The following is a 72089-nucleotide window of genomic DNA, read 5'->3' as shown; positions in this document are numbered from 1 at the left end:
ACTTAAGCTAATAGAGATAGAACATATTCTTAATTACTTAATTATACTATGTCTCGACTGTAACAGCTCAGTATTTTTCCAAGTGTCTCAAATTATTTCCTTATTCATAGTTTATTTAATTTTAGCGGTCTTGTACCAAAGCAGATAATTATGAAATATATTCATATAATATATATGTAGATATATTTAGTTGTATACATAATTTATAGGATATATTTTATGAAAAGGCAGTTAAGTGAATAAGTGGGAAAAGAAGTGGGGCAGGGCCACTTTCATTTTGCAGCCAATGTTAATATGAAAACGTGTGAGTGCAAATTAGTGAATGTAATTTATGATAAAATATGTTTAAGTGGGAAAAGAGTGGTCCACTTTCATTTTTGCTGCCATTGTTAATATGTAGACGTGTGAGTGCAAAATTGGTGAAGTTGATTAATGATAAAATATGCTTAAGTGGGAAAAAAAATGGGGCAAGCCCACTCCCTTTTTCTTCTACCAAGGCATTATAACTTTGGGACTTTGTCTTGGTTTCGGACGAGAGAAATTGTCAAAGTGGCGTGGTGAGTTGGAAAGAGTGGAAATTTCATTTGCTGTATTCGGTATTGTACTTAATTCCATTCCTTAGTTATGTTTGATGAACCGTAATAGAATAACTAGCATAAGTAATTCATCTTGAATAATGCCAATAACCTATCTTTGAAAGACAAATTAATTATGGAGTCATGATTGTGTTTCTTAGGACTTGGCGATTGAAATGGTATTTATTAAGAGGCAATACCTTTACTCGATTACAATTTTTCTTTTGCGGAATTCATTTGGCTTAGGGGGAAATAACATTAAATATTATTTTAATATAAGAAGCAATTATTATGCAAACCTTGGAGGGACCAAATAGCGGAGATTGAAAGTGGGTTTTCAAAGTGTTGAATTTGTGAAATTTTCGTGCACTGTGTTCAGTGCCAAATTTTCATTTCAATTATTTCCTTCTTTATGTATTACGGTTATGACTATTTGGAGACTATATCATATTTTGAAATTTGTTATTAGAAGTATTATTAAGATACAGTTTGATCATTCTATGGAATTATGAAATTTAGTATAAAATATTGACATTGAACCGGTAGTTTACGAATTAGGAACATAAGATTTGACCCATTAACTTGGACCCGTTATTTATGATATTGAATAGATTGAGGCTATCGGAAATCGTTCGAAGAGAATTTGGCATTTCGAGAGAGACTGCGTTCCGGTTATGAGGCAAGTGAGGCTTAAACTCTTAGTTTGCTTGCTTTTCATAAAAAGAATATGGTTTGTGTTGTATGTATGCATTTAAACCGTTTAGTTCGTGTGAGTGGGCAAGCATGATCTAAATTGGATAATTTCCAAGTTTCTAAAGTAATATTGTATGAGTCCTTTCAGCGTAAATTCGCTTAAATAGATACTATTTATATAAATGTAAAGTCTAGAAGTGGTATTGATTGGATGTATGTTCCACTTATCGGATCTTTAGGGGGGGCACACTTCCATAGGTCCCGTTGATGTTCGGTGAGAGATAGATGCTAGAATCTTAAGTGACCGGGTAAGATGGGGTAAATAATGCCCTCTCACGGAAGACGGGGTAAGACATAGACAAATACGTACTATGTCCCTGAGTGAGCTTACATTGCATTCAATGTACGCTGTATTTTGATCGGGTAAGATGGGGGTAAATAATGCCCTCTCCGGAAACGGGGTAAGACATAGGTAAATACGTACTATGTCCGTGAGCATAGATTGAGATTTAAGTATTTCATGTTTTGTTTGTTTATGCTTCATGATTTGACTTTTTTAGCTTCAGTGTTTGTATATATTTGATATACTTGTCTTGTGTAATTGCTTCTATGCATTATCGGGGATTTCAAAGACTTGCCCCAGTGGGTAAGCTCGGAGTGTCGATGATCTTCTTTGGGTCTTTTAGACTCACACTTGTGATGTTGTATGTGTGCAGGTGTGGTTAACGGTGACCAGGTAGCCGATATTTGATTCATTCCAGCTTTGTTCAGTCCAGTTCAGTAGAGGTGAGCCACCATTAGATCATGGCGGCCTCTTCTTCTTTAGATGACTTAGTAGTATTCCGAGCTACGTCTCGTACTTTTACATTCAGACTAGTAGTTCCATGACTTAGATATTTTTATGGGGTTTTTGGGCAAGACTCAGTATTTGTATTACGCTTCCGCACTTTTCTTTATATTATGAGACTTTGCGTATTATCCATTTATTTGTTAATTTTCGCATGATTCGCTTAGAGGGTTCGCCTTATGAGTATAAGCTCGTCAGGTGCCCGGTCACGGCCTGGGTGTCAGATTTGGGTCGTGACATCGACAGTGCATTATCACGAGAGTTATGTAACATCCTGATGAGGAGCTTTGGAGTTTCTCTTTATTGTCGATAGTATGTATGACAGTAGTAGTTCTCTTGAAACATTGGTACACAAGCTGGTTAACAACTTAACAAAAGGCTATATGTGCAAGATAATTAATCCTTTTAGTCAACTTATTTGTATTGAAATAAAGTAAGTCATTTTTATAAAGTTGCTCCAAAGCCTATTCATAATGAATAAGTTGTTATTTAGACAATATCAGTGCTAGTGCTATCAGAAGGATCCTGTCTTAGGACCAGTCATTTCCCTTGAGGCTAATGTCCAGCAGTGGTGTGTAGATTATAGATTTCACCTCTTTCCAAATGGGGATATTTGACGAATTAAAAAAAGGAAAAGAAATATTACTAGGTGAGAATTTCATTCTTGCTTGATAAGAAATAAGGTAGTTTGTTCGACTTCTTTGTAAGATTTAAGTCCTGAGTGGAGATATGGTATTTATTAACTGCTTACCAAGTCGATGATAGTATTAAATATATCTCTCTCGTTCTTTTAAATTATTATTATTATTATTAGTATTGGTATTAGTATTATTATTATTAAGAATTTTCTCTGTTGGGAAACATTTGTAGACAATGGTTTTATATGTGGTTCCTTTAACTTTCTTGATGGGGTTGTGCGAAATTGAGCTGGACTTTGATCAGACTCCTTGAGTATATGTCGACTGAGAAATTAAGTGCATGCTTAATTCATGTTCCATGTCTTAATGCATTTGGATTTCGTTTTGTTTCTCTTTTTGTGTGGAAGAAATGAGTTGTAAAATGTGTTTCAAGAACAATTTAGAATTGACATTTTTGGAAATATTCTTTGAGAACATTATGAGACCAAACACACTTTTAGCTTGATTTGTACTAGATTAAAGTTTTTTGTAAACATGACTGGCTCCACCACCACCATACCCTGTATATTCTAAATCCTGCTCTATATAACATAATTTCTTTAAAAGTTCTTGTGTTATATCCAAAAGAACAACAACAACAACATACCCAGTGAAATCTCAAAAGTGCGGTTTGGGGAGGATAGAGTGTACACAGACCTTACTCTGACCTTAGGAGATAGAGAGGTTGTTTTTGGTAGACTCTCGGCACAAGGACAGCCAACTCAAATCAGTGTACACAAGCAATGGCAAAATTTTTTTTTTTTTTTTAAAAACATGATAAAACTTTCTGAATGAAAAGGAGTCGTAACTACCGTGAATTAATACGATAATCAAACTAAAAACAACAAATAGCAGAAATCGACGGATAAGAAACTACAAGAATAATACTACCACTACTAGTGTGAAAGAGTAAGTGGACAACACGTACCTACCTACTAACCTTCTACCATAATCCGTGTCCTTCATAACCTCCTATTTAAGGTCATGCCCTCGGTAAGCTGCATCTATGCCATATCTCGTCTAATCACTTCCCCCCAATACTTCTTCAGCCTACCTCTACCTTTTCTGAAATCATCCATAGCCAACATTTCACACCTCCGCATAGGGGCATCTGTGCAGTTTCTCTGCACATGCCCGAACCATCTCAGCCTCGCTTCCCGTATGTTATTTTCCACCGAGGCCACTCCCAGCTTTTCTCAAATATCGTCATTCCTAATCCTATTTCTCCTAGTATACCCACACATCCATCGCAGAATCCTTATTTTCACAACTTTCATCTTTTGAACGTGCGACTTCTTGACTGTCCAACACTCCGTCTCATACAACATAGTTGGTCTAACAACCACTCTATAGAACTTGCCTTTAAGTTTTGGTGGAACCTTTTTATCACACAAGCCCCCGGATGCGAGCCTCCATTTCAGTCACCCAGCACCAATACGATGTCTGATGTCATCACCAATCTCTCCATTCCCTTGGATAATAGACCCAAGATATTTAAAACTTCCTTTCTTTTTTCTGTCATTTAACTCAATGTAGTTCTGCTCGCTAGTTTTTCTAATTTTCTTCTGCAACCAAACACAAAGTAATAAGTGCAGAAATTAGTTGGACAAGAAGCTATCTGTTACAAATTAGTCTAGGGTCATTTGCACTTTTGTCCATATTTTGTGTTAGTCTTTAAGTTTTGCTCCTCATAACAAACAACTTATTCGCGAGGCATAAGTTTATATGTTCGCATAATATTCCTTAAGTTATGGCTCGCCCCCTTAAAGAACTTATGCACACTAGGCATAAGTTCGATTTTAAAGGGCAAAAATAATAGGGAAAATGTCATAAGTAGCAATCTGGCCCAAACTACTGACAACCGGATCGTCCAAGAAGCTTAAAAGATTTTCTTTAGTCTTTTTAAAATAATTCATTTCATAGTCTTTTTTCAACTAATTCCAACACATGTATAGAGACTGTATCATTGTTGTATATAATATGTATCTCTACTGTATATGTACAGAAAATGTATCATACGCATAGAAATTGTATCATTGTTGTATAGAATATGTATCACTACAATATGTGTTTAGAAAGTATATCATTGTTGTATAATTTGTATATAATAAATGCATAATCAACGTAAACTTATAAGTATTATATAATTATTATACACATATTATAGTAACTATTAATTATACACATATTATATAATTATTATAGACATATTACACATGTTTTAGGATATTTCTTGAAGACTCAATTTCCTCCACCATTTCTTCTTCATTTCTCTCATTTATGAATATTTTTTTGTCATGTATTTGTTTCCTATTTGTGGCAAGCTTAGTAGCCACAAAATGTGTAGTTCTTGTGGCGATCCCCTGGAGTCGTCACAGAAAACCTTTAGCGACAACAGTACATACAACGAACTTTAGTGGCAACTTTGTGATCTTTTGCAGCGACTTTGGTCGCCACACAAAAGTCTGATCTCTTGTAGTGATTGGGCCGCTGGGTTATTCCGCATCAACAGTTTGGGCCGAGAGTCCAGTTCGCAGCATTAAGGTGAAACTTGGGCCTTCAAATGGGTTGGTCTTTAATTTTCCCTTTGAAATCACTTATGCCACCAATAGGGGCATAAGTTCTTTAAGGGTGCAGGCATAACTTATAGATATTATGATGTGTAACTTATGTCCCGATAAGCATAAGGTATTTTGAAGGAGTAAAAATTAAAGATCATCCCTTTGAAGTATAAAAATTAAAAACCAGCACAAAATAGGCACAAAAGTGCAAAGGACCCCATCTGCCTAGATTTGGACTTTGGTGGGCTCTTGTGGGCATAACCCAGCCCATCTAAAAGCTTGGGCCAATCTGGGCTACGCTTGTAGAGCAATTTGACCTTTGACAAAACTAATCCAAATATAAAAAGAAAAAATTGGACTTTTTGATATAGTTATGATACATTACATTTAAATTGTTTTATTAATTTAACTTAGTAACTGATCAAATTATAAAAGAACAAACAAGCAAATAAAATTGATTTTGAATATGACAGGTTACGTTGTGCCACCTATTTTTAAGCTTCTCATCTTAATGTAAGCACGAGTTATATAGGTGGTTATGATCCAAAACGTTTATTAATTAATTTGTCCAGTTATAAATCGTCCAAAGCTTTGACTCTACTGTATAAAAATCTACATTTTTAAATATAGGTTCATCACTAATTAAAAAAAAAATGTATTAAGTGAGACTAGATCCCTAGTCCTCTAGGTAAATAACTCAACCTCCAACCAAGTGCACCATTTAGTATTTTTGTAAAGATATGTTCCGTGTAGATAGTATTATACTAATTTTAGAAAATATATACATAAAAATCCAGTTTTACGGAGAGATCATGTGTTCACGTGCCCCCAATTTTAACACTTAAAATCGCTTCTGGAGTCCTGCAACCAACAATGCTGTTATATAGAGGTTTGACTGTATAATATTGACATTCCTTAGAAATTTTAAGCCGCTACTACACATACCTATAGTCTTTTTTCACTTTTTGTTTTCTTTAATTCTCCATTTGGAACTTGTTATGTCTATATGCATTTATTGGAAAGAGTTAGAGATTATACGAAAGGTTGTTTTAAGTACTGTGGTGCTTAAAAAAATAAAAAAGCTCGAAGAAATGCAGCAGAATGAGAGAGGAAAAAAGAAGAATTTTATACACAGATTAATGTTGATCCCTTCAAAGTCTACTAGTGCTAAGTTGGACATTTGGAGTACTGATAATCGTATTATTAATTGATAGGCACTAAAAAGGGCTATGATTAAAGTATTGATCGTCACGGTTACTGGTAAAAGAAAGCATTGATGACAGATTGACAATAATAAAAGCAGAATTATGATAAAAGAAAATTCAATATTCAGTACTGCTCGTACTAACTAAACCATTAAATTAAAAAAAAAGACTTTTCACACAAAATTTTATTACATAATTATGATTGCGTAATGCTTCAAAGTATGATAATTAATACTCCCTCGCTCGCTCGCTCTTTTTTCTTTTACGTCTAATTTATATTTTGCATTTCCCTTTAAAAGATACTACCGAAAAGTTTATTTTAATACTCTTATTAGTGAAATCTTGAAACCTTAATTTGACTGTCAATACTCAATCTAGTTCAAAAAAAATTACTCCCTGTTTCAATTTATTTTTCTTATTAAAAAAATATTAACAAAAGTTTAGTTTATTTTATATTTACTCTTATTAATGATGTTTTAAAAATCTTAATTTGATTGTCAATACTCTATTAATTAGTTCAAGAATAATTATTCCCCTGTTTCAATTTATCTTTCTTACTTTCCTTTTTAGTTTATTAAAACAAGAATGTGTCTTTTGTAATTTGACAACTTCTTAATTTGGACATCCCACTTGGCATGTTTAAGACTACAAAATTTTTAAAAAATTGGTACATTGTAAATTTGTATAGTTAAAGATCACAAGATTCAAAAGTCTTACTTACTTTCTTAAACTCCATGTCAAGTTAAACGAAAACAAACAAATTGAAATAGAGGGAGTACTATTTAATAATATTTTTTAAAATTGAAAAGGTTTACATATGTTTTTAATAGAGTTAACAAATAAAAATAAAGGGAAAATAACACTCTATGTCTATTTGGAAAAAAATATTTACCCGATATGGCCCATATTTTTGTTATTACCTAAATGACCCTTTTATACATTATTATATATTTTTATACAAGATTTATACATTATCTACAGTAAGGGTATAATGTTCTATATAGCGTGTATGAACAACATTTGCAAAAAAAAAAAAAAAAAAAAATTGGCTATGAGGATGTAAATTAAAAATATGACTACGTGGCTGTAATATATTGTGTTGGATTGTATATTATTGAAATTATCCTAAGAAAGAGACGGAGGGAATAATCAATTTAGAGTTAAATTCTGTATCAACTTTACACAAACTTGAGATGGAGGGAATAATCTATTTAGAGTTAAATTTTACTATCAATTTGATACAAACATGAGATGGATAATCCATAATTTTACAATTAAACAACCTTCTTAGTGAGGCTGTAGTGGGCCCGTAGATAGCACGCTTAGTCAGAAAAAATGGGAGCCATAAGGGAAAAAAGGACCCTGAGCCAAGCTAGCCAACGCACGTCAATGCAACAATGTTTGTGAGCGTGGAATTTCATGGACTGCCTTGTCGGGAATCTCTCCTTTCTCTACGACGACGTTGCTTCGACTTCCCCCCATGCACTCCCCACGCCGGTATTATACTACTAGTCTCTCTGATACAGTTCGGATTTATGGCTCATTTGGCTAAACTTCTAAGATCAGTTTATTTTAAAAAGTATTTTTCAAAAAAAATATTTTTGGCAAAAAATAGGTTGTGTTTGATTAATTAATATAAAAAATACTTTTCAGCAGCAATTAGTGTACGACCAAGTAGGGGTCTAGTAGCTTAATTGGTTGGCTACTTAAACTTTCACCTTGTTGGTGAGCATTCAAATCCCCACATTGTAGTTCCCTTCTCCTACCCCCTATGTAATTAAAAAAAAAAGAAGTGTACGGCTAAACTTTTAAAAAGTGCTTCTAAGTCTATTTTTTTCAAAAATGCTTTTCAAAAAAGTGTTTTTCGGCATAAGCTATGTTTTTTAGCTTCTAAAAACAGCTTCTGCTACTCCCCAGAAGCACTTATTTTCTTCGAAAAGCTTGGTCAAATACCTCACTTTTTTAAAAGAAGAATTTATTTAAAAAAATTAGTACTTTTGCGGAAAAATAAGCTTGGCCAAACAAGCTATTAGTGAGTTAAACTTTTTTATTTTGACCGTGAATTCTTATATATAATTATTAAGTTTTTTTTTTTAAAAAAAAATTTACTTATTTAGAAACTACATAAAAAGTATTATAAATTACAATAATTAACAATTTAAAATAGTTATAGGACATACACATAAATTGCGGTTAAAGATTTTTTTGTTTGACTCTCGAAATTTGAATTATGTCAAATAATTGGGACAAAGGAAGTAATATCTAATATAATTTTGTTCAATATTCAAATCTTAGATCCTGTGCCCGCATGGCTTAGGTTTGGCTACTTCGGATGCTTCTCCTTTATTTGGAAAAGTTGGATCATTCTGAGGTATAACACAGTTTTAATCAAGGCAATTTGTTATTTTAGAGTGCACAGAGATTAAAGAGGGGATGAATTGTATCTTATCTAATTTTCGCCTATTGAAGAACTGAATATTCCGAAATTAAATTGAATGTAAAGTGCTGAAGTAAGAACACAAATTATTTTACGTGAACAATCTTCTTGTGCTCAAGGGAGTAAAAATCATGACTTACCTCGCGTATGATTTTTCTCAAAACTTCACTAACAACTAGAATAATTTTAAGTACAACTCAATAACTAAAGGGCGACTAATAACTCTAGTACGTTAAACCCTATAATCAAGTCTATTATAGCTAAACTCTGAAGAGTATAAATTCTATCCTAGAAAATAACACTAGTTTTTCATAATTGTTTACATACGAAAATACTTCTGAAAAGCAAAATAGGTTACAATTTATGAACAAGTACCAGGGTTCAACAACTAAAGAACTTAATAAATAACAACAATAACAACTCGGACCAGGTACTTCTTGCTATGGTTGTTATTTGCCTTGAATGATTCTTTATAATTGTCCGAAATAACTTTAGAGTCATCAACAATAATAGGGTGCTTTTATATGTGTGAAGTTGGGCCGAAAACTTCCTTCAATTATCTCTACATAAATGATAAATGGTAGTTATAGAGCACCTGGCGTTGCTATAAATCCTTCTAGGCGTGTTCACGGTTTGGTTAAAAACCGATCCAACCCGAAAACCATGACCAAACCGACTAAATAAACTAATATTTACTTGAGTTAGGTTTGGTTATTTGGTTTTGAATTTTTAAAAACCGATAACATTTGGTTTGGTTTTGGTTATACTAAAAGCAAACCAAAGAAAAAACTGAACCGAACCAATAAATTTTATATATAATTATATATATACAATATATTATTTTAAAAAATACTTTTAAATAATTTATATACTTTTTAAGCAAAATTTTATTTATCTTTAATAGGCTAATGAACTTTATACCTTTAGTCGATTTTAAAAAAGAAATTCATGAATTCAAACTCATGCATTCAAAGAAACAATTATATGAGATTTACCTAGATTTAAATTTTGTATTTCTTATAAACTTTATTCACTTAATTAAAATCATAAATCTTAAGACATTTTCTCCATACACTACAACAAAATATGCTTTTAGCGGCAATTAATTTGCGGCAATAACTTAATTGCCGCTAATTATATTCTAGAATCAATTATTACCGGCAATACCAAACTTTAGCCCTAACAATAAATGCCGCTAAAGGCTTTACCGACCTTGGATCTAATGGCATTAACCAATTGCTGGTAAATGTTTTTGTGGCAATAACTATTGCCGCTAAAAGGAAAATATATTGCCACTAAAAGCCTCTTTTGGTGTAGTTATAATGCAAGAAACTATAACTATCACAATAAAAGGGTAATAACGGATTATAAGTTGGAAAAGGATAGAAAATTCTCTCCTAATTGTAGGAAAAAGATAAATACCCTTAATTTTCTTAAAAGCCAAAAAACCGAGCCAAATCGACTACAACCAAACCCATGGATATGTATTATATTTGGTTTGGTTTTAATAATTTTAAAAACCGACTAAATTGGTATGGTTTTGGTTTTAACCCAAAACCGACCCATGAACACCCCTAAATCCTTCTCTACTGTAGGGTTGGATTAGAGTTCTTCTAGCAAATTGCCAAAACGGAAGCAAAACTGAAATATTAGTATTATTATTATTATAAGAAGAAGAATAATAAAAAAAAAGTTAAATAATTAAAAATTATAGTGTTTTTAACTTTGCCATATTGACGTTATATTAGGCTTTGAAAATCCGATTAATATATATATTAACATCTCAAGTTTCCCTTTTTCAACAAAACAAAATTGAGAAAAGCACACCAGGTAGTGAAGCATAATGAGCTAATTACTGCTACTAATTATTGGTTGAAAATTTTTGCACAAATTTGAAAGATCAAATACATTGAAGAAATTAAATACTATAAAATAAAGTTTTTCTAGACACGTGGAAACAAATACATCATGAGTTTTCTGATATTCCTTCAATAGTTCATGATTTTCAATAGTTCATGATGGTAATTGAAACATACTATTATCATATATTATAGTTCTTTTTCCTTTTTGTTAAGATGGAACACACGAATTAACTTCATGATTTCAATCATGACAACAAACCAACTAATTAACGTGCGCATATTTAATTACGTTATTAACGATTGTGGGCTTTCATACAGCAACCCAAAAAGAATAATTATGATATTAATCATAATAACTATTGCCATTGTTTGGCTGAACTACTCCCTCTAGAAATGAAGTGCCACCAGAAAGAAATTTCAGGCTAGTTTTCAAATTGAGAAATATATATGATTATTTCTAAATGAAATTAAAAGCCAGGTCGACCAACTACCAACAAAGAAACCTGTGGTACTATTTTTTTTTTTTTTTTTTTTTTAATTTGCCTCAGCATGTCTGTCTCATTTTTACCGCAGTTCTTTATACGAATTAATTTTTCAAATTAATTTTTAGCATTGATCATCTTCAGTCATTTTAATTAAGCTCCTTGATGAGGACAACAATCGGAAAATTTGTGGAAAAGAACTTAGAGCAAGAAAATGAAATACATCCCTTTTCTAATTTATGTGAAACACGTAGCTTTTTTATTTAGTTTTTAATAAAATTATTTATTTATATTTAAAAATAATTTAATTTAAAGATAATTTATAGTTATATATATATATGTGTGTGTGTGTGTTTGTAATATTTATTATAGATTACAAGTTTTAAAATTTGTTTTTTCTAAACTTCATACCTTAATCAAATAATATCACGTAGATTTGGATAAAATACGTATAAAGAGTTGTAGAGTTTGGGAAAAGGAGAAAATTGGAAAGGAAAAGTAAGAGGCATGTCAAGTCAAACCGAGTAGTAGTAAGACAAATGATTGTTGGGAAGAAACAAGCAATAACCAAATTACGTACGAGGTAACGGCAAGAAATACCAGTCAAAACTTCCCACACTATTTGAACCAAGAGAAGACAATAAACACTAGCACAAGCGGAAATCTAAGCGCACTATACCAACAATAAAATAGCAAAAGCAAGCAAAAATAAATCGAATGGAAGAGACACCAAATTTACGTGGTAAAACCCTTTAATGTGAAGAGGAAACATCCACGGGACCTCGACCCACAAAAAGCTCCACTATAATCAACAAGAGTTACAAAAATATTCTCCAAATGGCTACAACAACAAATCCAAGCACGGAGCAACAATACATAAAAATAGCACCAAAACTAGTGAAGAAAGGAGAGAAATCACCCCAAAAAATGAGCTACTGTTCGTACTCGAAAACTGGAGCTACAGACCACAAAATCCGATCTTCACCGTTGAAATCGAAGAACCAGATGTTGAAAACCCCCAGTTCAAATTTCAGCACGATCCAACGGTTAACGAATCGGAAAACGCAGTTTAAAGCAGACTGCTGTAGCAGAAAATTTCTGGACGAAAATCTGCTTTCTCTCTCACGTTTTTCTCTCTATATGGCTGCTATGAATTCACTCTTGTATTCTTAAAATAAGACCTAAATTGATCCTATATATAGAGGAATTTTTGGGCAAAATTGGTCTGGTCCAAATTGGATTGGGTTTTATTAATCCAATTCCACATAGGAAGGAAAAACCCAAAAATCTAATTGAATTGGGTTTTATTAATCCAATTCCACATTGAAAAACCCAAAACCTAACAATGATCACTGGTAAATAAAAGTAAATAATGATCAGAAGTAAGAAAGTTTGCAGGTAGTCCTGCAAAAGAATTGTACAAATTAAAGAGCCAGCTATATAAAATTCATGATCATATTAAAGTTTAAGAAACCCCTTACCCCACCCCCCACCCCCTCTCTCCCCCACCCACGACGTCATGAAAAGAAAATGGAGTCGGAATGATGAGGTTGAGGTAATGATCGCAAGTGGGGTAACAGAAAACAAAGAAGAAATAATAAGTATTGTAATACAAGTAGAAAGGAATGGAATATTTAGGGTTTGGTGACATGACATGCAAAGGATGCCTGCCTTATTTTATCCATGTAGCACTACCACTTTGTGTATACAAATGACATCTAATTAAAAACAGCGATTAAAGTTTTTTACCCACTCGGTCCGGTACCCGCATCAGAGCTCGATTATATTGAGATTCGTGCGGGTCCATTCAGGGAAACCGCTCCCTATCAAGAATTTTTTCATACTCAAGACTCAAACCCGAGACCTCTGATTAAGGGAGGGGTAGTCTCGCCCGCTGCACCACATCCTTTGGTGGTAACTGTGATTAGAGTTATGATAGAGTCGCAAATATTTCTTCATTTTTAACCAGATTTCAAGTTTGAGTTATGTCAGGTATGAAGTCGCCTATTTTCGAGAACTCTTTACCCCTTATTATGAAAATTTCCGACGCGAATCTGATTTAATTTTGCTCCCATCCAATATGAATATTGGACGCCGAGTGGAAAACTAAAAAATGTATCTAATAAAACTAAATGTTAGCATTGTACTGTCTTCTCTTTGTTCGAAATTTTCTTGTGCATGTGTGCTTTGAAGAGCTAAAGCGTGCCTGCACACTTCCTTCTCACTTCACATAGATGACAGAGCTAAAGAATGGAGGGAATTAAAAACTTAGTTGACCATTATTATAACATCATAGTTGACCATTATTATAACATCAACTGGATTTAAAAATCTTACCATGCTACACAACAAAATAGTGAAAATTTCACCCAAAAGAGTGTCTAGCGCGCCTTCATTATAAAATTGGTGGAAAATTATGCTCCCTCCATTTTGTCTGTGTCTAAATTTGATTGGACACGAAATTTAAAAATCAAATGAAATATTTGAAACTTATGATATAAATTATAAATGTACATAATGTATTAAAATAATTTTTAGATCTTATAGTCTTAAACAGGTCATGTGAAATGTTGGAATTAAGAAATTATTACTAAATTTAAAAAGTATGGAATTCGCTTGAGACAGGCCAAAAAAAAAAAAAGAAAAAAAAAAAGTTACATGAATTGAAACAAATTGAAACAGAGGGATTAAAAAAATCAGAATTTAAATTTTAATAGAGAAAATTTATAATACTCCCTCCTTTCTAATTTGCGTGACATCATTTGACTTGACACAAATTTTAAGAAAAAAAAAGACATTAGAAATTTGTGGTATAAAATAAACCTTAGACTTTAATTTGTATGACTATAAATTAATTCATAAAGGGCAAAGGGAAATTTTAAAGTTAAATTATTTCTAATTATATAAAAGCAACATTCATTTTGAGATAGACTAAAAGAAAAAATGTGTCACATAAATTGAAACAGAAAGAATAATTATTTTCATTTACTTAAATTTAAGTAAATAAAATTATTAAATATTTATATTGGTGGGAGATAATAGAACTCTCCTAGTCGATAAAATAATGAAGAAGAAGTTAATTGGAATACTACCGTCATAAAACGGTTGCATATTTTAAAACAAAAAAAAGTGGGAAGATATCGTTTTTTCTGGATTGACTGCCCCAGTCTGCCCCACTGACATGCAAAGGAAACATTTTTATATGCTTCAAAATGTAAATGGGAGCGTCCACATTGTTGCAACAGAGAGAAAAGAATAATTTATTCTACCTTTTTTCTGGACGTGAGAATTCGATGCAATGCAATGCAGTGCAAAACAAAGTGCAATACAAAAAGTGGAGAGGAAGTTATGGAAAGTTTGTTTCCTTTTTCTTTACCTTTGGAATGATTAAATCATTCTAGATATAATAGAATTTCATATTAACCCCACTTTCCACTATCCACTATACACTGTCTATTGTGCCCATAAATGACAAAACTAACCTACAAAAGCTAGTAATAAAGGCCACTCTGCTTCTCTTTTAATTTAGTTCGCCAGGCTCCTCCTTTCCTCAACTTCTATATAAGAAATTCTTATTTGAGTATGTCTTAAAACAAAACAAGGTGGACAGATATCTAGCTTTTTACCAAAGAGTAGTCTCTTTCACAAGATCATGAAAAAAAATTACAATCAAGCATGTCTTGCGTGTTCTTTACTACTCCCCATATTTGTGTGCATATGGATATATGATATGAAAAGAAGTGATGAATAAAGGCAAAATAGATCAGTGATGAGTTATGATATGTTGTAGTTTTAATGATTTGACAAACACACCAAGGACCAGGTCCTTGATTAGGTCTCCTGGGCACTATATGAAACATGACAACTGGTAAAGTTCTTTGCGCATGCACTGTTCGAGACGCAAAGAAGACAAAGAAGACACGACGATGTGTGCTAGAAACTAATAGCCTTTGGAAAGTCACCATCCATGGTCACATGTTTCTCACATGCTCTCTCTCTCTCTCTCTCTCTCTCTATATATATATATATATATATATATATATATATATATATATATATATATATATATATATATATAACATGTTGGGATTATTTGACCTAACACTTGCCAATCTGAAAATTATATTTCTCTCAAGTGCAGCCGCCACCCCTCTCAAGGTGCTCTCAAGAACAAAGCCTCAACAAGCTAGATGACCAGATCCCTGAACTGAAGTTGTTTCAAGTCCTTGTTGTTGAGTCTTTGTTCCTTTGTTCTATAAATTGTAAACCTACTCTTCTTTTAAGAAGATGTTTGTAGGTGCTTGAATTCTAAGGGGCTGCTTGTAAGAAGTTTATCTTCACAAGATTTTGAGTGGTACACAAGGCTAGAGTTAGTCTAGGTGTATTAGTTTGAATTCTCAGAAGTTGTTTGTGGGCTGTTCACCTACTCAACCTTTGAGTGGTACACTCGTCTAGGGATGGGCAAGGTTTATTAGTTTGCTTGGCTAGTGGTAGTCGAGAGTTGCTTACAATAGGGATATTGTAAGGGAGAGGAATTAAGAGTTTAATTCCTAGGTTGCAATAGGTTGTAATCTGAACATTGCTCAGTTTAGTGAAGTTGAAAATCCTACTAGGGTAGGTCGTGATTGTTAATCCCTTGAGGAAGGAGTTCTCCACGTAAACATCTTGCCTTATTTACTTTCCATCATTATCTGTGAAAACAGTGTAGGGACCAGGTCCCTTAGACTGTTTTGGTGAACTTTCAGGTGGTGAACCTAAAAGGGTGAATCTGTAGGTTCTATCAATTAGTATCAGAGTAGGTTCTTTCTAAAAGGGTAATACCTAGAAAGGATCCTCGTCATGGCTAGTTCACCAAACATAAAGAAAGGAGAATTTTTCACAAGAACATCAAGGTTCAATTAAGAATTCTATGAATGGTGAAAGGCAAGAATGCGGGATTTTATTTTGACCGAGGACCCTGAGTTGTGGTACATTATTTGTGACGGCCCTCATGCTTCTGCCAAAGATTGTGAGGTTGAAGAAAAGTCAAATCCAAAAAAAGAGAAAAAACTCCGTGATTCTGACAAAGAAGCCGTACAAAAGGATCTCAAGGCAAAGAAAATTCTTATTCGCAGTCTTGGGTCAGAAGAGTATAATTTTATTGCTTCTTGCAAAACGGCAAAGGAAGTTGTGGATGCTCTCAAGAATGTCTATGAAGGATCTTGTAGAGCAAAGCAACTCAGAATTAAGACGCTTACCATAAAATATGATTTCTTCAAATGAAAGAAAGTGAGTTTGTTCATGATATGTACACTAGATTCACTTCCATCATTGAAGAACTTCATTCCCTTGATAAAATTATTGGGGAACATCTCTTAGTTCGCAAGCTGCTGTGGGCGCTGCCAATTTCATGGGAAGTAAAAGCTAGTACCATCCTTGAATCCATGGATTTAGAAGAACTGACACTCGATAAACTGATCAATGACCTCAAGATTCATAAGCTAAAAAGGAAAAATGAAGAAAACAGGAAGCAAAGAAGGAAGAAGAAGAAGAAGAAGAAATGTGTCAGATCAGAAGAGAAAAGTGACTCAAGTGGAGATAAGTTTGAAATGATACACATCACTGAAGGCTTTTCAAAGTTAGGGAGAAGCAACAAAAATGTCGAAGAAGAAAAAGAGAAGTACCAGGTACCTGAGGACAAATTTAACTTAAAAACGAAAGTTGTCACCTTGGTCGAGGAAGCTCTAGCTGTTTGGGAAGAATTCTCAGATGAATCTGAAGATAGTAGGGATTCAAGGGAGACATCCATGATGAATACTGATAACGAAGCTTCAGGATATAACTCTAACTTTGCCCTTATGGCAAGATCAGAAGATGAGAATGACAAGAAAGAAAAATGCTTCTCTGGATCTGAAGAACGACTTAGGACACATTATGATTATGCTGGTCATTTTGAGGACTTGAATAAAGAAAAATCTCAGTCAGCATGGAGAAACAGAGAGGATGTAGAAAGCAAACCAAGATGACCGGGACTTGGTCCTTGAACAAAGAAGAGCATGTTACCTCCCTATGCGAAGAGACGTCAAGTTTATCCATTTTATCATTTTTTTGGGCCCAAGCTGGTTTGGGTTCCTAAGTTCTATGAGTAATTGAATGATAGGGCTGGAGTGAGAAAGGAACGGTCAACAAGGGGTTGGTAAATGTGACTGCTCTGAGCACAAAATTGAAGAAATAGTTAATCTTATCTCACTCAAGACCTTAAAAGGTGGGAGTTTGTCGAGTGATAACATAAAGAGCTAATGCACTCTTTATGTGAGCAAAAGTCGACAAGACACTCTCTCATAGATTTGAATGTGCATACCATGCTGAAGGGTTGAACTGCAAGTGTACTAAGCTCGGTTAGCTATGGGGAGTTCAATATATCCAATCTTATCCTGTCAACAGATGTATACTTGGTCTCTATAAATGATGTAACTGAGCAGGATACAAGTTCTGGAGTTGCTGATGATAGGTGGTATTTTCATCAGGCTTGTGCTTAATGAATGTGTGTTTGGGATCCTGTTCTTGAGGATTCGCTATGAGCTGTCCTCTAAAAAGGAATGGAGATCACAAAAGCAGAGAAAAACATAGCGTAAGGTCGAGATGATAACCTAAGCTAAGGATAGCAAATGAAGTAGGTACAACCAGTGACCAAATAATGCAAAAGAAACTGGTCCCTTCTTATATAAGACCTGAGGTTTCTAAGCTATCACTTCAACTTGATAAGGTTCCTCATTTCTCAAGGCAAGAGCTTTGAATATCAAAAGTTCCTCCTAAAGATGACTTGAGAGGAGAAAAGAGAGGGATGTTCACCTCGTGGACAAATGTTCTGAACAAAGGGATGACAAATAAGGAAAATCATCCTTTGTGTTTGCAAACTTCTAAACCATCAAAAGGCTCCCAACTCCAGTGCAATCAAGGATTTTCTTAAAGGTTAGGAGGGACGATGTTAAAATCTCTGAAGTGTCAAGCAAATCTCTGTTATATCCAAAGGCTAAATACCACTACCCTTGCGCAAAGTGCTAAGTTGCATACTAAAACTCAACCAAGTCCAAAAAGGTCTCTTTTGAAGGTACAACCATATCCTAAACAATCGAAGAACCTGGTCATCACTCCTTGTCAGGAGACAACATAAGCCTGTTAGATATGCTAAAGTCTGTGAACTGGGTTCTTTATGAATTTAAAGAGAATTCATGGAGTGGAGTCGAATATGCAATCAGTGATGTCATCTAAATCCTTGAAATGTTGTCTGAGCTTCATAGATTAAGTCAGCCGAAAATGTGAATGCTTCAAATTATCTAATAGCTCCTCAATGAATGGATATGTTGAGAAAGGAGGTACAATGCATGAAGTATTTTTTGGAGATATCTAACTCGTTCTTATACCGTTACAGGTATGCTCACATAGCAATTCAGGACAACCTAGCATTGGAGACATTGCACTCTTCAGAGCTTTTGCATAAGTTGTCTTTATAGAGGTTAAGGGACCAGCTCCCTATGACTCAAGTTAGTAGTCTGTTCAAGAATTTATATACCTTTTAGTTTTGCCTAAGTGCCATATCATCATCAGTTCCCGTTTACTTTTAAGCCTAAACGTCTCCTTTTTCTTCTGAACCGAGTTGGGTGTAAAAGTACTATGCGTTTAAACCAATAGGAATCGGTTCCTTCTCCTTTTGTAAGCAAATTTACAATCTTTCCTCTTCGCTGTCACATATATCACTCAACCTTTATGCTCCATCATATTCCACTCTCTTATCCATATTTTTGCTCAAAATAGATCGTGTCGAAAGAAGAGAAACCAGCCCTACTCGCTCATCTTCCAAAGAAGCCATGCCGACAGACCCACTATCATCCTCCCTCTCTCAAGAAGGTCACACTTCTACTATCCAAAAATCCAATGTGCTCTCACCTAAACCATCTGTTCCTGGTCCATCTACGACTCAAAAGAAACAAAAATTAAAAGTTTTTGTCTCTGAATTTACAAAACCCTCTTTGTCTGACAACCCCGACTCTGACATCAGTGCCAAAATCGTTACTACCTCGAGTTTGGTCTTATAGAAGAAACAATTGAAAATGATGACGGGATAGAGGTGTAAAGTCAAAACAAAGGTGCTGAAGTCTATAGGCTAGTATAGGTGATGCATGAGACTGAGGAAAGGGTCTTAGAAGAACAGCCTAAAAAATCAGGAAACTCCAACCTCTTAGCCAGTATAGAAGAAGTAGAAAGTACCATAAATGCTGATACTGTGATTGGTAGTTGTGAAAAGGAGGTGAGGTTGCCTGCAAGGGATATTATCTTGGATACCGAGGTTAAAATAGGTAGGGTTATGTCAGGTGATGCAACAGATGAAAATGAGCCAGTTGAAAAATCTAGTCAAAAGACAGAAGACGTTGCAGTCCATGTGGGTAGTGATACTGCTAAAGTAAGAAGTGAAGATGTGAATGTTTGTCTAGATAAATCCCTGATGACATTGTACTAAATTTTGTAAGTGATATTGTTGAGAAAGAAGTGATTGAAAGGGAATCTGGAAAAGTAAGTATGGAAGCACAGGAGAAGTCTGGAGAGTTTAAGAAAAAGTTAGTAGAAAATGAAATGGAACAGAGGAACTGTAGTGAAATATAGTATGTGAGTAAGGGACTTGGTCCCGAGGAACACTGTTTGGATATTGTACCCCTGTTCTCCATTATTGTACCTCTGGAAGGATGCCCAGGAAGGGAATCTGGTGCTTAGAAATAATCTGGGAAAGGAAACATTACCAACAGTAAACATATTGCCAAAAAGAAAGTTGTCTCACAGCCTAGCAAGAAATCCTTCACTTTCAAACTCAGAACTCAAACACAACGGGACTCCACTCCTAATACTGACAAAGAGAAGAGTCCAAAGAGTAGAAGAAGATTGGTGAGGCCAAGAGACAAAGAAGAGGTTGTAAATATGGTTGAGAACCAAGGAAAAGAAGAAGAAGAAGAGTCTCCCAAAAAAAAAAAAAGCTCTAAAAAGAAGGTAAAATTGAGAAGTAAGAAAGATATTGTTGAATTGGACAAGTCTCAGAATATCTCTAAATCTCCTAAGAAAAGGAAGGACGTTGAAATTAAGGAAGCAGGTCCATCCAAAAGGAAAAAGGTGAAAGTCAGGAAGGGGCCTGGTCCTTCACGACAGGGAGCACTTAAGAAAAATGAAGAGATGTTGAGAATCAAGAATCTGAAAGGACAAAAGGTGCTACTTGGAATAGTGCTTCATCCTGAAATAGTTGGATATCAGGGATTGAATGAATTGATGGAAATCTTAAAATCTCAACAGTGGGACCATCTATTTCAAGGGCCTGCTCTGGCCTATAAGAAAAAGGTAGCAGATTTCTTTGTAAATCTGCACTATAGTAACAACTATACCTTGGTGTGCAGAGTTAGAGGAGTCGATTTCACTCTGCATAAAACTCAGCTGGGCGAGATTCTAGGTGTCCCAACTGAGGGAATGAAAATGCTAGGAAATGATAAGAATATCAAAGCCTCAGATGATTTCAAAGTTTCATAGTCAAGATTGGAGAGCAAGTGACCATCGATACTCTGTATAAGAAACAAATAAAACCACAATATCAGTTTCTTTTTTAGTTGGTCAACAAGGTGGTATTGCCCAGAGCTGAGAAAAAGTGTATTGTATCCAAGAGGGATCTGTTCCTGATGGAGGTTTTGGATGAAGGACAATTAGTCAGTCTACCCTCCATCATGATTGAGCATATGATGAAAGTCGTAAATACAAAAGATGGCAAGCATGGTCTACCTTATGGTTTTCTCTTGACAAAAGTTTTTGATCACTTCACAGTTGTTACTGGAAAAGCTACTAAAGGAATAAGGAAACAGATATTCTCGTTGAGCAAACCAGAGGAATGTGGCATTGTGCAAAAGAAAGGGGGAATAGGAAGCACCTCTACTATTTCAAGTCTCATTGAGGCAAGTGAGAAAATGTTAGCTGACATAGAGAGGTTCAGGTTGAAAATGCCTTGTTAAGAATAGAAAATGCTAAGCTGAAAGTTGGAGGACCTAGTCCTAGAGAGACACAAACGGCAGAAGTTGCTAAATTAAGAGGTGAAAATGAAAATCTGTAGCAGAAAGTTGGACGACTTCAGGAGCAGATCTTAAAAAATCACAGAGCTGCAGATGACAGGCTGGACATGATACTCAAAGCTCTCAACCCTATCAAACCTACAAACACATGATCCATCTCTTTTTATCCTTTTTGGTCCCTTTGCCTACCCCTGGTCCTAATTTTGTAAAATCTCTTTTTGGCCTGTAACGATGACTATGGCAATATGGCAACTTTATTTTGTATATTTATACTTCAACTGATTGCTAGATCTCAATGACAATTGCTCTGTTTTGTGCATATGTTCTCTTCTTTTATATTGTTCTGGTTGTTTCTGTTACTGATCATTCTGAGTTGCCCAAGTGGTCTGAGTTAATTACTCTGATTTGCTTTCAATGTTTGACCCATAGGGCATACAATTGGAAATTGATTTGTCAGGATAGTTAAATACTGGGAACAATCAGAACCTAGAACTTTCCTTACCCACAAATGAGCACACACACGCACAAGTTCATACTCATAACTTTGGAAATGAGGAAGAACACCACATTATGACAAGGCTAAAGGAGAAGAAAATGTCTACTGCACACACAACCCTGGTAACAACAAATAGAGTAGTAGAAATTGAACCAAGAACTATGGATCAAGCACTTAGGATTCCACATTGGCATGCAACAATGAAAAAAGAAGTTGATGCACTACATAAGAATTACACCTGGACCTTAGTACCTAAGATTGCAGAAATGAATATAGTTGACTTAAGGTGGGTGTTTCAGACTAAGCTAAAATAAGATGGTTTCATAGACAGATACAATGCTGGGTTGGTTGCCAAGGGATATCCCAACTGAAGGAGTTGATTTTGAAGAGACCTTCAGTCTTATAGCTAAAGCTATAACTATAAGAGTAGTATTATCAGTGACGGTTAATTTACAATTGCCTATTTGACAACTAAATGTCAAGAATGCATTTTGCATGGACATCTTCAAGATGAGGTTTACATGATCCTAAAAAGCACCATATGATCCTAAAAGTCATTCAGAGCTTGGTTTGACAGCTTCAATTTGTAGTTGCTTTTTCTTGGTTTCAAATGCATTAGAGCAGGAACCATCGCTATTTGTAACTGCAAGAGAGATACCATTCTGCTTCTCTTATATGTATATGATATAGTAGTTACGGGGAGGTCTCTTGAATATATCAAACAGATAATCACAAATTTGGGAAAGAGTTTGCAATGAGGATCTTGGTTCCTTACATTTCTTTCTTGAAATTGAGGTCGCATAATCAAAGTAAATTTGCAATTGAATTACTCAAGAAAATTGATACGGTGCTAGCTAGAGCAGTGAACACACCACTGGCACAAAAAATGACTTATAAGAAGCTACATGTAATCCAGTTAACGCTTTAATGTACAGAAGCATTATAGGTAGTCCCCAGTACCTCATACTGACTAGACTAGATATAGCCCATGCAGTAAATCTAGTATGTCAGTTCATATGGATTCCAATTAGTGAGCATCTTCAGGCTGTGAAAAGAATTCTCAAATATGTGAAAATGGTCATCCAACTTGGACTCAAATTGCTTGGAAAGTCACCTTTTAGATTGTACGAATACTTTGATGCAGACTGGGGAGGATGTACATCAAGCAGATTATGCTACATGATGTACAATATATTTGGGTGCCAACTACATATCATGGGAATCTAAGAAGCATCATACAATTGCAAAGGTCAAGTGTTGAAGTCGATACAGTGCACTAGCCTTAGCTGACATAGATTACTTGGATAATCTACATACTGAGAGACATTGGTGTAACTCTGAAGGAAACTCCAATATTGTTCTGTGACAACTTTAGTGCATTATATATGACTATGAACTGATCAGTCCTACATGCCAGAAGCTGTGGAAGAGCCACATGCATTCAAGGGGTGTCAACCGACACCCCTTTGCCGAAAAATTACACTGTGTAAATACGTAAAAATATTTTTCTTTATGTATATATATATATATGTGTTGAACCCCCTTAATTTCGTCATAGATTTAATTTTTTATATTTTGACACCCCTGAGTAAAAATTCTAGTTCTGCCACTGACCAAAACTAACCATGTCGGAGATGGATTATCGCTTTGTTAGGGAAAGAGTGGCTAGAGGACAGCTTGTAACACAATTTGTTCGATCCCAGGATCAGCTAGCTGATATTCATACTAAAACACTTACAAAACAACAATTTGCAGGATTTAGAAGCAAACTAGGAGTTGTTGTACTACCTCTCTTTTTTTTTCTTTTTTTTTTAAGCAAATCCACTAGGCGAGGTGCCTAGGGCTAGTTTTTTTTATTTATATAATAAAAGCGAAACGCAAAGGAAAAATACAAGCAAGGAGGCTAGGCCTTACCTTACTAATCATATTAAGGCGTAAAAAACCTCTACTAACTAACATGCATGTAAAAAATAAGAAGAAAAAAGCACTAAATATCCTATGATCATCACAGAGTTTATAACACACTCTATGAAGATATTACAACTGATAATACTCAAATAGTGAAATATTAAAATAAGCAAGAATATAGAGTCAGACCCTTGTTTTTTTGGAATTGTGAATTCCTCAAGGAGATGTAGCCCAATAAAAATCTGATTCTTCACTTTGTCTTCTTCTTCCAACAGCTTCAAAATCTCTTGATACTTCATCAAATCTTCTTGGATCTATTGGACCTTGTTGATTTAGTTTAACCTTGTACTACCTCTCACTAGCTTGAGGGAAAATATTGAAGATTAGGATAAGAGCAAGAGATCAACCGAGTCTTATCTAGTGGTAGAACTAGGATTAAGACTCTACAAGTGCATTGTAACTAGGAATCTAATAGCATAAAAATACATCAATTCAATCAGCTCCTCTTTTCCTTTCTATACTGCATTTTCTACAGTATGACTCTGTCATGCATGATCTATTGGTCCACCATTATCTTATATTTTATTATGATAAAATTTAACTATTAATTTAATTATATTTTCTACCAAAAACATAATACTTGAACTAAATGAATCCCATCATTATCGTAATTCCTTCTTCTCATCAGTCATCACTAATAAAATAGCTAGTAAAAGTTGCCTAACTCCCATATATCCTTTAATTTAATTTCAGTGAAGCTCAAGTTGAATATATATATATATATATATATAACAAAACCATAGTAACAAAAAGACAGCTGCTAATCTCCAACGGGACATAACATCCATATCTACGTTTGAGCTCACGCTCCGTCCCTATGGGGACGCCGAAATCACCGGAAAAGGCGCGTTTAGTAGACAATCCTCAAGGAGAAGGCAGTGGAAAGGCTTTTGCTAACGAGAATCAACAAAAAATCAATTATGCCATGGCAATCCAAAACCCAGCAATCCCTAACCCAAGTCATAGTCAATTTGGGAACCCCGAAGTCAAGGCTAGGAGCACTATTCACAATGGTGTACCAGCGGTGCTATTCAAAGCCAAGGATTACTATGAACTCATGGCTCTGGAATTCAAGTATATGTTGGTTGGTAAATTCATCAAAACTCGGCCTCAGCTTGATAAGATAAGGTCTAAATTTGCTGAGAAAATCTCGATTAAGGGTACTTGTAAAATTGGGGCTTTTAATTATCGAACCGTGTTTCTTGATTTCGATAAAGAAGAAGACTTTAAGAATGTATGGTACAGAAGATCAGTAGAAATAGAACGTCAGGTCATGTGGTTTGAAAAATGGTCTCCTCATTCTAAACCCGATGAAGACTCACCGATTGTCCCGGTGTGGGTGTTACTCCCTGAACTCCCCTTCCACTGTCATTCTTGGAACTATATTAAGCAAATTGTTCGACCGGCTTGGATTCCCTTATCATCTGATTTGGCCACTGATCATAGAACTAGGCCAAGTATGGCCAAGGTGAGATTGGAAGTAGACCTCACCAAACCAAAAGTGACTTCTATTTTTGTTGGTGTGGAGGAGGATTCCTCTTCGTTGAAAGGTTTCTATCAGAAATTGGAATATGAAAACCCCCCCAAAATTCTGTATTCATTGCAAGATGCTGGGACACTCTATCGTTCAATGTAGAAGGGTGGCACAAAGAAAGAACAAGGAGAAGGACAGCAAAGAGAAGAATAACAAGCAAGGAGATGATGCTGAACCTAGCAGGGTGAACGACAAAGAGTTGGACACTGCTCTAGAACAGGAAAAGATGGTAAAAAATAAGCAAGAGGTGAAGGCCAAGAATCAGGAAATTAAAGGAGGAAAGAACAGGGCCAAGAGGAACAGGCATCAAAATAATAAAAACGAGGTTCAGCAAAATATAAGGGAGGAAAAGGACAAAGAGACACAAAACAAGCAAGCCACAGAAATGGTGGATGTGGAAGACACTGCTGAAAAGACCACGTCTGTGCTAAAAAAGAGACTGAACAATATTAAAAGGAAGAGGAAGAAGAAAATGCCTAAAAAGAGAAGCAAGGTAAAAATCCGAATAGGGAAAGATAGAGGGGGAGAAGTAGAGTCCAACAATATACAAGAAATTAACAAGGAGGATAAAGATCAGATGTCACGACCCAACCCCGTAGGCCGTGACTAGTGCCCGAACTGGGCACCCATACGCGCTCTTTAACCAGATTCGGCATACAGACGACTTATACATCTATAAATATCAAACGTGGTTCCAAACGGACGCATACAAACACATATACGTACGATGTGTCTCGGTAAGGCTGTATAATATACATAACATGTCAAAGATATAGACATGCACGTGACAAGGTCGCGCACGGCGGATGGACCGTCCAAACACAACTCACACGTCGCATCCGAACAAAACCGTACATAACCCACATCCGTGTCTACGGACCTCTACGGAATAACGACCGATGACGGGACAGGGCCCCGCCGTACCCTAAACAAACATAAACATATACACCGAAAGAGTATATACCCAAAATATCGGCTCCAGAACAAAGGGAGCACTCCAAACAGCAGAATGGAAATCCTACGCTGGCGGATCACCGAAACGTGTGTCTGTACCTGCGGGCATGAAACGCAGCCCCCGAAGAAAGGGGGTCAGTACGAAATATGTACTGAGTATGCAAAGCAGAAGATATAGTAACAAATCTGAGTCATGATCGAAACAGAGGTATAGAAAATAAACATAATAACCAGAATCTCAAAATGCTGTCATCCGACACGCAAGTCATGCAACAGAGGTACAGAAAACAAATATAACGATCAGAATGTCAACACGCTTACTCCTGAAATACAGATCATACATATACATACCGAAGCACATCTTAACATCATACCTTATCATCTGAGCTGACATTAACCGATGTGGGATTCGCCTAAACCAATGTGGGATTTGCCTAGACCAATGTGGGATTTGCCTAAACCAATGTGGGATTTGCCTAAACCAATGTGGAATTTTTTTGCGTCATCATTGGGTTTGCCCCACCATTGGGTTTTCCCCACCACTGGGTTTGCCCCACCATTGGGTTTGCCCCACCACCGGATCTGAAACCAATTGATCATATTTCCGAATTCGTATACATAACATACAACATAGCATACATACACAGTACCTGACTGAAAGGGGCTCGGCGTACCGGTCATATCATAACACCAAAATATATACGCATCGGTAAATCAGACCATCATACCATGTTTCGGAATACACATCATATTTCAGAATACAACATAGTGCGTGCGAAACATAACCGGCCCGGGACTTGGCAAAAAATGTATCCACAGAATATGCGAACAGAATCGTGAGTAACCAAATATAGTTTAAAACATTTTCAAAGATTCAATGGGTTAATCAAAACGAACCGTCTTTTATAAGCCAAAACAATAGTTAAATCAGATTTCCTCCGAAGATCGCTTGGGAACAGATCAGACAGAACTTTAGAAATCATAGTTTCATATCAAAATCATATGCATAAGATTATTATCATAAACTTAAAAGGTGAATAAACTGATCATACTTGAAATCGGGATAATAACCAAATCAAATTCTTTTAAAAGTCGTCAGGATTACGAAAGAAGAGCCGCGGGACCCACGGACGGGTGTCGACCCGAGTCGGGCCCGCTTACGAAAAACACACTTATCATATGCCATGCAATCACCTACGAGCATATCGAGGCAATCCGAGCCTTTCTGTGAAAGATACGGGCGTTCGTAGTTTTAGAATCGTTTAAGAATAAAAACCCTTTTTTTTTTGAAAAATTAAACTTTCATATAACTTTGGTAAATCAATACTCCTAAGGACATAAGGATCAATATTTCATCATACCAACCATATGAATACCAAGAAACAAATGCGTATCATAGACATGCTCAGATTGCGAGAATAGAGTTTCCTCGAAGTTCGTGTCATAGCCTATTTTTAACTACGGCATGCCAAAGAAAGAAGGTTGCTTTACATACCTCGCACGCACTCACCGCTAATCCAAACTCAAGCTAAAGCCAATCTACGCCTCGGGCTCTCCAAGGTCTACAAACAAGTCATAATATGCCAACATTAGCTATAGGCATTTTGGGCATTTAATTCCAATTTCGCCCTTAATTCTACAGAAATTTGGGCAGTATTTCCCCTGTAAATAGGCTACCCCGAGAATTTAACTCGGCTAAATCAATCAACAACAACCACAACAACCAACCTAGCAACATTTATAATCAATCTGAAAGGCAATACAACAATAATAGCTCTCTTTTCCATCATTCAACAACATTCATAAATCCAATTCAACGGCTTACCTTCAAGCCAGCATCGACACTTATGCATTCAAATACTAACCCGAACCCATACCAACAATATTTAAATACATTCTAAGCAATTCATACAACATTTCCAACAATCCAAAATTTTCTCCAATTCACCCGAGAACAGCCCCTAAACCCGAGACACCCCTATAACCTTTTCTTCATTTCAAAACCATGATTTGCATCAACAATTTATATTCTAACAATGCTATTCTCCTTAACATACAAATTACATTAAATGTACAATAGCCTCCAAATCAGTCCGCAACAAATACCACATCAATTTGAGTCATTAAACATTCATTTCCAACATAGAATTCGTAACGACGACGACTAAAACATTAAGCGACATTGATTCATTTCTTGTTACATGAATGGTCTACATTCGGCCAACACACAACATATACATATGTAGATGATTCTCAATCATTTCTTCACACTACAACCATCAACATGCTAATTAGACTTTAATTCATCACTTACACATAACACAACACACATACACTCCTCACGGCTAAGCCTCATACACAAGACCTCAATTCCAACTTACTATATTTCATGATATTCATATATTTTAACATACTACAACATGCATACAACTTTCATAACACATAAACAAGATCAAATCTTACCTTTCTTCTTTCAACTTCACAATAGCCTAGGGTTTCCAAGGATGAAAACTAATGGGTTGATCGCTCCAACGACGCTTCCACGCTACTTAGGGACCTCAAAATAGTGGGTTTGAATCAACAAAATAATTTTGGAAGGGCTAGAATTGAACTTAGTTTTTGAGGGTTCTTGGCCGAGAGCCTCTAGTGGTGGTTCCTCAACTTCTTGTTTTTTTTTTCTAAGTGTTGGAATGACTTAGGATGACTAAAAGTCATCTTTTAAGCTCTAAGATAATTCATCCAAGTGTCCCTTGGCCCACACAAGTGTTGGACCAATTAAAATTGTCCACAAATTGTGTGGGCCACTCCCACTCTACACGGCCACAACAAGGAGAAAAAGCATGATTCTCAAGTTCCACAATTTCCATTTTTGATCCCAAATTTTCCTAATTGTCCCATGCCAACAAATTCATGAACCAATTATATCGCAAAACAAAATCAAAGGCGAAAAGTCCCGACTTTGTATCCCAGAATGGTTTGGACCCTAACTTATCATAGTTAACCCGAATTGTCCCAATATACAAAAATGCGGGATATAACATCAGAGAGGGACAAAAGATGACTATAGTGAGGGGGAGATTGAATCCAGAAATGTTAAGGATGGGATGGACCAACAACAACAACAGGATAATGAGCATGTTAATATAACCAGTGAGAATAGACAAGAACAGGAGGAAATGCATTAGGAGGGAACAAGGGATAATAACAAGGCCAGGAGCAGAGAGAATGATAACGAGACTATGTCATCCAGTCTCCCCTCGAATATCAAGAACCATCCTGGAATTAATCTAGTGGTGGATTTAAATGAGAATACGCCAGAAACCTATAAATCCCAAGAGGAGATGGAGAATTACTGTGAAGAGGAAGACACTGAGGTTAGCAAGAGTAAGGAAAGGAAAGAGTATAAGTTCGAGGACCAATCACAGGATGAATGTGATGCTCAACAACATTTGAAAGAGGCATGCGACAGAATTGGCATATCCCCAGAAAGAAGACGCAGAAGTAAAAAAAAGAAGATATGAGTCGGTAAACAGAAGCAAAAAAGGATTCAACAAGAGCATTCCTCCTAATATAAGTATGGAACTGCCCAGGGACAGCAAGACTAACAGTAAAATGGAACTGTCCAGGGATAGGAAGACCAACAACAAAATTAGTCAAAACAATGGAAGCAAGAATTCGGAGAATGAAATAGAGAACAGTTGTGATAGCAAAACTGAGGAACAGGAAAAAGATAGTAAAAATCAAGAGGAAGAAGAAAGCCAACAAAAAAGAGTGACATGGCTGGGGGCAAGGATAACAAAGAAAGAAACAAGAAGAACAATAAAAGCAGCAAAGCTAGCAAGAAAAAATCTTCACCTTCTTCCAGGGGAGGTAAGAACAAAAAATCCTATCATTAAATGTTTCCAATGATCAGTGCTATTATTTGAAACATTAGAGGTGTAAGATCTAGAAAGGCCATTCACAGACTCAAGAGAATGGTCAACAAATACAAGCTTGACATGGTTGCTATTTCAGAGCCTATGGTAAATGGTAACAAAATAGAGGGATACAAAAGTTTTTTGGGATTCAAGCATTGCATTTCCAACATCAATGGAAAAATCTGGTGCTTTTGGAGAGATGGCTGTGTAGTCAGCATTGTTAATAATTTTGAACAAATTACCCTCAAAATCCAAAAAAAAAAAAAAATTGTCAGGAAATGTATGTTACTGCAATTTATGCTAAATGCACGCCTGGTGAAAGAATGGAGCTTTGGAGTAGCCTGGATATTCTTAACAGGGATATTAAGCTCCCATGGTGTATTGGAGGGGATTTTAATGTAATCCTTCATCCAGAGGAGAAAATTGGAGGATTGCCCCATAGGAATGCTGAAAGCTATGATTTCTCTGAATGTATGGACTCTTGTGGTATAGTGGATATTGGTTACTCAGGATCCAATTATACCTGGTGCAATAATTGGAGGCCAAGCTTGAGGATTATGAAAAGCTTGACAGAGTTTTCATAAATGATCATTGGACACAAAAATATAGTTCTAACACTGTGAAACACTTATCGTGAGTTGGTTCTGACCATAGACCTCTATTTCTTAGATGGAAGAATGATCAGGTAGGGGGTATCAAGTACTTCAAGTTTCTAGAATTTTGGACCTGTCAAGAGGATTTCTTGGATGTTGTTCAAAGTGACTGGAATCTGCACATAGATGGCAACCCAATGTGGAGATTTCAACAAAAGCTAAAAAGATTGGGGAAAAGACTTGCTACTTGGTCGAGAAATGAGATTGGAGATGTTCATGAAAATGCTGAAGTCAGGGAAAATAAAATGCAAATCCTGGAGGATTTAGACATGGAGGCCAGGACTGAAAATAGTAGAGAAGAGGTGAATAGAGGTCATGCTGAGTATATATCCTGGTTAAACAAACAAGATGGTATTCTTAAACAAAAATCCCAGGTTAGATGGTTTGAAGAAGGGGATAGCAATACCAAATATTTTCATGCGGTTATCAGGGACAGAAGAAGGAAAATCAAGCTGGAAAGAATCAAGAACAATAGAGGAAGATGGGTATCTGGAGATGAAAAAATGGCAAAAGTGGCTATTAAGCATTTTGACAATTTGTTCAACCTCCATCCCAACAGTGTAGATCTTAACATTCTTAATTGCATACCTAGATGTATCAGTCCTGAGGATAACAACTTTATGTTGAGTTGTCCTCAAGAAGATTAGATCAAAGATGTTGTATTCAACATGAGTGCTGATAGTGCCGCAGGGCTAGTTAGGTATTCAGGTAAGTTTTATCATAGTTACTAGGATATAATCAAGAAAGATGTGATAGAATTTGTTCAGTTTTTCTTTTCTGGAGGAAAACTGACAAAATTCTTTGCACATACTCTTCTAGTATTAATCCCTAAAGTAGAATGCCCCTCTGATTTCTCGAGTTCGTTTATCACGACCTCGAATTTTTCTAGCAAAATAGTTACCAAAATCATTTCTAGAAGGCTCGATCCTTTGCTTCCCACAATGATCTCTGATAATCAAAGTGGATTTCTCAAAGGAAGGCTTATTACCGAGAATATTCAGCTAGCACAAGAGATTGTACAGGATATTAAATGTACTAACAGGGGAGGCAATGTGGTGATCAAGCTCGATATGGCTAAAGCTTACGACAGGATGTCATGGCCCTTTTTTATGGCTGTGCTACAAAAGTTTGGGTTTTCTGATGATGTTACCAATATGCTGATGAGAGTAATATCAAATGTATGGTATTCCATTATTATCAACGGCACCAGAAATGGCTTCTTCTCTTCAAGTCAAGGCCTTAAACAGGGAGACCCTCTATCACCTTCCCTTTTCATTATAGGAGCAGGAGTTTTAGCTAGATTGCTTAATGAGTTAAATTCCAATGATCATTTTATTCCTTTCTCTATGTCAAAGGCAGGTCCTTTAATTAACCATCTTTCTTATGCAGATGACTTAGTGATTTTTTCAAGTGGCAACACCAAGTCTTTAAAGATGGTTATGAAGCAAATTCATTGGTATGAAAGGAATTCGGGTCAGAAAATGAACAAAAACAAATGCTTCTTCTTAACTGCTCCAGGAATTGGCTCCTCTAGGATCAACAAGATAAGAGAGGCCACGAGATTCTTAGATAAGCAGTTCCCCTTCGCCTATCTGGGGTGTCCAATCTATCTGGGGAGAAAAAAAGGAGAGTACTTCGAAAAGCTACTTTCCAAGATCATTAAAAGGCTCAATGGGTGGCAAAGTAACTTGCTATCCTTTGGGGGGGAAATTGTTCTCATCAAGAATGTTCTCCAATCCTTGCCAGTCTACACCCTTACAGCTCTAACTCCCCAAAAAAGTATTATAAATCTAATAGAAAAGTTGTTTGTGAGATTTTTCTGGGGATCCTCCAATGGGAAACACAACTATTATTGGAGTTCTTGGGACAATATTTGCCTACCGAAAGAGGAAGGGGGGATAGGGGTTAGGAAAATGAGAGACATTCGTGAGAGTCTTAATGTGAAGAAATGGTGGAGATTTAGGATTCAAGAGTCTCTGTGGGCTAAGTTCACCAAAGCCAAATATTGTATTAGAGCTCATCCTGTCAGCAAATGTTGGGCATCTGGGAACTCTCACTCTTGGAAAACTCTTACTAAGGTTAGAGTCAAAGCTGAGCCTAACATGATATGGAAAATTCAAGGTGGGAATAATAGCTTTTGGTGGGAAAACTAGACAGAGCTTGGGAATCTGGCACAGTATTGCCCTGAATATGTCCACTCTGCAAACTTGAAAGTCAAGGATTTTATGGTTGATCGAAACTGGGACATGGATAGACTGAGTGTTATTCTCCTAATCGGGTTTGCCAAGTCGTTCGTAAAATCGACATTGGAGACATTAATGCTAGTGACTATCTTATATGGAAGAAGGCCTCGGATGGAATTTTTTCAAACGGGAAGCTTGGAGAGAGATTAGGCAAAGATCATCAAACCGATCCTTGGATCGGCGGTGTTTGGCATAAAAACATTCCTTTTAAAATTTCATTTCTTTCCGGAGATTGTTTATGAATAGATTGCCCTTTGCTAATAATTATGTTTGCGAGTTTGTGGAAGATATGCCTACGGACGTCTATGTCTTGTTAATCCAAAGGTTGAAACAAGCCAACATTTATTTTTGGAAGGAGAAATAGCGCAGAGGCTATGGAAGTTTTTCGGACAACGATTAGGCATCATATACCAAAGGAAACATGGAAGAATCTGCCTGCAAGAGTGGGCACATACTCAGACCAAAAACATCATGCATAGAATGGTTATTCAAGTGCTTCCAATCTGGATATGCTGGGAAATGTGGAAGGAGAGGTGCAAATGCAGATATGGGGAACAAACCAAAATGTACACTAGAAGGATGGAACATCAGATCATTTGGAACTTGAAAGTAGCATTGGATAATGCCTTCCCTTGCCATAAGATAAGTATGCAATGGCCACAAATCTGCTCTGTGTTAGAAAGACTCAGGCCGAGGACAATCTGCAAAATCGTCAAATGGACACTGCCTCAACAGGGGGGAATTAAAGTAAACGCAGATGGAAGTTATATGGAGCAAACTGGAAGAGCTGGCATTGGAGGGGTGGCAAGAGACGAGAATGGCCATTTGATTTACGCATTTGCTGCCCAAGTACAATGCAGCAGCCATAATATTGCGGAAGCCATAGCTGCTAAGCACGTTGCACAATGGATCAAGGAGAGTGGAAGAAATCACTGCATATTGGAATTGGATTCAATGCTGGTGACAGAACTGCTTCGAAATGGATCAGCCAACAACTTCAAGCTGAAACAGATTATTGATGATACCTTGGCCTTGATTAACAACAAAGAGGTGACTTTCAATCATTGCTATAGGGAAGCCAATAGAGTTGTTGATTATCTCGCTAAGCTGGCTACGGGTCTAGAAGATCCGCTTATCATCCATGACGTGAGGCATCTACCTAGTCGGGCTGTTGGTCCATACATTCTTGATAAAAGTCAAGTCCCTAGTATTAGACTAAATTATGACAAAGCCAATTTTTTCGTTAGCTAGATGCATAGGTTTTGTTAATGCTGAGAATGCAACCCCCTGTAAGTTGCATACCTTTTTTTGTGCTGGTTGCTCGCAATCAGAGTTGTATATTAGGGGTAAGGTCTAGTCCTCCCCAGGTTCAATAACAATATACAACCTTTTAACTAAATAAAAAATAAAAAAAAAGGTCCAAATCAAAGGAAGTGACAAAAGTTAAATATGGCATCATTTGGAGGTTCCCACACCTGTGCATGTTCGTATATGAACTCCAAGTGTTGGTGGACGACAGAGATGAAAATGGAATAATTGAAGATTCTCACATACATAAATATAGCAACCACAGTGACTCCATCAAGATCATTGCCAGAAGCTCATGATGAATGAGGTTTTACGTGTGAAAGCAATGCAACTCATCAAAGACAACCTATATATTCACTTATAATCTAGTTTCACTTTATGTTGAGTCATTGAAAAAGCTCTGAAGTAAATAAAGAGCTTTCTGCAAAGTTTTCTTTCTTTAGTTTTATGTTAATTTTTTTTCTCTAGTCTTGAATATTATTCTACTTTAAATTGTTAGCTTGTCAACCGCCGCTAGAAATAGATGTTTTCTCCACCAATATTCAGTGAGAAATTTGTGCTGTAAAATATGATTTCCCACTTCAGTCCTATCGAACTAGCTCACAGGAAAACCCATGGTGGGAAACAGTTCCCATTAAAATGTTGGGAAATTTTCTAATTTTTTCGTGTGAAAATACTACTATTTAGATTTTTCGCACCGACATTCAGTGAGGATAGCCACTGAACATTTTTCAGTGGGGAACTCAATGGTAAAATAGTGATTTTTTAGTAGTGAACAGATACAAATGTGTTGACTAATTCCCTGTCTCAATTTATGTCACACTTTTTTATTTATTTTTGGAGATCCAAACTAGGTAAATTTTTACCAATATTTTTAAATGATTTTTTTCGTGATCATATAACATTAGAAGAATTGCAACTTAATTATAGTACTTTTCATATAGTTTTTAAATCTTTAAAAACTTTTAAATTATTGAGTAAATCTAATTCAATATAGCTTCAAAAATTAGTCAACTTGCCTTTCGAAAAAGGAAAATGGAACATAAATTGAGACGCAAGGAGTAAATAAGAATACATCAAACTTTATTTAACAGGAACACTCCCCCTTAGAAAGTACAAGACTTGTGACGTTGTCCTCCGTTTTGTTATTTTTCGACACTTATGCGTGTGCGTTTATTTTTTCTTTTAACAAAACAAATTACCAAAACGCTACAAGACTTTCCTAGCATGTTTTGTTGTTTGAGACACCGAGCTTTTTCATGCACCTTTCTTTTTCCAATTAGGAAAGTGGACAAGATATTCAAAGGGAAAATAAGAAGAAAGCAGAAGAACTAACACATAGCAATTCACAAATTAACATAGAGCATGCATGCTAACGTTTTATCTGAAAGTGGGGCCAGCCTATATATGATGTAAAGCTGCAGATTCCATGGAATTTCTGTTGTCTCTGCTGCTGTTTCTCTGTAATGTAAATATTGGAAGTAGTACTCTCTCGATTTTAGTCTCTGCTAACTTTTGCCTTATTAATTTAGTTCATGAAATAATTGGTTGAAGGTTAGGTACTCATCAAACATAGAAATCTGTTAATAGGGGCATGATTGTATCAGTTTACTAACGGTAAGGTAATTGATATCCTATTTCTAATAGGTTTAGGAGCATTCTGTTTTTAATAGATCAAGTGTCGTTTTGATCATCTTCCGTATAAAATACTCCCTCCGTTTCAATTTATGTGAATCCATTTGACTAGACACATAATTTAAGAAAGAGTAAAAGACTTTTAAACTTGTGGTTCAAAATAAGTCTTGAGTATTTGTGTGGCTGTAAATCATTTCATAAAGTGAATTTGTTTCCAAATTAGGAAAGAGGTCATTCATTTTGACATGAACTAAAAAGAAAATAGGTTCACATAAATTGAAACAGAGGGAGTAATCCAAGTAGCCTAAAAGCGATGCATAAATTGAAATAAAGTAATAGCTGATTTAGCTAGCGAGGAGTAGTAGTAGTATATGATGAGTTGTGACTTAAGAGTAGATTAAATTAAAAAGACCACTTGTGTCATTTCGTTTCAATCACATGCATGGACTGACATTACTACTCATTATACCACATGCACATGCAAATCTATGTCCCCTGTCTTCACCCCACCCCTGTTGAGTGAGGGTGCAAATTTTTTTATTTTGTCCTCATATAAATGTTACCTTTTCGGTTACAATTTATGTTATACTTTTCGATTTTCGAAATTTAAGTAAGTTTTTTTTTAACAATGATTTTTCACATGTCTTCTAAATATTTTGAATTATCAGTTATATGACTTACGATACTTTTTATATAATTTTAAATATGTAAATTTTGTTTCAACAAATTTAAAAATTTCATGTTGGAATTCACGATCAAAATTAAATTATTTAACTCTCGAAATCCGAGCTATGCTACATAAGTTGAGACTGAGCGAGTTTAATTATGTAAGGCTTGTTTTCATCTCACATGTTAATAGATTTGAGTCTTACACTTTTGAGCTCACAACTATTATCGGTCCACCAACTTATGACATTACAGAAGATTAGAACAGAATCAGTATTAATTGCGTAAAGTATCAAATAAAAAATTTATCCTTAACATAAAGAAAAAAAGAAAAGAAAAAAATATGAGAATTAAGAGTTGGGAGTAAAATCGTATAGAATCAGTATCATTTGTGTAAGGGTATCAAAAAAACATTCTCCTTAACATAAAGAAGAACAAAAAAGAAGAAATATGAGAATTAAGAGTTGGGAGTTTGAAGAGCACTTCCAAAATAGAACAAAGAAGTCATGATGATGGTCTGATGACGAGATAGAAAGCTCGCTCCATCGTTTTAATTTGATGGAGTGCAACTTTTTAGAATAATCTAATTGAATGTATATATAAATGAATTTGCTTTCAAGTCAAGTCTCATTTCAACTATCTCAAGAGGGGACAGACCACGAACTATACAAAATTACTAAAGAAATAATAAGGAAAGCCAATACCACTTACTCTCATGCAAAGTAAAAGATAAGCATGGTCCATAAAGGGATCCTTTTTGAACTAGAGGTCTTTTTGTAATAATTCAGTATTCAAGGATCGTACGACGCTAAGAATCAGAAAATAAAAGTTTAATTGCAACTGTTACAGAGCATCATTAGTCTTTTTGAGGAGGTTAATTGGAATAGGTGGCACGAGAAAACAATTAAGAGGCTGATGCCCGCACCAATCTCGGCTCGTCCATTCAAACAATAGCAAAATCAAGGCCGTCCGATAGGGCATCTTGTAAGTATTAAGCTATTTCTATGCACTCAAACTATGCAATAAGGTAAAGTTGCGGAATTATAAGTCAACACAAGAACTTTTGAGTGGAAAACTCCTTACTCAAGGAAAGGCAAAAACCACCACCTATCTCTGCTATAGTACTTTCCCAACTTCACTAAAACTTGAGCAAGTGTAAGGTTACAACACCTAAGGAACTGTTTTTCTATAGTTCCGCCTCTACTCTCTTAACAAATTATCTCAAAACTCTAACCAATCAAGAAATCTCTTACAACTCGATAACCAACGAACACCTATTACACAATACTTGCAAAGGTAAATAGATGGAACCAAAACAGAACCTAACTATTACAACTAAAGAACTTAATGATAAATCTTGTTACGCTGCAGTTCTTTGTCGATATGTAGTTGGCTCTTTGTTGCTCTCAAACGCACACGCAAGTATACGCGGTCGTACAAGTAATATAGACTTTTTAAGTCCAGATATCGATCCCACAGAGACTTATAATTAACTATTTATCAAATTAAACTAATGCTAATTATCTAAAGAAGAAATAAAATCCAAATTATATTTGTAAACTAATTAAAAATAAAAGAAAACAAATAATGAACTTAAACCAAGAAAGAGCAAATTTTTATCGGAGAGGAGATAGATCTAGGGCTATGACCACTAACAATCCAGTTGAGTTTTCAAATCGTTCTACCTATGGGTTACTAGTTGACGGGTTAATTGTAACTTTATGATATTCTCTCAAACTACTCACAAGCTTTGTAGATGCTACTATAACGCCTATATCTCTATGGTCGTCGAAGTAACAAGAACGCATTTATTTCTCCGTATTCAACTAAGTAGGGCTAAAGGGTATATCTCTATCCTCAGTAGCGAAACGATTAAATCGAACAAACTCTATTTATTCTTATTACGTACGTGAATTCCCTTTCTCAAGTCCAATTCCCGCACCACAGATAGTGTTCAATTAGTGATCAAGTAATCAAACAATTAAGATCAAGAATAAATAAATAACTCAAAGATAGAAAATCAATAGATAGAAACGATAATCAAACGCCAACTTTCATGTTTGTGTCAAAGCCCTAGAACTAAAGAGTTTAGCTCCACATAGACATGGAGGAAAAACAACAAATCATCCGAATAAAAATATCAAAATAAGTGTTACGAGATAGAAGGTAAAACCCTGTAAATACGGCCTCCACGGCGGCTCCAAGCTCTCTCTAAGTCTAAAGTTATGAACTAAGGGTTTCAAGTATCCAAAGTTATGTAAAAACCCTGTAGAATATGTATTTATAGGGTACCAAAAGGCCTGGACTTTTAAAAACCAAATCCAACTCAGATCAGGAAAAATTGCGGGCTCGCATTACACCCGCATCGCGGGTGCAACGCGCACTGAACAAAAAAGGAAGATTTGTTTTCACGTCAACTGCCAGGTACGTTCTCTTCTGTTTCTTGATTTCTTTCTTCAAATTGCTAACTTTAATGCCACATAGACAAAAGCTAAGGTAAGCTCCATTAAGCTGCTTGCTTCATTTCACTCTTATTTGTTGGCTTCTTGTCATGCCTTCGTCCCTGTTTTTGTTTATTTATTTTCTTCTTTTGTAACTTCAACACTTTTCAGTCGATTTTGCTTCAAATCTCTTCATCTTTACACCGCTTTATTCCTACATAGTAAAATATAATATTAAGCACAACTCATTACAATTAATACTCAAAAGACAATTAAAAGTACTAAAATGTGAGGCAACAATGAATAAATATATGCGATTTTAGGCCGAACATCACTCTTCTTGAGACTAAAGTGTTGATTCCGCTCACTCCACCTCTCATTGGAATGTTGTGATTGTGGTTAAGCTCCAAAGCTTGTTCGTGCTGTATTTATATAGAAATAGTTGTCGCCCTTGAATTATATTGTTGAGTCGAACAAAATTTAATCCAAGGGATCACATAAATGGTTTACAATAATTTGATCCAAGGGATCATAGAAATGTTTTAGAAAATAAATTGATCAAAGAAATTATGTAGAAAGAATTCAAAAATAGAGTTAGACCTTCAGGGTCACAGAAAGCTTTTCAAAATACGCTTTTGGGAGTTTTCTTAGATTTTTGAGAAGGGTTCGTAGCTATAGTTGGGTTACAATTTACTCTAAGATTACTCGTGTCAGAATAAGAGATCACTACCAAAATCGCGCATTTTAGCCACGGTCAACAACGTGACTGAATGGTATCAAAACCGTGGCTAAGTAGTGTTAGCAACAGTTTGGTGTACATTTAGCCACGGTCAATCCATGGGTAATTTGACCACAGAACTAATTCATCATATAAAATTAGCCATGGTTCCACCATATCATATATACACAATTTTTTTTATAAAAAAATTACTCATGGTTAAACCGTGGCAATAATATACAGTTATTTAAAAAAAAAAAAAAAAAAGAATTACCCACGGTTCCACCATGACAAAAATATATAATTTTAAAAAGAATACAATTTTTTCCTGCATTTTCCTGGTATCAATACCAATCTTCATCAACTGTATCTTCAACATAGTACACCATTCTGGCATATCATCAATATGGTACACCATTCTAGCATCAGTTGCAAGTATAAATGGTTCATCTATTTCTTTTTCACCAAAGGTGTATTAAACGTGAAAAGTTTACACTTGTTATCCCAAATTGATCTATCTTATTCCCTTGTTAAGTGTAGTGTCTACCCAAATACATTTGAATAACACAACCTTTAACTTACCGTAATAATGTAACTCTATGATGTCAACCAATTTGCCATAGTACATATCATCACTTGTCTTTTCAATAGATTCTCTACCACTTGAAAATCTCTTGGTAACAATAGATATAAAAACACCACTATTTTGTGTTGTCAATCCCTGCTCCTTCCTCACAGTATGAAACTTAAATCCATGAATGTTATACTCCTTGAATCTCCTCACAACATTATTTGGTCCATTTGCAAGCCGTTAAATTTTAGGTGTAATATCCGTACCATCATTTCTTGCAACCTATTATTTTTAAATGTATTAGGACAATTATATAAACTTTATAAGCTTTTGAATTTAAAAGAGTGAAATATTTGCAATCTTACATATTCCTTAAACCACTCGTGAAAATGTTTGTGCACATGTTCTTCCACAGTTTTTGATTGGTTTCTTTTGCCACGATGCATCCTAGCGACCTCAATCCTAACTTCCTGAATGTAGTTGTAATTCATAAAGTAAGGTATAAAAATACATTACAAAAGAAAATGAACAATATAAAAGATCATGTAACGTACTCTCGGAATGCAGCAACTATTTAACAATTGGTTAGAACATATCGGTGAGCTTGTATGATTTCCAAGAGAGGTATGGGTAGAGTCTTAATAGCCCCAACAGGCTTGCCTGATGCAGGAAACAAGTTTGACAAGACAGTAGATTCACTACTAGCACTGATCTCATTGTCATCATCATTACCCCTTGGTCGATCAAACCTTGTTTCAATATCACCATCCTCCAAATATCTTGAACAAAAAGTGAGACATTCCTCCAAAATGTATCCTTCAGCTATACAACCTTCTGGTGCGGAATTGTTACGTACATAAGATTTCAAATGGCCGAGTTCCCTAACAATATATTAAAATGAATCATAAGATTAGAAAAAAATTAAAATATATCAACTTACTTGGCAAAGAATATACCTTTCAATAGGGTACATCCAATGACCTTGTACAGTACCAACAAGAATTGCTTCCTCTCCAAGATGAATGACTAGATGAACCATAATAGTGACAAATTACGGAGGGAATATCACTTCCATATTAGAATGATTCAACCAAATTCTTTGTTAGAGCTTCTCCATATACTTTACATCTAAAACCTTGCTTGATACTTCTCTAAAGGAGTTACATAACTCAATCAAAATAAAGTAATTTCTTTAGGAAGAGATCTTCTTAAATCAATTGGCAAAAGATGCTCCATCTGAATGTGGGAATCATGGCTCTTTAAATTAAAGATCTTGCGTTTCTTAAGATCAACACATCTAGAAATGTTTGATGCGTAATTATCTGGAAAAACCACATTTTTTAAAACTTTTAGGAAGATATCTTTCTACTCTTTCTTCATGTTAAAGCATGACGGAGGAAACTTAGAAGAATTAGGATATGGATGAAGCTTTTCTCTAATTCCCATCGCTTGCAAATTGTCTTTTGATCTTTTTTTTTTTGTCACCAAGTAAGGTGAACAATATATTGTCACAAACGTTCTTCTCTATGAGCATCATGTCAAGGCAATGACGAATAAGATGTTCTTCCAATAAGGTAAATCCCAAAAAATACTCTTTTTCTTCCATTGTTCCGGGCTAACCTTACTTGTAGAACAATCACGTTGCCTCTTCCGATTCTCCTCAATTTGCCTCAACATGGTTGAACCTGATGGTGGAATAGGCGCAGGTCTATGCTCTTCAAAATCATTAAAGGACTGCTTATTGTACCTATACTTGTGATCATGTGGAAAATACCGACGATGTCCCCTAAAGCAATTTTTCCTACCAAACTTTAGCCTTATAGATTCCGTATTAAAATTATATAATGGACAAGCAAGAGATGTATGTGTATTCCACCCAGACAGGTTGTCAAGACACGAAAATCACTTATGGTCCACATCAATGCAAAGACGCAATTGAAACATTTCTTTAGTTGAGGAATCATGAGCATGTGCACTGCTCCACAACTGTTTTAACTCAGCGACTAAAGGTTGCAAGTAAACACCAATGTTATTTCCAAGCATTTTAGGACCATGAATTATCATAGACATGACAAAACACCATGGAGGATAGTTATAAATATACAAAATCACTGGCCAAATGCTAATATTGGAACTTAGATTTCCAAATGGATTGAAACCATCGGTAGCTAAAGCAAGTCGCACATTATGAGTCTCTGAAGCAAAGCCCGAATAGAATAAATCAAAATGTTTCTACACTTTGCCATCTCTAGGATGTCGTAATAACTCATTTGAGTTAGCCTTTGTAGCAAGCCACTTCAAGAGTTTTGCATTTTTAGAGCACATGTATAGCCTTATCAGCTTAGGTATAGGTGGGAAGTACTGCAATACTTTCGCTGGCTTTGGTTTCTTTTTCTGTTGGTCATCAATCACAACATTTGCACCAACATCATTTTCATTTGATATATATCTGGATGTATTTCACTTCTTGCATTTATTTCTCTTCTTATCCTCGGATGATCCCTAATATAACATGCAATAGTTCGGACATGCATCAATCTTATCATAGCCCAAACCTAACCTCTTAATCATCTTTTTTGACACATAAAATGATGTAGTTTCGCATGGGGAGAAGCATCCTTTAAAAGGTCAAGAATCATTGAAAATGTTTTATCAGTTGCACCACATAAGACCTTAATATAATAAAAATGAACAATAAATGACAATTTACTATATTTTGCACAACCATCATAAAGTTCTTGATTCCCATCCTCTAACAGCTCCTTAATTTTGTCTCTCTCTTCTTGAACATTATCTTCAACACCCCTAGGATGGTAATTATTTAGTAGATTTGATGGACCAGAATCTTGAAAGTCATTATCAAAGACACCAAAAGCATCATTCAACATATCATGCATCGAATATTGTCTAACCGATTCATCTTGTACCCGAATATTGATTCTACAATGGATTGAACATGCTTTTCCCCATGCATGTACCAACATGTGTACTTTTCTAGGAAACCCCTTTTGAAGGAGATGACGAAACACATCAACTCTATTGCACATAACTTTAAATCCACATGTAATGCAAGGACATACAATTTTTTCATTTATAGATGCATTCGAAAAGGCAAAGCTCAAAAATTGGTCTACACCACCCGAGAATTCGTTTGATATAATTGGCTTCTTAATCTAACTCTTGTCAATCATGTTGGAATGAAGCTGTTTCAAATACGAACAAACAATATACTTGAAAAACGTTATATTGAATGAATCTATTTCAAAGCAAAGTGCACAAATGATCATATTTATTTTGAAAAAATAATTAGGCAACATCATTTCAAGTTACATGTAGATACCACCTTAATTAAAAACTTGAGAAACACAAAAACGCATACCTTATATAGTTCCTTTGCTCTCAAATACAATCGCCAAAATCAAACAAAATCCTTCGCCTTCAAACAGAACTGCCAGCAATTTTATGCCCTAGAAAACCTGAAAAGGAAAAACCTCACACATCAAAGCTATTAAATATGCAGTTCAACAAAGTGGGAATAAACAGTTACCTTTTTTACAGACCTTATTAAATATGATACAGAAACATGATTGTTTAATACAGAAGCAGTGACCACATAATTATCAGGCATTTGCACCTCAGACAATAATGTAGTATCGGGATTAAGTTTAACAAACACACATGAACAAAAGCTTTTGAATGTCATACCCTATTTTAATCGGGGTCAAAATAGTTTACAACATTCCGATAATTCCGGGGTGAATTAAAGTTAAGGAGTCGCCACCTAATTATATATGGTGAATTAGGGCACCTAAGGTAATTAAAGTAATTATCTAAAGTTATTTAAAATCTACGAAACCAAATGATTCTAGGTACGGGTTCAATTAGTCTAAAAGGAAGGTATTAGGCACCCTTTAAGACCCATTAACAATGGTTAACCGACCAGACTTATGATTAGTTAGGCTAAGTGTAAATATAGTGTTATAGAAAAGAAAATAGCTTCATAAATATAGCTAAAGTTATAGATAGATATATAAGAATGTTGTTTAAAATAGGATTTGTAGAAGGTAATAATTTGTATAAAAGAAGATTTTCAGTGCTATTTAAAAGTAAGACTTACAAAAGACTATTAGTTCAATATAGACTATGTAAGAATTGTTTTAACAAATATATGTTTCAAGCGTTGAAAAAAAAGCTGAAGTGAAGAAGTTATCCACAGAATTAGCTTGCCTTTTTATTTCTCAAAATAAACTAATATTAATGTAAAATTTGTGATGTTTTGAAAATCTTAAGATGGTAAGAATGAAAAATGATTCCTTTAACCCAAGACTATGTACACATGCTATTTGAAAATTAATTACTCCTAAATGTTATAGATACTATAAATAGTTTAGAAAATAGAAGTGAATGTAATTTGTGGAATTAACTACCCATTACTAAACTGAAACCCTTAATGCCACTAAAGTTTATCTAAATTAACAAACAAAAATGTTAGTCATACAATACACATTAAAACGCACACAAAAATAAAAATAGAGGAGTAGATATAATGTAAAGGGGCTGAGCCCACTTTCCAAAATTGTCGTAATTACATTGTTGTCGGGCTTAGACCCAGCAGATTTCTTTATATATTGCTGCGGATTATTTGCTACCGTATGGGGCTGATTCGAGAGAAGTTGTGTTGGGCTTTTAGCCCAACGCCAAGTGCGGAAGGAGATGACGAGTCGCTTGGACTCGTATGCGAGATGTCATGCATAAAAAAAGATGAAAAAAAAAAAAGGATTAGCACGTAATCAATAAATAAGGCTAAACAATGTATAATGTAAATTGGAAACAACCAATGGATTATGCATATATTGTGTATATTTAAGTATATCTCATGTGTACACATTTATAAGGATGTATAGAGGATTAATATTGGAAAGCTTTCAACCCCTCTAAAAACAACAGTCCTTAAATATTCGTATAGATGTAAATACTGATATTCTCTTCACAAACACAACCAAGATATCTAGAATGTTAATGATTAAACATCACAAAGCACTGAAGGCAGAGGACAAGCAAAATTCAGAACTTCCAAATAACAGAGACGGTAGCTCATGACTAAGGAAAATACTATTAACAAAAATAAACAAACATAAGCAATAAACGGAATCAGAATAAACAATCACATATTCACATCACATCAACTGATACATCAGTGAAAAGTATTATCCATATATCCATCCATCGATCAGTTAAAACGATTTTCTCCAAAATGAAAATTCAAATTCACATATCATAATCCCTATCCTCGGTGTTGCGCAAGTTCCAAGGGATTTTATGAATCCCAGGCATGGCTAACACCGGGGAGGGTTCCGGCTTAATCCATCATGACCAACTAATCTCCTTATAAATGTATTTATTAAGATATACTAATCCTATACATACTTATACATAGTCAAAAAGGAGGAAAGGGAAAAGAAAATATTATAGAGCTTCAGGTGCATACGGTCCAATCCTTAGAAAAACAGCAGTTATTGGACTCAAAACCATAACAATGAACAACCAACAATGCAGCCTTGAATAAACAAAAATTGCAGCCAAGAATATAACACTTTGAAGCAAAGAACTAATTATAGCGGAAAACGGGTTTCAAACACGAAGAGGGTGGTACAACTCAACAGCAGCATGCCCTTAAAGAGTGACAATATTTGGCCTCAAAACTAACCAAAACTTTAGTTCAAAAATGCCACAACCAACGGCTAAGCATAGCAACCAACAATTCGCAAAGACAGACATGATGATGGGCATTAAAACAACAGCATAGGGAATTCTACGAGCATGACCATGTTTCCTAACAATCAACATAACAGCCCAACAGATAGGCAATACAGCAGTAGCTATCGACTCAAAACATAGCACTATGGTAGTTAAAAAGGCAATAGAAACAACACAAAAAAGACAAGAATGGCTTAAAAGAGCAGGGCAAACTTAAAACTCATATTCGTACACTTTCCAGAATTCAAACACACAACTTTGGAGCACAATAATGACCTAAAGGGCACCTAAGTGAAGCCATAAACAAAAGAAACATGCAACAAGAATGAGACGATACCATTAAACTAAAGAAGTGCGATTATACCAAAACCTGAATCATTAATTAGTAATTTTATCATCTAAGACACTTAAAAGATGATTAAGACTAGACCAATCTATAGGGTTATTTTCAGTAGACTGAAACTTAACAAAACATTTAGACTTAATGTCATCTGTTAATGACGGATCCATCAAAACAGGGCTCAACCAGATACCCAAACTGATCTAAAGTATGAAAACGAGCTAAATCGAGGGATAGAACCACATAGGAGGAATAATACGCAAAAAGAAAAATCAGGCAGCATACATACCATACACAGTGTTAAAGGAGCAGAATTGAGCTAGAGTACTTTACTCGTTTAACGAAACATGTCTGAGACCCTTAAATACTAAAAAAAAGCAATAGCACACTAACAACAACAACTACGTAGTTTAAACAGCGTTCTTAAATAGCATGCGAACAATCTTGATCAGTTTGGGTGACTCAAAATCACTCATCCTTGGTTTTTATGAACATAATTTAGACCCGAGCTGACTTGTACAAACTGGTATGCAACTTGTCATGAAAAGGTTCAACACACCACAAATTTTAAACTTCTCGAGGCCAAATGGCATTTTGGAAAGCATACTGAAATATACATGCTTAAGGTGAGCTTATGCTACCAAATACCAAATAGCCGCTTAACTAATATGAGCAAGGCATGACCAGATGAAATTAACAAAAAAAAAAAAAACTATAAAAAAACTATAACTGACCATGATCGCATTGAACCATATTAAGTATCCAGATGAATTAGCAAACATTTAAACTAGCACATGATCGGTTAGTATCCAAACTACCACATTATAGGCATGCTAATGACTCGATAAAACTCATTCAACACATATTTAACAACTACTAACTAGATTTAAGGCTATATTAACACCTAGAACAAGCTAAAAGATGAACAAATCTAACATATGTGATTCTTAAGCTAACTACATGATTAATTGATGCTATACCATATTAATTAAGACTAAGCTCAACTAAACTGAACGAGCACTGACACATGTATTAATTAACACACAAGCACCAGTTAAACTAAAAAAGAAATTGCACAATACCAAAATAAAATAAAAGGAAGAGGTTTAGCCGACCTTCTTCGGGTGCAGTGAACAGGGACACGGAGTCTCGGATCTACACTCGAACACTAACGAACCCCAACTTGATTATGCTTTGATTCGAATTAGTAGGAGGGGCAAAAAGGGAATAAAAATGATTTGTTATTTTTGAATCACTACCCGAAAATGTTAAGGCTCAAGAATATTGATGTTTTTTTCAGAGGAATATAGGCAGCTAGAACAGAACTCTTTTTTTTCAATCCGTCTTCCCTCCTTTTCGGCTGAGAAACTTAGACAATATTTATAGGCGAAGTCTAGGGTTTTAGATTTTTGAATTTCACTATTTTTTGGCTCCAAACAGAAAACCAAAAGATCCGTTTGAATCCAACCATTCGAATTTCTAAAGTCGATTTTGTTCAGAGAATTCAGAAAGTATTTTTTGGACATTTGTGTTGACTAGTTCAATGAAGATGAGAGAGGAAAGGGTTTGCACAAAAATGAAGTGGCAAGGTCTGCCATGGTGAAAGAGAAACTGTCCTTTGCTAAAAATGGAGGAAAACGACAAGAAAGGGAGCAGGGGGAGAGAGAAAGAAGAGAGAAGGGGAAAGGGGTCTTGTTTCTTGGTTTAGAAGAGGGAAGAGAGAGAGCAGGGAGACGAGAGAGAAAGAAGAGAGGAGGGATGAAGTGCGGCTGGTTGAGGGATTAGGTTTAGGGATGAAAAGGAAAGGTTGGGCCGGGTCGTTGTGTTATTGTTTGGGCTGGTGAGTCAAAAATATGGACTGGTAATGGAAAAATATGGGCTGGTCACGTTTGGCTGTTGAATTTAATAAATGGGCCGGTTTATTGGTCCGAAAATGGGTTCTTCTTTTTCTTTGATTTAATTATTTCTTAGGCTTCTAATTTAATAACTAGTACAACATATACTATGATAATTAGTGATTAATATGTAGAAAATAAAGGACTTGATAAAGTATAATTAATTTAACGAGTACAAAAAATAAAATGATACGAACCCTTTTGAAATTTGTGATAAAGTAATGCTAGTAATGTGGATAGCAAAATAGTGAAAATGAAAGTAACGATATTAATAATAGTAGAAATAAAAAATGGTGAAAATAAAGTGTTTAGCTGGTCAATAAATTTAGAAGCCCGCAGAAATAAATAGGAATAAAGGAGGGACGAAATTGGGTGTCAACATTGACTTGTTTGATCTGAAAGATCGAGTAGGCTGGTGTCTAATGTTTTCTACCCTCAAGAAACTTAGTGAACTTGTTATTAACCATGATGCAAAACTTTTTGCTCCATAATAATGATTTGAAGGGCACATTTCACTGATATTGCAATTTGCAATTCACTAAGCTACTACTCCCACACAGAAATTATAACACATGGGGCAATATTGCAGATTAACCATAAACCACATAACCTTATACTTTACATTTGATTTTACAATAAACCAGCAAACACTTGTGAACCGACTATACAATCTAACCGAGCATATCTAATCACAAAAGCTTAAAATTAACAATCAAAAAGACTGAATCTGTCAGAATATCCCAAAATACCCAGAAATTCTACTAATAAAACAACAAAAGTGATAGAAATTTCAGAGATTACAAAGCATAAATTTGCTTTTGCATTCATTCAAAGGTGAATAAATGGAATTTTCTTTCAAAATTTTGCACAAACAGAAACTCTAAAAGGAACCCATTAAAGATTCAACAAAAACATGACTTGAAAACCCTAGGTAGTAGAGTTGTTACGTGGAGCAACTAAAATTTCCAAATATTCAACCTAATAAACCATCTATCTACCGCTATCAAATATCAACAAGCATTAATGGGAAGAATCATATCACTGGAAAGAAAATACCTAAATCACTTAAATAAAGAATTGGAGCAAAAATTTCTTCTGAATTTTTTGACCTGGAACTAAGCATAAGCTATATAGACTTGAAATTTCCGATCGGACTTTGATCGGTCGATGGTCGAGAAATTTATGATCGGACCTCAAAGGCGAATTTTGGTAACAGTGAATTGAATTGTGTTAATTGTTAAAAGAGAAAATCAAAAAAGAAAAAAAAAAGTGGGGGAGGGGGTGGAAATGAAAAACAAAAGGGAGGGAGTGAAATTTACTACCCACCCCATTTACCCACGAAATGTTAGCCACGATTTCCTACATTGTAGATAACATTAAAAATTTTAGTCTGTTTTGTCACAATTTTTGAAACCGTGACTAAAAGGCGCTTTTTTGGTAGTGCAATTAGTGTACTGTTGGTTTGGGTACTCTGACAGAAATTCCCTAGTAATACATAGCGTGAGCATGCTAATATCTTAAACGGTGTTGCACACATAGGAGTAGGGTACTCCAACCAATCGAGATGGAATAGACCTCATGCTGATCACATGGTGAACCTAGCAGAAACAAATGAATGTTAGAATCTAATTGTACTCCCAGAAAAGAAAGGTTTAATTTGAACAAAATATATTTTAGAACTGTTTTTATGCTAAAGTTTCAAAATTTATTTTAAATGCTTCATATCTTAAATTTCTTTCAGAATATTTTGTCAACGTAGGTACAATATTTACATACGAGCAAGACATAGGCTAGGACGCACCCTTGTGGTGTTTGAGAAATAGACAAGAAACCCATGTCTTGAGCATTTTGCAATCTGTTCGTAGATGCTTCATAGACAATTTTAATTGGGTTATGATTTTCATATTTACATTAAGTTTTGAACAAAATAACGACGACATTATTTTGATATAAAGTGATTTAGTTTCCGAAAAGAAAGAAAGAATAATTATAGATTTATTCATTATTTGTCATACTACATTCATGATTCATAATAGAAAAGCCAAGAAGGTTAGCTTGATCAAGTTAAGGCAGTAAATGCTAGTCGCAGCTCGACTAGAAATCGGATCGTGGCAATATAAGACTAGCTAACATAATGCATACATTATTGCCAATTATCCCTAGCATGATTTAACAATAAAATCTCTAGAATGTCATACTCAATTTATAGGAAAATAGTTTTAATCATGCTTTAAGTATCAATAAAGGCATGTAACCGTAATAAGAGTCTAAATCTCATGATGGTATCTCAAAATAGCATAAAAGACCTAGAACACCCGCTATACAATGTACCAAGTGTTTAGAAAGCAGTAGTGCGTATTTTGAATCATGGTTTTGAAAAAGCAAGCAATCCAGAAGTTAAAGTCTCACTTGCCTCAAAGTCGGTGAAATTACCTCTATTCTAGCACTAGTCAATCTCCTCTTGAATGAAACTCAATCACCTCAATTCATGCAAAGTATTGAACAACGTATTAAATTAGGCTAGGTGGTCCATATACTCAATTTTGGGAAAAGTTAAAGTTAAAGTCAAAGTCAATCCTCGGTCAACCAGACAAAATTCCTAAATAAATTACATGAACGAGTTGCTCATACGCTTGTGAATCCAATCCTATACTTTTGTGTTCCCTCAGCATAAGTGAAATATATGTTTAAATCACAAATGCAGTATTTTTGGATTTTTACGAATCTCTTAATTAGAATTCCTATCTCAACTACTAGAGTGGCCAAGGACATTATAAAACCTTTTATGAAATCCTTACACGATTGTTGAGTTACGGTGAAATTGATCTTGATGATCAGTAAACACTATATGAAGTACCACCTTCCTCGAAGTAATGTTTCTGCTATCATAAAGACGTGATGACCTATCAAGCAGATGTTGAAGAACCAAGCCTCTTAACAGGTCTTCGATCAGAGGCTGCAAAAAATGTTCATATGCAAGTAGAACTATTTGGCAAATACTTATGGCAACCTAGCTTTATGAGATAGTGAAGATCTCTTAGCTAAAAAAAAATCGTGTTAGATAAGGTCTTAAATTAGGGGAAGAATTGCATCGAAGAAATAGTGTATTTAGAGGAGTTGCTTAAGGAAACCATGTCCTATTAGGATTGTTTTCCTTAACCGAATTTTTCTAGGTTTGTGAGCAAAAATTAAAGAGTAATTTCGGTCCAACATATATATTAAACACAATATTGCCAACAATCATACTGATGCTATTGCAAGCAATCATTGAGATTCATTCACTGCAAATAGCCATTACTACAAGAAGGTGTTCTCAAGGAATCGAGTTGTTGAACTAAAGAACCTGGTTGGATGATGATCCTGTCTAGTTCTTTGGTTGTAGTATTTTGATTGTCAAGACCCAACTCGCGGGTTGAGCGGGCACCCACACTAAGCCTCCGAGTGGGAGAACCCTTCCCTTTACTTAACCATTTTGAATTATCATATGCGGAAATTAAGTAATGAAAGCAGCAGTCTCAATATCATAAATAAATACTAAGAGCGGAAATACAAACAACACCCCAAAGATCTGGTCAAGACATAGTACAAGAGCCACTGACAAAACTACATAAGTCTGAATTGATAAAATACGTAAGTGTCTGAAATACTGTCTCGAAAATAAAAAGACAGCTATCATGAGAGAAGAGTTTTTCGAGCCGCGGATCTGGAACATGGCTTGCCCTGGAAGCTCGGACATGAAGCCTCAGGAATCACCCACAAGGTGCTGACGTGGATCCTACGATGAACTCTGCACTCAGAAAAGAGTACAACAAAGTAGTATAATTACAAACACTATGTACTGGTAGGTATCATAGGCTGACAACAATTAGTTCACACATATGAAGAAAGAAATCAACAAGTAGACATATATGCCGTCAAGTACAGTCACTAAGCATACTCACGCAAAACCCACAGTATTAGGAACCACAATAGATCTCAGTAATCTCAAGTCATAGCCTAGGTGGAAGCCTCTAGTTCTCAAATCCATCAAGTTACTAAGTATGTATTAATCAAGCATATAACAACTCAAATCAATCATCAACTAAGGAATCAAAGCAGAAACGTATTATGCAATGATATAAATGCAGTAAATAGAATTAATAATATGAGTGGATGTAATAAGAATGCACGTATGATGCAATGCAATGCACTGACCAACTACCTCATTTAGTACATGTCACGCCCCAACTAGGGGAATCGTGCGGGCACCTCCTATTTCCCACCTCGGAAGGCAAACACTTTTCCAAATCATTCATTCAACCATAATAAATTAATCAAGGCAAACAAGTATAAGCCTCAAAAATATATAATAATAAGGATAGTGAATAAGTGCAGAAATAATACAACAATCCCAAGGAATCTGGTCTAAGGCCGTACAAGAGCCACTACTACAAATACTACAAGTCAGAATATGAATACATGTCTGATAATGTAATACTGTCTTAGAATATCAAAATAACACAAGTAACTAAGAAGAGGCATTTGGGCAGCAAATCCATCCCATGCTCACCCTGGAATACTCGTCAGAAGGCCTCGGGACTCAGTCACGGGGCGCAGAAATCGATCCGATCACAAACTCTGCACTTAGAAAGAATGCATCAAGGTAGAATCAATACAACAACACGTACTGAGTAGGCATCATAGGCCTACAACAGTTAGAAAATCATAAATATAAGAAAGAGACTGAAAAGGTAGGCATGCTCACAATCAGATAAAACTCAACACAATCTAATTACTGAATCCAGTACCAAACCACCAAGATATGTAAATCATCTCAAGTCTATTATAATTCCGATCCATATCTCAAGAACTACTATCAAGTACACATATCACCAAGAATCAAGCAACAAGTCCTAAACAATGCCAACAATAAATATGAGATGAATGCAATGCATATGCAATGATACACACACGCTTCAGGCGGAATATCTCATCGCCTCAACGACCGCCCGGGGGACCGCTAAGTCCATGTACCTGCTGCGGAACGCACAGCCCGATCCAATAGTCAGTGTTGCGGAACGTGCAACCCGATCTCAGTCAGTGTTGCTTTACGTGCAACCCGATCCCAGTTAGTATGCTGTGCGCAACCCGATCCCAATATATGTATGAATGAGTGAATGCATGATAACAATGCCAACAAGAATATATAATCAATGGTGCCACACATGGACATAAATCTCACTCACAGTAACAATATCATAATGCTTACTTCCTTTCCAACAACCTCATTCATGATAAATATGCATTCCGACACACAAGTAACCACTAAGCATCAACTCTCTAGAATCAATCACGTGGCGGCGAGCCAACACTCACAATAAGCAACAACACTATAGAACACAATAAGGCAACAAGCCATAAATCACAACAATACCAACCTAAGTCTTCCATCCCACTATCATATCTGAAGGTTTACCTGCTTTCTCCAAAGAATCACTAACTACACATATAATCCGCTAGCCGAAGTCTAACCAAAAGGTAAGCCGTAACCTACCTGGAAAGCCAAACAAGAGCCTCGAACCGTCACACCTTGGCCTTGCCTTTCCGTAACTCTTTCATGTACTCAAAGTCTATTCATAATTGAATTCTATATTAAAAACCATGAATAATGACACCCATATTGCTATACTTCTAGCTAGCTCAAATTCTAACCCAAGAAAATTGGGGAAAGGACCCATATGGGTAAAACGGAAAATTGAAAGATGGAACATGCAATTCAAGCTCTAGGTGATAAAACCCACTAATCATTTGCTAAGACAACTCAAGATTAAGACTAATTCGGATTTAAAGCAAAACCCCCAAATTTGGGTATGAACCCTAATTTTTCAATCCTCAAATTAAACATTAATAATGGAAGAAATAAGCTTAACAACAAGGAATTCATCAAACTCTATGGTTATTCTAGTCAATTTCACCATCAATTTCTATTTTAGAAGTCTAAACCCTTTTTAAGAATTTTAACACAAGACTCATCTTCTCTATCTTGATTCTAGTGATTCTAGGCATGAAATGGGAATCTAGGAAGGGAAATGACAAAGGCTAGGGTCATAGATCTTACCTCCAAGAAGAATTAGTCCACAAGTAGCTCTATTCCCCCCCAAAGAGTGCTTAGAAAAGTGATGAGAAGAAGTGATAGGGTTTAAGGGTCTTAACTTGAGAGAAATAATTTTGCCCTACTACGACTGCAGTGGTCATGGAGCTGCTGCTTCGCACGTGCTACGGCGCATAGATGGCTCTCCATGGCGGCCTTCACCAAAATCAGCATGTCGCTATAGCGACAAGAAACCCGCTACGATAGCTAGTCACCAAAACTCCCCAGTCCGCTATAGCCGTTTCCCAAGCGCTATAGCGTGACCGCTACGGTGGTTATAGTACCACTGCTATGACGCCTACGCCAAAACCAGAAATTTCTGGTTTAGACCACTCTTATCCTGAAATTAGACTATCACCCGAGGCCCCACAGATACCAAACAAACATGCAAATATACACAAAAATGAGCACCGAACTCACCCGTGGCCTCAAATTTCCCAACGGAGGTCTATTTGACCAAGTCAACCCCCAATGGCTTAAAGTCAAGTTCCCAACCCAAGTTTCAAAATGCTCCCAATTGCATTGGGAATCGAACCGAACACACTACCAAGTCATAGATGACTGTTTGGACCTCTCAGAATCGACGGAATTCCAAAAAGGGTCCATTTACTCAGAAGTCAACTTTGGGTCAAATGAATTCCACTTTGAGGCTCCAACCTCCAAAAGTCACTCTAAAACCTACCCGATGACCTAGGGAAAGGTCAATAGGGGTAAAATGGTCATTAGCACTATAACGACCAATCGGGTCGTTACAGTACACATATGCTACAGACGGAAAGTCTCCGCGTCTCGATATGCATGACCCATGAGGGACCTGCGAAGTCCATGCACCTGTCACTCCGCACACAGCCCAGAGATGACTTCCACAATATTAGCCACTCCGCACAAAGCCCAGAGGTGACTTTCATAATACTAGCCACTTCGCACACAGCCCAGAGGTGGCTTTTATTTTCTACTTTCTTATCATACTTCCATAATCTTTTTTCATCACTTTTTTCCTTTAGAACCACATTACATAACCATGAGAAATGCAGGATGGAATGCATGCATGAATGTCGAATTCAACAATAATCATGGGGGTAAATAACCATAACAACATTCGTAAATCAACTGCCAATACAAACTTATCCCCAAATCTTTGCATTGCCACGTCCGCTACAATTTCCGCCGGACCACATAAGTAACATTAAATAATGTATGCATGAGATGCCATATGAAATACGCATGTAGCAAACACCACAATAAGAAGCCTCGAATGTTTCACTTTTTCACTTATCATTATTAATATCAAGTCACAGTTCAAACCAATGTATCATATGAAATGAAAATGTATGCCGTGCATGACAACCTCATTGACCGTAAATCATAATCAGGATCTCACCCATGTTTTATCATAAGTATACAGTACCATCTCACTATTAATCTTATTATCCTCCCTTTTTAGATGATAAGTGAATAACAAGGGAGAGATGCATGCAACACATATCACAACATAGCAATTAGGGTGACTCGGCCAACATATCGTATATGATGACAAGCCCAATCAAGATAACAAGGCACAAGCCCACATAGTCAACAATAATACCAACCTAAAAGTATCCATCCCCACTTTATACCTGAAGACCTAACATGCTTTCCCAGTCAATAACTAACTCCTACATATGCTTCACTAATTAGAGTCTAAACAAAAGGTAAATCGTAACCTACCTCGATGCCGAGCTGGTGCTACGAACCGTCAAACGTGAGCCTTGCCTTTCTGAAGAACTTCTGAATAATCAAAGTCTAGTCAACATCGTAATCTAAGTTATAACATGAGACTAACGATACCCATATTTCTATAAACTTGTTCGAATCAAAAATCAAACTTTAAAAGAGGAAATTGGACCCACAAGGGCAAAACGGGAATCTCAAGATTGGAAATGCTAACCCAACGTTCTAGAAGTTTAATACTCCCCAATTTCTAATTAGGCTCAATTAGTCATCAAAATCATTATCAGATCAAAAACCCTCAATTTAGGACAAACTCTAACATTCCATAATCAATTCCTTACTCCAAAATAGAGATTCAAGCTTATTATCCACTAATTCATAAGATTCCATGTTTAGACTAGCAAGATTTATCAAATAAAATCATTTCCACTGCTTAAAACTCAAACATCAACTATTGGGCTTTTAAACTCATCTTCCCCAACTACTTCCATTAGTTTGACTATAGATTCAAGCTTAGAAGGCAAGTAAACATAAAACAAGGTAAGAGAAACTTACTCAAAGATATCTGGTTTTCACTAAGCTCCACCCAAAAATCCTGACATCCATCCGAGACCTCCCGGATACAAACTGGATATGCAACCACATGTAAAAACATGCTACGAACCCAACCGTGCCCTCAAAATTCTCAACGGAGGTCTATTTGACCGGGTTAACCCTCAAACGGCCAATATCAAGTTTCCAACCAATGGTAAAAAAATGCTCCTGCATGCCTCGGGAACCGAATTGAATATCCCACCAAGTCATAATCGACCCTCCGGTCCTCACGGAATCGACGAAATTCTGAAAAAGGTCCGTTTACCCAAAAGTCAACTATTAGTCACACCTTTTTCACTTTAAAGCTCTAATTTCCTCAAATCACGCTAATACTCGCCCAATGACCTCGGGGAACCGTGTCGCCCATCCCCGCAGGTCCAAATCACACTAATGGGGCTCGGGGAAAGGCCAACGGGGGAAAATGGGTCAAAAGTGCCAGAACGACCAAACGGGTCGTTACATTGATCTATTATTCTTAAGTTGTAGCCTTTTTTCTTTGAGTAACATTTGTGTAGGTAAATAATTCTGAGAGTTTGTTTTGTTTTCTAGGCTAGAGTTTATAGTTTTGAAAGTGTGTAGTTACAATCATAGTTGAAGGTAGATGTTGAGGTACTAGAGTTAGTCCCTTTGGTTATTGAGTTATAACCTGAAACTTCTCCTGTTGTTTAGTGAACTTTTGAGACAAATCCTACACGTTAGTGATTTTTACTCCCTTAGATCAAGGAGATTTTCCACGTAAAATCGTGTGTGTCTTTAGTTTTGCATTATTAGTGTGATTGTGTTACTTGATACTGTTGATCAACAAGTTGAAAATCAGACATACACAATTCACCCCCTTCTAGTGTATAGGTGAACTCTAAAATAACAGATAAAAAGTTACAAATGAAGAAATTATATATTAGGGAACTAGCTGGAAAAGAATAAGATTCAGCTTTTAAGCAAGAGAGACAACACAGACCAGCAATGGCTTCCATTTCTGAGATCACTCCTTAAATATAAATCTCAAGTACAACAATTTAAACTTTTGAAGGATAACTCTACTACTTGCTTGAATAGAGAATGATAGTACACTAAAGTTGTAGAAATAGTTAATTAATTGGACAAGTCATTAGAGAAAACAGTTACAGTTGGTTTGCAGGGAGGGTGGGAAGCACATGCTCCATGCTTCTGAATAGTAAAAGAGGAAATCAGAGGAGGAAGGGAATGTCTTCTGCTATTCTTATTGGGTTTAGTGTTTTGAGAAAATGCCATCATGTATTCCAAAACCCACCCTTTTCTGTCATTCATTTCTTTATAATTGCACACTTAATCATAACTACTGTAGTGACTAGTAATTTGAGCCTTTCTTTGCACGCATATGTAGTGTATATACTACTCCCTCCGTCCCATAATAAGTGTCATCTTAACCAAAATCACGCATATTAAAAAATTAAAAATGCAATGTGAAGTTTATTAAATTATTCTCATATAATAAAAATAAATTACTTTTTCCTCTTGATTAGAGCATGCACAAGTAGTAAAAGTTGCACTAATTTTTAATAGACGTATCAAAATCTTAAATGACAACCAAAAGGAGTAGTACCTTTAAAGCAATTATTGGATAGAAAGATTATGTAGACTATGTATATTGCTGAGTTTTTATTTGTAGACAAGAAGAAAAGTCCAGGGACCGTTGGTTATGAATTTGGTATCATTTTATTTTTCATTTGGTCACATTTTTATTTTCACTAAAAGTAGAATAGGGATAATTCTATACTACATGAAATGTGGGCTAACAATTTAATGATTAGCTCTACCTAGTTTAAACAAGTAAAATGACAAAATTATTCTTTTGTCAAAATGCTCAGAAGGTTAAGATTAAAGTTGAAAATAAAAATAAAAATTCTGCTAAGTCTAGTCAAGTCTACCCAATTAAGACCAAATGCATCTTTTAGATTATGCACGGTATATTCCGTTTTTTTTTTTTTCCTGGATGTCTCGCTTCTTTTTTAATGAAGCGAATAAATCATAAGTACTAAATACTGTAATACAAAAAGAAGCCTGCAAAAAAAATTAGTAGTAGTTGCATTTGTGTGTGTATTTTTTGTCCTGTTCAAATTTCTAAACTAGATTAAAGGTTACAAAGTAGTACTTTGTTATCTAAAAGAAAACTTCATCAATAATCTGTTTACACGGAATGGAAAATTAATTAGCAAAATTAGATTTCTAATCAAACATGAATTGAGTGCAAAAAAGGAATTGCGAATTCCAAGCAAGGCTTGGATGCCCAAAAGACATTGAATAAAAGCTAAAAGGAACCTTTATGTGATATCTGGAGAAAAAGATAAACTTTTGTGATAATTTGGGGCTGACATTTCTCTCCCCCCCCCCCCTCCCTCAACACCCTCGCACCCCCTCCCCCTCCCCGCCCCCACCGCACACCACATGCAGGCTAATGCATTTTTTTGTACGGGTGGAACATGTATTTTTGTTCATTAATTAAGTCAAAAAATCACTAGTGGTAGACCTTAAAAAATGCATGAAAGACGGGTAGAAACATTGCTTAACTTTTTGATACATTGATGCTGAATGAATTTTCCCGTTATCAAGTCATTGAAAATAATACAATTAACAGCTCATATAATAAGTAGAATTAGTTAAATAAGGGAAGCAACCTGATAATATAAGTTAAATTTTACTAATAGCATATATACTGCAAATATTTGTTTTATTTTATTAGGTATATCCTAATTTATGTGCAACACTTTTTTTAAGTTTGTCCCCAAAAGAATTTCACCTTTTTATATTCAGAAACACGTTTACTTTTAGAATTATCAATTTAATTACTTGATGAGATGATTTATAATCACACAAATGTCTAAGACTAGTTTTAGATTTCAAAGTTCAAAAGTGTTCTTTTCTTTTATAAATTACATGCTCAATCAAATGGTGCCACATAAATTAAAACAAATGTAGTATAAGTCTTACTCCTTCTGTTCCACTTTATGTGGCATTTTTCGGATTTCGAGGTTCAAACAAGTTTTTCTTTGACATAATTTTTTCATATATTTTTTAACTTTTCGAATGGTCAACTATTATGACTTATACTCCCTCCGTTTTAATTTATGAGAACCTATTTGACTGGGCACGGAGTTTAAGAAAGAAGAGAAGACTATTGAACTTGTGGTGTTAAATGAGTCACATATATTTTGTGTGGCTATAATCATTGGATAAAGGTAAATTGTTTCCAAATATAGAAAGGAGTCTTTTTTTTTGCATGGACTAATAAGGAAATATGTTCACATAAATTGAAACGCAGGGCGTAGTACTTTTTAAGTAGTTTTCAAATATGTAAATTTTATTTCAAGTAACTTGAAGATTTTATTCCCGATTTCACTATCAAAATTAAATTGTTTGACTCTCAAATTCTGAATTGTGTCACACAAACGGCAATATTTATAAGTTATGCTATTTCATACACATAGAGATGTGCAAGAAGAATATAAAATAGGAAAAATACTGTGCCTACAAGTGATTGACCACCATCTACTTTTACCCCTAGGGAAAAATAAAAAGAAACTCATCCCTTACAAGCCAGCTTCCAAACAAAGAGAATTAATGGAAATTGAGATTCGCAGGTATTATTCTCCTTCTTGTCCGTTGATGTTTTGTCGAGGATAAAAGCAGCACATATATATTATTATTTATAAGAAATTCAGGCAGTTTTTTCTTCTTCTAGTCTATGGATATCTCCATCTCCATAATTATTCCAAGAAACCATGTTTTTTCTTCCCAAAACAACTAAATTAGATCTCTCCTTTTTTTTCCAATTTGTAGAGTTGAAGAATATCAAGATTAAGATTATTGAGTTCCCATATATCCATGGCTTATGAAGGTTTTGGTAATTACTTTGGGGGGCTTTCAATATGACCATGATTAATCCTTCTCAAAACCTTTCTAAACAGAATCTTCAAAGCAGTGTTTATGTTTATGGTTTTGGTGATTACAAGAGTTATAGTCTTATGAACGAATTCGCGCAAGGGGGATATGAACGTTATAGCAGATTACAAGATTGTTTAGGATCTGATCTAGCACTGATTGGAGTACCTCATCAAAATTCTTCAATGGCTGAAGATGAGTCAAGAACCGGAAGTATTAATGAAACCGGCTCGAGTTCGAAGGATAACATTCATGATACTAACAACAACAACAACATTCGAGAAAAGGCTAAAGATAAGGTCGAGGAGGAGGAGGATCAGGAAAAAGGATGGCTTCAGTTGAGTATTGGTGGGCATACGTATTTGCCCACCAATAACAAGCCAGAAGGAAATCCAAGAAGATCAGGCGGATTAGTGGAACTTGATCTATTACCAGCAGATGGCATGATTGGTCCTAGTTCTGAACAAGGAACTAGTACTAATGTATGTACTGTTGCTAATTTTCCAGCAGTACATACATTTCCTCATCATCATAATATACATGAATTTCGAGCACCACCACCACCTCGAACACCACAGCTTATGACTACTCCTAGTACGACGTCATCTTTGTTTTTGCAACATCCTGGGGGAGGAACTAGTTCAACAATGTTCCAACAACAATATCAGCAAGAGATTATTAACTGGGGTTTTAGACCTATGCAGCCAATCCAACATAATTTCAATCTGTCTCTAGTGTCAGCAGGCTCACATTTTGGTTCTGGACTAGGAATTCCAGCAGCAAGCTCACATTTCGGTCCTGGACTAGGAGTTCCAGGACCAAGTTCTATAGATTTCAGGGTCATTCATCCGCCTCGAAGACCACATTCCGGGTTATGGTTTTCACTACAACCATCCTCAAACCAGTAAGTGCAGAACAAAAAACAATTTGATTCTTTTGCTTTTCCTCCCTATAAGAAAAACTGGAAGTAGCTACGAATTTCGCTGCTAATCCGTCGTTAAATTGCTCGTAACTAACAGAATTTTTCGATAATCCGTCTTTAATCCATCATTAGATAGAATTAGCAATGACTTTTGCGGTTTAGCTACAAAATTTGTTAGTCACTAATTCCTACTATTTTCTTAGTAGTGTATTTTTCCTGCTTATTTGTTCTCTGACATTTAACTTCGAAATATGCCTGACTTATTGTTTGTGTACGTTGCCTTATGTTGCAGAACAAAAGAACCCTTTTTGCAGCAGATATCCAAGAGCTACCTTAGAATCAAGTAAGTCATATACTTTGAAGTTTTCCTCTCTTCTTATTTGTTTCTTTTTTTGAAATTCATATTTCTTTCAATATTTGCTTTCATTTTGACTTACTTTTTTTCTTTTTTTCTTTTTCTGGTCATTTCATAATTGTTCAAGAGATGGGAGGATGACAATACGATTAGTCTTGAAGTATTTGGTCAATAAGCTCCAATTGGAAAATGAATCAGAGGTATGTAAAAACCACCATTGCTAAATATTTTTATATTCTCTTGTTTGAAATTCTCCTTATGGGTTTTGAATAAATGTTCCATACTTGCCTGGAAAACCGTTAACTCTAGGACTCCAAGAAGAATTAAGATTAATATGTTTGGACCAGTAAATCCATAACATGTTAATTACAATGGTTGGTGGGGGGAAAACATGAAAGAAACAGCAGAACTAATTAATGGTTTTATTAAGGATAATATTTATGGATTGAAAGAACTTCATAATTAGGTGGGAAGTATATTTCTAGGTAGCCATCTTCATTAATTCTTCTCTTTTTGTATTATTAGCTCTTTGCTTGTTCTACGTTTACTCAAAAAAACTATTGTGGGTTTTGTCTACTTATATGGAAAAGCACATCTAAAACTATAGCTCCATGCTTATTATTCTATTGCTTAGTGGTTTTAGAGTATGACCAAAGTAAGAAATCCAAGGAGAAAACTACATGCTACCTTATCAGCCCCAAAATCACTCAAATATATATTCTTTATAGGAATAAGCCTTTGCACATTGCTTTAATTTGATGACTTTCATGGTTCGCTTCGTCCTATTTACTACAAAGAAAGTAACACTCCAATCTTTCTGGAACCACTTCATTGTTGCTAACATATCTACCTTTTTCCTAGAACATCTTTGAGAACTTAGTCCAATTGGAAATCTAAGTAGACGAATAGAAACTCATATAGGCAGATTTAGGTTCAATTGTGTCGATTAAAAGTATGCTTTCTCAAAAAACTTAAGCTTTGAAAGCTTAGCTTAAGCTTTTAGAGAGATGGTGTGACTTACACGTAGTATTAGACGGAAATAAAAAAAAGTACGGGTGTAAATCTCACTGCCTCTCAAAAAGTAAAAACAAAAATGTCACGTGTTTGGTCCATGAAAAAGAACCATGCCCACACTTGATGGGCGTGTCGGGTCATAATATAATTAAGTAATCAAACTATAATCTCTCTAAGAGCTACAAATTTTAAATGAGATGATCACACACTTCAACAAACTGAACCTATTGCTTTTGATTCAGATTGTATGTATATGTACGAAAAACAATTAAAATATATACATATAATAATATCATACTTATTGAAACTGACTCTAACTCCTTAATCTTGGATTTACGATATAATCAAGTATTAGCAAATGAAGCCGTTATTTAACAGATATATCAATTCTTCAATTAGAAACAAGCAGGGATGTATATATGGCGTTAATTTAGTATGTTTGTTGTGAAAGCACAGAATTAGTTGCTTCCTTTGTTATAGAGATTTTGAGTCGTAAGTTTAGAGAAAAGCGAATAGAAAATACTCTTGAGGTAGGGGGAAAAATCTCTTCAATCTAATCTATGGATTCAATTACATTTCACAAAAAAAAAAAAGGCAATTGCGTGATATTTTAACCAATTTGTTTTTTCTCTAAGTGAAATCATAGTTTAATTTTCTGCACTGACATTCCATGACTCGTTAACTGTTGAAAAACGAAAAAGTCTCATAACGGTGGTTAATGAAATTGGTGGTCTCTTTATATGGACTTGGATAATCGTCCCCTCATGAGTTAGCTTTTGAGATTGAGTTAGTCCCAAGATCCATTTCTTAACGCTTACATTTCTTTACTCGTCCATGGCTGGCTCCTTAACTTTATGTTTTTTCCATTTTAATGCGGTATACTCGAATGGAATATATCTGCCTAGCACATTACAGTTCTATTTAGATGAAACCTTTTTTTCGTCATTGTACCAAACAAGTCGATCGCGTAAAGTTTCCAAAAGTCTGGTAAATGGAAACCCCTTCTTTTTCTTATGAAGAAAACAATAAAGTTATATTTTTGAAAGAAAAAAAATAACTTAGCTATTAGTGAGAAATTTTGTTTTGGCTTCAAGTGTACATTAGATATTATTTATATGCATTCTTTCCCTCATCATAATGATCGAAAATGGTTTTAAAATAAATTTTAAAAAACATAAATAAGGTTCTCTTTTTGTTTACTGCGTGTGCTTAATGATCTAGAAAATATTGGAAATTATTTTCAAGTAAAGAGGAGCCAAGGATGGCCATATTTGTATTTCTATTTGTGTTATATATGGTGTTATAGATGCATATGATTTTTTGCTTATTTTTTGTAATGTTTTTATTAGTTAGGTAGCCAAAATGGGGAATGAAAGGAAGTTATATTTACTTCTTATTGTCTTAACATCCCAACATCTTCTCCTTATTAACCCATAGACATAACAAGGGATGGAGTCAGGTATAGCCAAGGGGTTCATCCGAACCCTCTTCGGTGAAAAATTCGCTGTTTATACATGATTAAAATTATTTTTTAAGTATATTTAGTAGATGTTGAACCCCATTTGACTTTCTCGTGTGTTCACTTCTACATATTTTGAACACCCTCAGTAAAAATTCTAGTTCCGCCACTAGACATAACCACAAAAAAATTAATTAATAACATAAATAGGAAATCAATTTATTATGGAAAAGTATGTTACTTGCATGCATGTAGACAAAAGAAACCGTCGCTCATTTACTTGTTTCCTCTTGAACTTTTTATTTTATTTGATGTTAGAATCGTTAAGATTCATTCCATATTAATGATTGATAACAATATCCGAAAACAACCAGCTATGCTTGAGTATCGAGATACATATACATCAAAATGTTTATTAAATAATTAGCTGCAATTCTCTTTCTAAGTTCCTTAGGATAAATTATTTTTTCCTCAACTACCTCAAAATCAAATAACTTGTATTAGGGTTTTATCAAAAACACATACTAAAGAAACACGACTTTGTATAGATTAATGTTAGGATGTATGACATATAACATTCTATTCCCGAAACATTCCATATTATTTTTTAGGATTCATTATATGTATCTACGAAGGTCAACCCTTGTACCCCGACTAATACCAAGCCGTGTGGATTTATTATTCTATCCTTGCACTACACAATAACATATTTATCCTGAAAAGAAGTGCTAGTACAAATAGAGTTTACGTTATCAGGTTATCTATTTGATATTTATATATATACAGGTTTTCTTAAAATGTGAAATTTGTAACTTTGAAAATAAGACATATTATCTGCTTACGATACATAACGTAAACTCAAGTATACCTTTCTTTAGCTCAAATAAAGAACCTATATGCATCAACAACAATCTCTATCTAAAACGATAAACTCAACGAAAATAATATTCTAAGTTATTGACCTAACATTAATTAATAAGAAACGAGGCATTTCTACTTCTACGTGTTACTCGCTGCATATATTTATTTGTAATCATCAAATTATGTAGCAGTGGCGTGCTTCGTAGAATGTAGCTTTTACTTGTTTAATAGTTGCTTCTTAATATTCACGAATGGCTACATATATCATTGCCGTCTTAATGTTATTATTTGGCCTTTATTCTTGTATGTCCTACCTAAGTTGACCTGAGGTTTGGTTATCATGTCTATGTTACTCAAACTTCAAAAATCCCGACCCTCTACACGTCATGGCAACTAAGTGACCAATTATTAAAGTTTTTAAGTGGTAGGGAATAGGATATCAATGATAGTTCATATTTTCGTTCTTTACTTTGCAATTTGCATATATAATTCTCTCTCCCCCTTTAAATTTGCATGCCCTAATCATTGGAATTTGAAGTGTGTGTCTATCTCATCTAAAAGTTTAAGTTGTTATAGAATGTCACTAATGTGCTGGGATTCTTTTTAAAAAGTCAAGCACGTGAAAATTCTTTTTGATTAAGAATGTGGTGGTGAGACTTGAACCGAAAGACATTTGCTGACTTTGATACCATGTTGAAGTGTGTACCCATCTCATCTAAAAGTTTAAACTATTCGAAAGCACATTTTAATTTACTTAATTCTATTCTCAACACGACCATATGACCATATCATGAATTGAACCTACTAAAACTCACATAAACAGATCTTTTTATACTCAATTTTAGACAGGGAAGAATTGTAGGGTTTAAGATTTTCACTTAGAAAGACAGACTCCCAAAAAGCTTACTAACATAGGAATGAGACAACATTATATTTTTGCTTTGGATTAGTGTTTCTTTTCATACTAGCTGCCCTATATATATATATATTTTTTTTTTTGTGTGTGTGTATTTATGTAATCATGTGAGTAGGGCTGTTCACAGTTTTGGTTAAAACCAAAACCAAACCAAAAATTTAACCAAACCGAATAAAAAAACCGACATTTGGTTTGGTTTGGTTTTAAATTTGAAAAACCGATAATATTTGGTTTGGTTATGGTTATAGTAAAAAATAACCGAATAAATAACCGAACCAAACCGATAATTATATACATAAAATTTATAATTATTTATATGTATAATATTAACTTTTCATAAATAATTAAAGATATTTTATACCTTTTAATTATTAATTTAATTTTGGTCTACTTATTTTTAAGGCCCACGTCTTAAAAGAATATGTCAAATCCAACAATCCAAAGCCAACTCTAATAAGTCGTAAGCATAAGGGTAAAAAGTAAAAATCCTACTATCTCTTTTCATTTTACATTGCCATTACGGCATATGTCTTTCACACGATATACGACAAAGTTCGCCCTTGTGGGCCGTGAGGAAAAAAAGCTTCGCTAAGAAATTTGAAGAATGTAGAGAGAGAATATTTGAATTGTCACGGCTAGTCATAAATTGAAAAACCGAACCAAACAGAACCAAACCGACAATAACCAAACCGGTGGTTATTATTTTACTTGGTTTGGTTATGGTTTTAGACATTTAAAAACCGACTAAATTGGTTTGGTTATGGTTTTAACCAATAACCGACCCAAACCGAACCATGAACACCCCTACATGTGAGTATTTAATTTGTATATCTCGCAATCATTAGCCACAAGGTACGCGAGAAACATATAGATATTAAGGATAACAATCTTAAGCAATGATCAATATATGAGAAAGCAAAATATAGCCTTCAAAATCAAGACTAGGTTACTTTTCTTTCCCTTTTTCTACGGTCTATTTTGAGCTTAATAATGATTTTTGTTGAGCGCAAAAATGGAATAGTGCATTGACTTTTAAGAAGGGAAAGAGAAAGTGAACATGCTCAATGTTTGGGCGGTTTTGGACGGGGGTAATGTTGAAATGTAATTAGATAAATAGAAGTATGATTTTTCAAACAATTTGAAGTTTTAGATAGCATAGTCACTACGATATAGTATTTCGAGTAGGTAGAAATCTTAGATTCAAATTAAGTATGACAACTCACTTATTATGTAATTCATGCGCACTTAGCCCATGAAAAATTGAGCCTGCCATATCATATTGTTGAGACATAACATAACTAAGGAGCCGTTTGGCCATGAGCATTCTTCACTTTTTTCGAAAAAATATTTTACCTTATTTGAAAATCAACATTTGGTCATAAAAATTCCAAATACAACTTAAAGTTGTATTTGAAATTTGAAAAACAACTAAAATCTTATTTTCACCTTTTTTTCACTTTCAATACATTCAAACAACCAAATATTCTTTGCAAAACTATAATCAAACACGACTCATCTTCAACTCCTCAAAATTCCAAATAAAATGAAAAATATTTGATTTTCAGGGGCAAACGCCTACTAAGTATTTAAAAGTGCATTCTCTTTAACATCTTAAGCTTAAAATTAGATGGTCTGATACTGATCAACATATGATATCATAGCAGATAGAGATTCAGAGTTTGAGTCTTACGTTACCTAAAAGCAAAATACAATGAAATATATTCTCTATAACCTAATTTTGCATGCCCTTAAAGTTATCATCATGACTCTATATGTGACAATGAGTTTCGTCATGCTTTCGTTTGTTTCAACTCGACTCTCCCATGGCGGATTGTAGGACCCAATTCCCTCTTATTTTTTCATGGATTAATATTTTAACCCTTTCTTTTCTTCCTCTCTTTTTCCTCGTAAGTGCTGCACTTTGATAGAATCAAAAAGAAACTTTTGGTCCATTTAAAAAAAGAAACCCTAAAGAAAATAGTAAAATAAAAGAAAGAACACGTCGGAGGAAAGCAATGCATGAGCTATTAGTCAATACAAGAATCATTACGAATGGTTCAAAAGAGACAAAATAAGAAGTGACTAGTTAAATAATTTATAGTCGACAGATTAAGACAAGGAATAAGTAAGAGTATCAATTAATAGATATTTAGTTCCGTTTAATCAGGATGGATAAAATCTAAAACATAATGAAACCAAGTCCTATTACGCTTAAATTTTAAAAGTGGGAGAGAGATACCTCATGATTCATGAAGGAATATTGACCTTCATTTCACATTTTTATATTCTTTTTTTATTTTTTATTTCTATGTTTATTCTCTTTTGAAGAAGACATAAATAAAAGCAACGTGAATGAGACGTGCATGAATATAGGACAATAAAGCTAAGTGATATGTACAAGTCATGTAGAACTTCTTTATTCTCTATTCTTTTTGTAGAATTAGGTATTTGATTTTGATAACTACAAATAAAAAAAAGTTTAAGTAATATACATCGTTAGGACAAAAAAATTACACCATCTCGTTATCTTTATTTGTTGTAGCAATTATACTCCTATATCTTATTTTCAAGATTTCAAATATCGTATTTTTGAGTATCTATATATGCCCTTTTAATGACCTAATTTTGTAAATAGTGCTTAGACTGACTTTGTATAAATCTTAAACTCAATAAATTATGAAAAAGTATAAAGATAAAGGTTGATCCTTTGTCGTACTATCATCAGGTTATCTTTACTTGTTACAGCAGATTATATTTTCTTTATCAGATTTCAATATCATATTTTAAGCAGACTTATCCATACATATTCTTTGAATGATCTGATTATCTAAAATTGTTTAGACGGACCTTTTATAAAACTTAAACTCAATAAATGATGGAAAAGTATAAAGATAAAGGTTGATCCTTTGCCGTACTATCATCAGTTTATCTTTACTTGTTGTAACAAATTATATTTTTCTTTATCAAATTTTAAATATCACATTTTAAAAAAGATTTATCCATACATATTCTTTAAATGATCTGATTATATAAAATTGTTTAGACGGACTTTTTATAAAACTTAAACTCAATAAATTATGGAAAAGTATAAAGATAAAGGCTGATTCCTTGCCGTACTATTTGGACTCGTCGCCTTCTCTTACTTTTTTTTTTTTTTTTGTTCTCCCTCAAATATTTATCTGTCAATTCTAAAGATAAATTTTTATCTCTCAATTAATAAGATATGGGAAATCTTTACATCATAATCAGGGAGTAACATATTTATTTATAATTTGATGAAGTCTAAGGTGTAATCATTCTGGATTAGGAGCAAAGTCTAAGTGGACCTCTAATATGATTAAAGTTGGTTGTAGTTTTCAACAATGGGATTGGTGGGTTGCCCAGCTCGACCCATTTGGTCTGTTCTCATTTGCTTTATTTTTACTTTTATTTATAAGTTGCATGTTGATTTCACACGTGTATAGCTGATGGTATAAAAGAGATTAGTAGCATGTTAATTATCTGATTTAACTTTCAGAATATTATAATTCCATCAATTATGAGCAATTTTAATTATTTTTTAGATAACCTGACAGTGTAAAAGTAGTTCATATTCTTTGAAGTTAAACTTGTTGCAACAATGGGTGAGGAAAGGAAGGCCCAACTACGTGTCCCAAATAGTTGATTACACAGTTGTATACTCTAATTGTGAATCATAATTACTACAACAACAACATACCCAGTATAATCTCACAAAGTGGGGTCTGGAGAGGATAGAGTGTACGCAGACCTTACTCCTACCTTGGGAGGTAAAGAGGTTGTTTCCAATAGACCCCTGACTCAAGAAAAGCAATTCAAAGCAGTGAATCATAATTACTATTGTTTGATTAAACCATGACCAAGAATCAATCAATTTGTGTATTCTATGTTATTTAGTTTACTTGCATGTTTTTTTGGCACTTGTATTTATGGTTGTTTAATTTCACTGATGGAAATTTGACTCTTGTTACTTCAGATAGAGATAACATGTAGAGGCCAACAGCTACAACCATTCTTGACATTGCAACATGTAAGAGATCATATATGGAGTACCAATGCTGCTGACAATATCCTCACTTTGCTTCCTTCAGAAACTTCTAATCATGTCATGGTTCTACATTATGGTAGAAGTGCCGCTCAAAATTAACTGACAGAAATATCTCGACTTTTCTAGAACAGGTCCGAGTCAATAGCAATGATTTGAAGCACTTTTTTAAACTATTTCAGAAACTCAAGGACTTTATCGTACGGATATGCAAAATACAGGATTTCCAGTTCTAACAAGAAAAGGAAGGAAATGTGAAAGCCCAACAGGACTCCTATTGGCTATTACAAAACAAGCTCTACATATTTAATGTTAGACAAAAGTTGACTGATGCTTTGTTTAGGGATGAGAGTCACTCCTTCTTTTCCGAGTTTGCCTGCATTCTTTGGACAAACAGGGCACTCCCCTTTCTCGAGGAAGCCGACGACGAGAATTTATAATCGTCAAGAAAGGGTGCTAAATTATTTAATTTTTTTTTCATGGTATTATTGTTAAACTATTGTTACTCCCTCCACTTTCTTTTCCTTCCTTACTCACCTTATTGATTGCTTTTGGCTAGTCTTGTTAATTATCTCTATCACCAACAAAGAGTAGTTTTTTTTTCCTTCTTTCTTTTGGAAATTGTATTTCCTCTATTTGGGGAGGGGGTGAGGTCAATTTTCTTCTCTAATTAGATGAAGAAAATAAAATAAAATAATTTCAATATGTTTTTACCCCAAAACCATGTGTATTATAGAGTTTTGGCTGACAGCTTAACCAGATTGTATTACTTAAAACATAAGAGTATGGAGTTAACATGTTTTTTCCCCTTGCGAATTGGTTGTCTCGATTTACTTTAGAGATAAGGGTAAAAAAACTCACCTCAACTATCACTTTAGTTAGCAAAACAAATCTCAACTTATATATGATGGTGTGTGTACTACACTCTCTTTTAAAAAAAAAAAAATCGTGCCACGTGGCACTCCACATGGATAAATAATTCCACCTTGGCAGAACTAAGTGTTAGGTTAAAAGTTAATTTCACGTGAATAATTTGCCCACATTTGCAAAAGACATTTTTCCTCATTTTGACAAGAAAATATGACCACCGAAGAAGATGAAGGGAAACAAAATGAAGGAGAAAATCTGATTAGCTCTTACAGAAGAAGAAAATGAAGAACAAAGCTGATAATTAAGAAGAAATAAATGAGAAAATCTGCACAAGAGAAGAAGAAATGAAGAAAAATGGTTGAGAAATGATGAAGAAGAAGGGGGAGAGCTTAGGGTTTTAAAGAATTAATTAAAAAAAATTAAAAAAAAAAAACAAAAATAATAATGAGTCAGCTCATATATAGATGTTACATATGCCAAATGGACGCAATCTTTTGAGAAAATTATGTTTCAAGCGCATTTTGGTGTTTGAAGTCAAACATTTAGTCTAGTCAGCGTTCATGTATGTTTTACGAACTATCTGGTGATAATTTAAGTAGGAAAGTCTCACTTCGGATAGTTAAGGTATGAAACACAAAAATAAAAAAGTGATAGTTGAGGTGTATTTTTGACCGTTACCTCTTTACTTTATCGTATATAGTGTTCCTCAATTTGTACTTTATCTTATTTTCATGTTGTTGCATGGAGATTTTTTATTCAGAAAGGG

At 34.9% G+C, this 72089-nt stretch overlaps 4 protein-coding genes and 1 long non-coding RNA gene across 6 annotated transcripts; 4 read left to right on the top strand and 1 right to left on the bottom strand.

The window, feature by feature from the left end:
- Nucleotides 1-24688: 24688 nt before the first annotated feature.
- On the top strand, nt 24689-31533 carry LOC132035126 (uncharacterized). The gene is made up of 2 exons (XM_059425432.1): nt 24689-25992; nt 29414-31533. Exon 1 carries the CDS (start codon nt 24697-24699, stop codon nt 25513-25515), a length of 819 nt encoding a protein of 272 aa, XP_059281415.1. The 5' UTR covers nt 24689-24696; the 3' UTR covers nt 25516-25992; nt 29414-31533.
- Nucleotides 25640-29552, top strand: LOC132034650 (uncharacterized). The gene is made up of 2 exons (XM_059425033.1): nt 25640-25906; nt 29412-29552. Exons 1-2 carry the CDS (start codon nt 25640-25642, stop codon nt 29550-29552), a joined length of 408 nt encoding a protein of 135 aa, XP_059281016.1.
- Nucleotides 30563-31584, top strand: LOC132034649 (uncharacterized). Its single transcript, XM_059425031.1, has 2 exons — nt 30563-30858; nt 30954-31584. Exons 1-2 carry the CDS (start codon nt 30563-30565, stop codon nt 31582-31584), a joined length of 927 nt encoding a protein of 308 aa, XP_059281014.1.
- Nucleotides 31585-40400: 8816 nt separating this feature from the next.
- On the bottom strand, nt 40401-42408 carry LOC132035125 (uncharacterized). The gene is made up of 3 exons (XR_009409171.1): nt 41476-42408; nt 40885-41400; nt 40401-40801 (listed from the first exon to the last, which is right to left on the bottom strand). It is a non-coding gene; the product is annotated as an uncharacterized LOC132035125 (long non-coding RNA).
- Nucleotides 42409-60441: 18033 nt separating this feature from the next.
- Nucleotides 60442-71011, top strand: LOC132032600 (uncharacterized). 2 transcript variants are annotated; one of them, XM_059422244.1, is made up of 5 exons: nt 60442-60562; nt 60762-61767; nt 62078-62128; nt 62268-62340; nt 70385-71011. In XM_059422244.1, the coding sequence occupies exons 2-5, from the start codon at nt 60851-60853 to the stop codon at nt 70553-70555; spliced, it is 1212 nt and encodes a 403-aa protein (XP_059278227.1). In that variant the 5' UTR covers nt 60442-60562; nt 60762-60850; the 3' UTR covers nt 70556-71011. The 2 variants fall into 2 exon arrangements, with proteins under 2 accessions (XP_059278227.1, XP_059278226.1); XM_059422243.1 differs by having other exon boundaries at nt 60459-61767; nt 70385-70587; nt 70675-71011.
- Nucleotides 71012-72089: the final 1078 nt, after the last annotated feature.

Source organism: Lycium ferocissimum, chromosome 10, assembly GCF_029784015.1.
Source record: "Lycium ferocissimum isolate CSIRO_LF1 chromosome 10, AGI_CSIRO_Lferr_CH_V1, whole genome shotgun sequence".
NCBI lineage: Eukaryota > Viridiplantae > Streptophyta > Magnoliopsida > Solanales > Solanaceae > Lycium > Lycium ferocissimum.
This window is presented reverse-complemented; position numbering and strand designations above follow the sequence as displayed.

Excerpts from the sequence above, each read along its gene's own strand:
- LOC132034650 (XM_059425033.1), top strand. The coding sequence starts at position 25,640 with ATGGTAAAAAATAAGCAAGAGGTGAAGGCCAAGAATCAGGAAATTAAA. Across the intron at positions 25,907-29,411 it reads TGCCTAAAAAGAGAAGCAAG|AGAGGGACAAAAGATGACTA; the intron begins GTAAAAATCCGA and ends ATATAACATCAG.
- LOC132034649 (XM_059425031.1), top strand. The coding sequence starts at position 30,563 with ATGTATGTTACTGCAATTTATGCTAAATGCACGCCTGGTGAAAGAATG. Across the intron at positions 30,859-30,953 it reads ATTATGAAAAGCTTGACAGA|ATGGAAGAATGATCAGGTAG; the intron begins GTTTTCATAAAT and ends TCTATTTCTTAG.
- LOC132032600 (XM_059422244.1), top strand. The coding sequence starts at position 60,851 with ATGACCATGATTAATCCTTCTCAAAACCTTTCTAAACAGAATCTTCAA. Across the intron at positions 61,768-62,077 it reads CTACAACCATCCTCAAACCA|AACAAAAGAACCCTTTTTGC; the intron begins GTAAGTGCAGAA and ends CTTATGTTGCAG. Across the intron at positions 62,129-62,267 it reads AAGAGCTACCTTAGAATCAA|AGATGGGAGGATGACAATAC; the intron begins GTAAGTCATATA and ends TAATTGTTCAAG.
- LOC132035126 (XM_059425432.1), top strand. The coding sequence starts at position 24,697 with ATGGGGACGCCGAAATCACCGGAAAAGGCGCGTTTAGTAGACAATCCT.